Genomic DNA, 60948 nt, shown 5'->3' with positions numbered 1-60948 from the left:
GTTCTGGGCTAGTGATGGAGGAGTCAGCAGCATGGCCTGGAGTGGCTCTCAGTGGGCTGCAGCCAGCTGACACACGCCACTTAGGTTTCCAAGGAGCCAAGCTGTCTCCACTCACGCAAGGCTGATGCACTTGTGGCTAAATGCGTTGAAGCCAGGGCCCTGTGCCAGATTCAGGGCATGAAATAGAATGCCACCTCCATCACCAGGGAAACAATGGTCTGCATGCATGATTTAAGCCAGGGCCAACGAGAAAGCTCAAAGGGACGGTCAGCAGAGGAAGGGAGGAAGGGAGACCAGAGGGCGGCTTGCAGGGATTTTGTCTTGGGTTATAACCGTTGACAAGCCACTTAACTGCCCACATATTTAAGTTTATCTGGGTATAAGATGGAGGCAACAATATTTACACATCTCACTGGGGACTCACGAAAACAATATTTCTGACAGACCACTGGGGCTCCATGGATGGAAGGTGGTATGTAAGTGCAGATGATAAACTTACTGTGTGTTTGTGCTTTTAGCAGGTGCATTAGGGGGATGTAGACCATCCAGAAAACACTTGTAGAATCTGATCAAAAACAAACAAGCAACAATAAAAGCTAACAGTTTTAGGTGCATGGATTTGTCTTTGGCTTTGTGCATATTTGGGGGAACTGCATGTTTAATTCAGACTTCAGAAACTTTTTCAAATTTACTGCTGTGATTAGTGCTGATAGGTCCTTCTATCATCTGAGAATGCTGTAGTTGGGGATTGTTCACAAACATTTGCCAACTTCTCTCTAAAAAATTTTCAAGTTAATTTTACTGTGTAGTTTGAGTTGCACATGGTGTCTGGGACATTTGGTTCCAAGTTGGAAGGGTCCAAAAATCTGTATAAAAAACAAAGCGCAAAGAGGATTTGTTGATCTTCCCCCCTGGGGTTTGCTACATCTGAGGAGTCCTTCTGAGTCTGTTTTACCTCCCTACGTTCTGTTCACTTAAGGCCAAGCAATTGATCTCAGACCTCCCCATAAGGTTATTAAATGTTGTTTTCTGTCAGCTAGGGACTCAAGGGAGTCTATTACTCTGTTCTTGGTTAATTAAACCTCTCTCTGGTGCATATTGTCTCTCTAGTAATTCCTGTGGGTCCAGGTAAATGTTGATTATTATAGAAAAACAAACTTGTTTAATAACACAAATAATACACATTAAAAGATTTAGAATAATTATATCAAAGCAATATGGAAAATAAAGATCATCTACAATTAACCATATTGGTATATATGTATGCATATTTCAGACAAACATGTGACCTAATGTATGACCTGCTGTTGTCCAACCTGCTTTTGGGGTGAGGTTTTCACCTATTGAGTCTGAGGAGAACATCATAGATCCTCAGAGTCTCCGCCAAGGGGAGGGGTCCTGCTTCTATTGTATGCTGGAGGCTGGGGGGGGGGGGAATGTGTGGTGGTGCTGGGGGTTGGGGGGGTGGATGGGGACCTTAGAACTTCAGTCAGCACTGGTTTTCAAAGACTTGTTCTCTCAGATGTCACTCCACTTCCTTAGCACTCCTGTGTTTTGGCAACAGCTACACCCCAGAACTGGTAAACGCTTGCTGATTTCAGCTTCTGTGTAGATGATGATCCTGCCTCCTGATCCATTTGCACCCTGTTATCAGGTGCTTTAGTCCCCTCCGCCCCCGCTTCGTGCTAGCAGTACTTGATTAAGGCATAGCTTACCTGCAGTACAATGTACAAATCTTAGAGCCTATTGAACACAGCAGACCTGTATGCACACATGCGTACACCGATGTGACCACCACTCAGGATATAAAACATCTCCAACATCTCTGAAGTGGCTTTGTGTCTCCTCTGAGTCAGTGCCCCCCACCCCTAGGTAATTATTCCATACATTCTTAAACACTAATTTTATCATGTTATTTCCTACCTAAGAACATTCCATAGGATTGTTGTCCCTATATCTTGCTGTTTTGGGTCTAAATGTTGCTGCCTGATTTTCTGGGTCCACTCTCTTTCAGATCCTGCCTGCTGAATCATCTGACTTTCCATCCACACCTCTTGGCCTGAGACCAGCCTGTGCACTGTCTCTCCCACCTGCCAGGCTCCAGCTGGAGATCTGTTCACACTGTGTCCTTACAAAAACTGCCCTTTCTTTGGCCTCCCCAGATCTCACCCATCTTCCAAGGCTCAACTCAAGCCCCATTTCCTCCAAGAAATCTTCCCTCTTTGCCAATTTTTTTTCTAAGTTCTTTGCATCCCTCTTACACCTGAATTAGTTAACACCATATGACTGAGTTTCTGCAGAGACTTGGGCCATGGGAGCCCAGCTAATATGCCATTCCTACTTGTGATCCCTGCTGAGCATTTCTGTCTTGCAGCACAAGATTCCCCAAATGCTCCTTTCTTTTCTCTCCCATTCTCTCACATTGTGGGACTGCCCCAGATCTGCCGCTCTGCAACTCCAGTCCCTACTCACTGTCTCTCCTCTTCTTTCCTTCCGTACTCTTGGCACTTTGCTCCCCAGCTCAGCCAAATCTTCTCTTCCAGACCTCAGGCCCCATCTTACCATCCTTTCTTTGGATTTGACACAAAAAGTCCTGAAACCAGGCTCTCTTCAGAGGGTAGGGATAGACTGAGAAGAGAGAATCTAAGCAGATGAAGAAGGAATTCTTTTTATCAGATATGGTAGGGCTGGAAACTCTGATATATCTTACAATTTTGCTCCATTGCACCCACAGCCTTTGAGTCTAGGAGTTAGTGACTACCTCATTTTCTCTGTTGTTCCAAGGAGTTAACTTTGCTCCTGCCCAGACTTTCTGAGTTTCCCACGGCACATAGAGAGTTCTGAGCTCACAAGGGTTAGCACAATCAAGGGGTTTAAATAAGATATTTCCACTGATTGCTTACCACAGGTCTACCTTTGATAAGGCTCAGAAAAGTGAGCTCATATCAAAAGCCTACACCCCCTTCTCTGACTCTTTTCAGTCAGGCCAGTTGAGTCAGGGTCCCAAAGTGATGAGGTGGGGGAGGGAGAGAGGTTTAGAAACTCTGCCCACTGCTGCAAACACAGGCCCTAGAGCTATAGAGCCAGGTCCAAGTCCCAGCATTGCATAAACTCTCACTGTGAGCCCCAGTCTCTGACTGGGGAAAATGGGGAACGTAATCCATCCACCTCAAAAAAATGTAAATGTGAGCACATGTCAAAGTATTTTGCAAGGGGAGATATCTTCCCTGTGTGAGCTGGTAGAAGGGCCAGCAATGCAATGTGTTGGTATGAAACGGGTTGGCCTGATTCTAACTTGCACATATAATTGTGTTTTTGAACTGGCAGTTGGCAAATGCAGCTCCCCAGAGACAAAGTCGGGTTCTAGATAGAAGATGTTTTAGTTAGATTCCTTTCAGTTGTAAGCTGACTCGGAGTCTGGCTGCCGGCATTTATATTATAGGGTCTTACTCTGACTTTGAAAGTGGCTTTATTACTCCAAGCCTCAGTTTACTTGTCTGTGAAGTGGGGATAATAGTCCCTTCCTCTTATAATTATTGAGGTGCAAAAGGTAATTTATGCAAAGTTGTAGTACAGTGCTGGACACATAGATGTGCTCAGAAAATATTAGTGCTTTCATTACTTCCTAACAAGTGTTGCTTGGTAAGTGTTGAATGAATGAAGGAATGAAGGAATGAATGGCTGTTGGTCTGGATTTGGCTTCTGTGAGTGCTTTTTTGTTCTTCTCTAGTATTTTCAGACTGGTTCCATCTGATTAGTCCGGGAACAATTTTCACTAGGCATGGGGGAAAGGAATTGACTAAATACAAAAGCTTTCCGCAGGGGTTGGAATGCTGACCATGGAAGAGAGTGACATCCTGGGGGCAAATCCACTAGCCACCTGAGAGCTGGCCGGGGACTTCCCAAGCTCAGGCCAGGTTTCCATGTAGCTGTCATTTCCCTCTCTGCTTCTTCAGAGAGTCCAGCTTGACTTTGGTTTTATTCCCAAGCCTAGTTCCTAGATTCATCTTGGCAGGACTGTGGCTGTTGTTTTACTATCTTTCTGGGCAGCTTTACTATCTTTGAGACCATTGTAGACATTTTTCTATGAAAAAATAAGCAACCAATATTGTATCTGGGGGTCCCAGACCCTTTGCCCCCTCCTCATCTACCCAGACAACTGTCAGAGCCAAGCCTGTGGGGCAGAGCCTAATCTTGTCTACACACACACACACACACACACACACACACGTGCACGCACATGAACGTATATATCCCTCTTACACCCACGTCGTGGGGCCAGAGTTCCATGGCTACTCTGAGGGCAACAGTTTTGCTATCTGGTCCTGTTTTTTGCCATTAACTTACTATATGACCTTCAGAAAGTCCCTTCCCCTCTCGTGGCTTCAGATTCTCCATCTACAAAATGAGAACACTGACCTCATGCAGCAGGAGTAGGTCATGCCTTCTCCCTCACTGCAGCTCCAGTCTCTGGGGCTCTGTATGTCTTTGTTGCTTCCTGAATAGTTTTACTCAAAGAGGGAACAGCTAGACCCTCCCAGCCTGGAGATAACTAACCAGGCTTCCAGCCAGGGTGTAAGCAGCCCCTGCGAAGAAAAGAAGGGTCCCCTACTCTGGCTAATTGGACCTTTCTTCTGTCCTGGAGAGCTGCCTGAATCAGGGAGTGATTCCCAGCTCCTCTCCTGGGCCCCTTGCACCAGGATCCTGGGTTTTGAAATCAGGTCAGTTCTGCCCTAGGCTCCCTCCCTTCTTTCCTCCCTCCTCAGACCACACGGTGTTTGTTTCACAGCTGGACACTTCATTAAGTGATGCAGGAAGTAGGCCCCCCAGGAAGCAGATACCACCCAGCAAACCAGATAACAGAGCGAAGCCTCTGGATGCCTTTGGGGCCTGGGGCAGGGTCAGAGATAAGCGGAAATGCCAGGCTTATCACTGCTGCCTGAGTTCTAGAGAAATCATCCTGGCTGGCCAGCCCACCTCATTCCCAGCACTCCCGGGGCGGTTGGGCATCTCCAGGCAGAGTAAACACTGAGTTGGCACAACAGGCGCAGCCGCAGGAAGGGGACTCTGTGCCCACTCAGGCACTTCACGGCTCCAGCGCCAGAGGCCAGCAGCGGGCGTCAGATTACATCCAGATATTTGCGGTAAGGGCGCTCCAGGCCAGTCTGCTTTGAAGTAGGAGTCTGAGGGACAATTGTTAGGGTCATGCGACTAAGGAAGCCTTGGTGACAATTATCCCCCAGACGTAGGTCCTCTTGGACCAAGAAGCACAGTCAGCAGGAAGCTCTGGTTGATGGATACGGCCCAGGGATGGTCAGCTTGGGCCTCCTCAACTAAGGGTGTAGCGGGCAGACAAGGCCTGGTGGCCGCTAACCCCTAAATTGTCCGAGTTGAACCTGTGAGACTTTCTGGGGTTCTGTTTCATATCTGATTTCCTTTCCTGAATAAGCTCTGCTTAATGGAGGACAGGTTTGCACTTTTTGAGTGCACATCAGCTAATTGTGCATACAAGGGAGATGGCCTGGGTGGGCTGGTACTTGTGGGAGCTGATTTAGGACGGGGGAGATACCTCCTTTCCCTCCTACCACCCCACAATGAGGTGGCTGGACACACTGCTGTCCTGTTGGCTGACCATCTGGAGCAGGGATAGGTGGGGGGTGTGAGTTGTAATCTCCAAAGTTTTCATGGACTTACCGCGTGCCAGGTATGGTGCAAAATGTTTCACTTACATGAATACTCAAACAGCCCTGTGCTTACTGCACTGTCCTGCACCCCTTTACAGGTGAGGAAAGCTGCATTCAGAGAGGTTAAGTTTCAGCTATGCAGCTGGCCAGGGTGCACTTTTCTGTGAAGTAGAAAAGCATACCTTTTCTCAAGCTACGTGGCCTCCATCTCTCAGAAAGCTGTCATATTTGATTTCGTTACAAGACCCTCGCTAGAGCCCTCACTGCGGTGTGCTGCAACGCTTGTTATGACCATACACATCTGCAAAGTATAGGACACGTTGTACATGTTGTACCCTGAGCTCTGCAAAACCTACTTCCCTTCCTGCTTCCCAGCAGCAAACACAGGGGAGTCTTTCAGTGGTTTCTCCTAGTATTTGCCTCCACTTTCCTCCTTGTCAATTATGTACATTGTCTGTGCTTTTCCTATTAAGAGAAATGATTCAGCTTTGTCACTTTCCCACTTCCCCTCCCCCATCCTTACAACATCACTGTTTTAACTTTGTAAAGTGTTGACCTCATTACAGCATAATAGTGTGAACAATATTATGCAAACAGTATTCACTAAAAAAATCAATCATGTACTTTAATGTCCTTCTTTCAAAAGGTGCTTAAATTGTTTACGTCTCTGAAAGTCTTTTTTTTCCCTTTTAATGTTTATTTATTTATCGAGAGAGAGAGAGAGAGAGAGAGAGAGAGAGAGAGAGAGAGAGAGCATGCATGGACAGGGGAGGGGCAGAGGGAGAGAGAATGAATCCCAAGCAGGCTCTGCACTCAGTGTGGAGCCAAAGAGGGGGCTCAGTCTCACAAAGGTGAGATCATGACTGAAATCAACAGTCAGAGGCTTAACTGACTGAGCCACCTAGGTGCCCCACATCTCTGCAAGTCTTAAAAATGCTTCCTTCTGTCCTTTGACAATGTGCAGTGTCTTCAAATTTCTAATCTAGAATATACTACATTCAGTCTGTTCCAGTGTCCAGTTGTTTTAGAATGAGAAGTCTGATGTCATCCTGATTCTGGTTCTTTGGCACATGATTTTTTTCTTTCACATTTTGGGGAGCTTTTATAATCTCTTTATCTCTGTGTTCAAAAATTGCATGATGACTGTAGTATTTCTTTGATAAATTCCTACCCTCTTTCATTTCTCCTGAAATTCCAGTTAACTAGATATGGGGCTGGATCCATTATCTACTTTTATCTTTTCTCTCTCTACATAGGGCTCTTCATCTTTTAATTCTCCTTTCTGGGATATTATCTTAACTTCATTTTTTTCACCTCCAAACTGGATTTTAAAATGCTAACATTCATGGGGTGCCTGGATGGCTCATTTAGTTAAGCATCTGACTCTTGATTTTGGCTCAGGTCATGATCTGATGATTCGTGGGTTTGAGCCCCCAGTTGGGCTCCACCCTGACAGTGTGGAGCCTCCTTGGAATTCTCTGTCTCTTTCTATCCCTCCCCAGCCTCTCAAAATAAATAAATCAACTTAAAAAAAATAAAATTTTAACATTTATATTTTTAATTTCCAAGACTGCTCTTCTATTCTATTCCTGTTCTTTCCCCATAACACCGTCTTCTTTTTTAATGGATGGAATTGCATTTCATACTTTTCTGTGGCAACTAATGAGAACCTTTTTGAAACTTTCTTCTATTTCTTGTTTTCTCTGTTTCCTCAATGATTACATTTCTGTTTTGGGGTGCTCCCCTTTTCACCTTGGGGGCTTTCTTTGAATAGCTGGTGATATATTTTTTTATCTGTGCATATTTCAGAGTAAGGCACAAAAAACTGGCTGAGTGGTTGAGGCTTGTGGACTGGCTGGCTTTGTTGAGGATGACCAGATGAGAAGCTCCCAGGAACCTCCAGTGCCAGTACATAGAGCTATTGTATTATGGACTATTGAGTTTCTCCAGAAACAGACCTCTGATCTCCATGGAGGGTAGGGGCTCTCCTGGCCATGCCTGTTCTATGCAGAAGTGGGGAAGGAGGAGAGCCACTACTTTGGAATGGACTCCTTAGCCTTGCATTTCTCCTCCCTTCTTATTCTACTTGGAGTCTCAGGGTCCACAGGAGTTGTACAGGGAAAGCTGGCTGTCACCAGAAAGGCCAGGGAAGAGTCTTGGGTTCAGTGCACGTTGACCCCAGCCTATGACAAACAGAGGTCAGTCTATGTTTTTCTGGGAGTGGATCAGTTGTCCTGTCCTTACCCAGGAAAGATGAAGTGTCACTGGATTTACTACTCTGTACCCAATCAGCATGGCTGTCTCTTCTCTGGTCTGTGTTGATTTGACTTGAGGGATGGAATGGCCCCCTTCTCCTCTGGGCAGGTGCCATTACCCATAAAGAATTGCCCATGGCTCTTGCTGTGCCCTGTACATCAGGGAGAGTTGGAGAGAAGCTGTGCGTCAGCCCTCACAGATCTCATTTCTCCTCAAGGCAGAGAAATGACAGGTATTCAAACTAGTCCTCCTGGCTGCTCTTTTTCATCAAAGAACCCTCAAGGAATTCACCTGTTGGCATATTCCAAGTTTTTTCCCATGAGGCCTCAGAGCTTACTGCTGGGAATTGTCAAGGCATCTTACCCTGCACTTGTTTGTTGTGGAAAACCCCAGCTGCTGCTCCTTCCATAAGTCTCCTGATGCTCAGCCCAGCCTCCTGCACAGCTGGAGCCCCCTTAATTCATTTCTTCCATACGTTTGTGTTGAATACCCACAACCTGCCAGGCATGTTGGTGCACCTGAGGATTAAGGCAAGTCCAAGGACTGTTCTGACCCCAGGGAACAACGAGCTGGTTCTGAAACAGTAGAGGATGCAGCAGCCACATTTCTAGTGAACCAGCTGCCTTGCAATTACTTGCTGCTTAAGGGAGACCTAGGGGTAAATCCTTTTGTAATTTAAATAGTTAGCTTTTGATATAGACATCTGTCTGGGACATTTTGTTTTCCTTTGGGTTCAAATGGACTTTCAAGATAGGTTTCCAGGTTTTTTTTTTTAATTTTTAATTTTCAAATTTATATCCAAATTAGTTAGCATATAGTGCAGCAATGATTTGAAGAGTAGATTCCTTAATGCCCCTTACCCTATTAGCCCATCCCCCCTCCTGCAACCCTTCCAGCAACCCTCTGTTTGTTCTTTATATTTAAGAGTCTCTTATGTTTTGTCCTCCTCCCAGTTTTCATGTTATTTTTGCTTCCCTTCCCTTATGTTCATCTGTTTTGTATCTTAAATTCTTCATATGAGTGAAGTCATATGATATTTGTCTTTCTCTGACTAATTTCGCTTAGCAATGTTTCCAGGTTTTATTAAGCCAAGAATGTAGGCTGCTCCAAAGATCCCCGCAGCAGTGGCCTGTGGTGCACATTGGTGGAAACTCCCTCCTGGAGTTAATAAACCTTCTAGCCTTATAAATGACAATGCTTCATAGTACTTACTTACAAGATTTTCTTTGGATGAGGAATGCCTGAAAAGTATGCTCCTCCAGCTTTTGTAAATTCGGATCGGTCAACCCCTCCTAGAAGCTGGGTTTGTCTCTTTAGACTGGTGGGGACTGCATCCCACAAAGATTATCCATACCTGCTGTCGGACAGGTGTTGGGCTGGTGTTAGATGCAGAGATTTCTCTGGGTAGCCGCTTCCCTAAGTGTGACCCAGGGACCCCTAGCTCCACAGAGAAGTATGAGGTGGTAAGTGTAGAGGAAGGGGTGATTCCCTGGTCAGGTGCTGGTTTCTTTCTGTAGCAGATGAGATCCTGCTGAGGCACATCTTGAATCCCCAAGAGGAGCTGGAGCACAACATTCCCCAAACATCTTTTCCCAAGAAGAGTTTGTATGTTTGGTTTAAATCACAGTGCTGTAACAGACTAGCATTTTTATGAGCATGTTCCTGATATTTCTACCAATGACACCAAGGCCTGTGCTCTCCAGAAATGGGTCTGAATTTCTATACTGGCTGCTTAGGGCAGCTTTCCCGATGGAGGGTCAGGTAGTGAGGGGGTTTGTGGTCAAGCTGTACTTGTGTAGCAAGCTCACCCGTAGCTTAAAATAGCAAAATGATCTAAAGGTGCTTTTAGATGTCAGGTTTCCAGGTCAAAGTTTATCCTCATGATTGCTTTTATTCCAGAGGAGGAAGTGTAGCAGGACACTACAAAGGCCCTCCCTGGGGCCAGCATTGGCTACAGCTTAGCTAGCCTCAGGATACCCCGTGTTGGGGCAACCTTGGACAAATTCTCTCACCCTTTGCTTTCTCCCTAGGAGGGCCTGGAATAAAATGGTGTCAGTCAATCGTTCCCTGGCAGCTTAGGGACTCTCTGGTGGCTCCTAACACCCCACCTCAGTGTCAGCCTGAGCATCTCCTTTGCTTTATTTATTGATGCTTCTGTATTCAAACCAAGGGTTTTGAGGCTAAAATGTTTGGAAACTACAGGAAACACAGGCCCACTTGCTCTCTAGGCTGCTACTATGTTAGTTCTAGTGTATAGAGATTGGGTGCCTGATGCCTACATGGTCAATGCTGGAGGAGCAGGGGTGGGGGGTGGGGCACCACTGGTGGGTGTTTTCCAAAGGGCTCTGTGAGGAACTTGACCTGAAGAATGGCACTTGGCAAGTAGCCTAGGCCATTTTCCCTTACTTCTATTTTTAGGTACAAGTGGCTAGTGACTGAGGGCCCATTGTGGGGAATGATCTGCCAATTCACCCAAAAGGCAGCTTAAACACATATTTGGGGGACCTTCAAAGTAGGAGCACCAAAAATTGGTTTTAATTTGTGGAAGCATCAAAATTTTTATCATGGCAAAAATCAGAATGACCTCACATTTATTTTTGGTTTTGCTTTCCATCATGAATTCACTGTGTTTGTGGCAAGTATGATACCATCTGCTCCTCAGTGCTTTGGGCCTCTAAAGGTCTACCCTGGGATCCCTGGACCCCTTGTAAAGTCCAGCTTTCTGGTTCATTACCTAAAGGACCCCCTTTCTTCTAACCTTTAGTCAACTATCCAAACTCCTGCCTGCCTTGGATAGATTCTTAAAATATTTGCCTATCAGCACCCTCTCAGAGAGGAATGTTAAATGCTGCCATGATGTCAAAGGGGCCCCAAGGAGAAGGGCCTTGCCAAACCCAGCCTATCACTCATAGCCACAGCAGAGTGGGAGATAAGCAAGGCTCAGAGAGAGTCTGGTCCTCTGGGCTCCCTAAACAACCCAGGCGCTGTGGGGCGAGGCTGTTAGCTACCAAGAACAATGAAACTTCCAGATATCACTGCCCAAGTGAAAACTAGGAGTCTGTGGATTTTCTGATTCCTCGTCCTTGTCAAGCTTGCTTCAGGATGTCTGAAGCCTCCAAGGAGGGTGTGGAGACCTGGGGGCTGCTGGTGTCAGGCAAGGCCTGCTTAACAACCATGGACAAAAAGCTTAATGTGCTAAATGAGAAGGTTGACAAACTCTTGCATTTCCAGGAAGATGTCACGGAGAAATTGCAGTATGTGTACCAAGGCATGGGCCACCTGGAGCAGGGCCTACACCGCCTGGAGGCCTCTCACATCCTGGGCCCAGGTGGGGCTGACCATACTCCTCCAGCTGACGCACAGGCTGGGTGGCCAGAGGTCCTGGAGCTGGTGAGGGCTGTGCGGCAGGATGCTGCCCAGCATGGTGCCAGGCTTGAAGCCCTATTCAGGATGGTCGTGGCCGTGGACAAGACCATAGCTTTGGTGGGGGCTGTGTTCCAGAACTCGAAGGTGATGGATTTCATCATGCAAGGGAGTGTCCCTTGGAGGAAAGGAAGCCTGGCTGATGGCTCTTCAGAGGTTGGTTCTTGCTTCCCTATCCCAGTAACCCTTCTGGCTGAAAGGGAGACCCCAGTGACTCTGGTGGGGACACTGGCCAGGCAGCTAGTCTTAGGAGCAGCAGGAGCTGTTGTTCTCTTCCTGTGTCACCTGCATGACCTGTGGATGGAGAAAGAAGAGGGTGAACCTGAGAGCTCATAGGTGGATTTTCACACAGGTCACTGACTGGCTGCTCTTCCCAGGGAAAGGAAGAGGCAGTGCCTCGGTGAGGTCTGTGGGGCCTTGGCCAGTGTCAGAGCACCTAGTGGGGGGAAATGGGCCATTAGGGAGAGGAGGACAGTGAAGCTTATTGGACATTCTAGTAACTTCTTTTTGCTCCCTTTTGTCCTTCACACCTGGAGTAGGAAACAGGTGGGAGCCAGCTTACCTATTAGAACTCCCTTTTAGAACCCTCACCTTCCTGTCCCCAACCTTGTGCTGTGTCCCAGAGTGGGCAGAGTGTGCAGCTGCTTGTTCGAAGATGAGTGTTGACAATGACCCCTAGGGGACACAGGCTATGAAGAAGCCGGAGCCTGGGGGTGGAGTATGGCATTTCTGGGAGGACTGTTCCCAAAGATTGCATAATCAAACCTGCTGGCTAATGGAAGTTTGGCTGGGGTGGGGGTGTTTGTGTATGTGTGAGGTGTATAGAAGCAACATTCTGTTTGGGAACAGCTAAGAGTCAGCCACTTAGCAACACTCAGACGGCCTGGAGCCACCATCTCAGATCCCTGCTGTTATCCACCAGCCTCTGGCAAGAGATAAGCTGAGGTCCGCAGGAGGCTGTGCTGGACTCTGTGTCAGCAGTGAGGCTTTCAGGGGAAAGGCTGCAGGGTTTGCCTTCCTTCCTCATCTGCAGCCAGGCCAGAGCTCACCCTGCTGGCCCCTTCCTCTCCCTGCCCCTCACCTTCTTCCAGAGGATGCCCCTCTCCAGTAGCTCCTTGCTTCCTGCAGCTGTCCTGTGAGTCTGGCCTGCAGGGGAGAGGTGACCTCCCCCTTTTTCACTGATAACCAACCTCAGCTTTAAAGAAGAAAATGACTCTAGTAAATGCACATGATGAAAATATTCATGTGGTAAAAAACATCATCGTGTCCCTTCTACTCCATTCCCCCATCCCCAGTCCCCAAGACTCCTCCTGGAGCAGTGATAGGTGCCAATTTCCTGCAAAACCTCCCAGACGGAGTCTGTTTATAACACACCTCTTTGTTCTATTTTAACTCAAATCATTCACATTATTCTGGCCTTGATTTTTTTTTAACTTAATATATTTTAGGCATCGTTTCATATTTAAAATTGTTTTCAAAATTTATTTACATATTTTGAGATAGAAAGAGAGAGAGCAGGGAAGGGGCAGAGAGAGAGGGAGAGAGAATCCCAAGAGGTTCTGCACTGTCAGCACAGAATCTGACATGGGGCTTGGACCCACAAACTGTGAGATGATGACCTGAACCAAAATCAAGTCAGATGCTTAACCGACTGAGCCACCCACATGCTCTGTTTCATATTTATACATAGAAATCTTCTTCTTTCTGCAAGTTGGAAAGTTCTCCAGTTGGGGGTGTGTGTCTTAATTTGTTATCTAGCCCTGCGTCATTGTTTTTTTACATTATTTCTTATTTTTAGCTATTATACATAACGATGCAGCAAATATCCATAGAAGTGTGAGCTTATGTCTATGATACACTCCTAGATGTAGCAATGCCATTTGTGTATATAAAGCAAAACTGGCCTTCAAAGGAGTTTTTCCAATTTGGTCTCCTGTCAATAGCATATGGGAATGGTTGTGGCCTCCCCTTTGGCTGACAAAGCATACCATCCAATTTGTTTATTCTTTGCCTGTGTGGGGATTGAAAACTGAGATCTTATTGTGTGTGTGTTTTTTAACATTCTGAAAAATTTTGCGAAATGCAAACTTTTTTATAGGAAAAATTTCAAGCACTTATAGTAGAGATTAGTATCATGCACCCTGTGAACCCACAAGGGGAGGCCGATGTTGTTGCATATATCCTCACCTACTTCCCTCTCTCTCGATTATTTTGAAGCAAATCTGAGACATTGGATCATTTCATCCAAAAAAACTAGCAGTTATATCTAGAAGATAAGGGCTCTTTTAAAAAATGTAATCACATGTACCCCAATGTTTATAGCAGCACTCTCAACAATAGCCAAGTTATGGAAAGAGCCTAAATGTCCATCAACTGATGAATGGATAAAGAAATTGTGGTTTATATACACAATGGAATACTACGTGGCAATGAGAAAGAATGAAATATGGCCTTTTGTAGCAACGTGGATGGAGCTGGAGAGTGTGATGCTAAGTGAAATAAGCCATACAGAGAAAGACAGATACCATATGTTTTCACTCTTGTGTGGATCCTGAGAAACTTAACAGAAACCCATGGGGGAGGGGAAGGAAAGAAAAAAAAAGAGGTTAGAGTGGAAGAGAGCCAAAGCATAAGAGACTCTTACAAACTGAGAACAAACTGAGGGTTGATGGGGGGTGGGAGGGAGGGGAGGGTGGGTGATGGGTATTGAGGAGGGCACCTTTTGGGATGAGCACTGGGTGTTGTATGGAAACCAATTTGACAATAAATTTCATATATTGGAAAAAAAATGTAATCACAAGGGGCGCTTGGGTGGCTCAATCATTTGAGCGTCTGACTCTTGGTTTCAGTTCAGGTCATGATCTCACAATTGTGGGATTGAGCCCTGTGTCAATTTGTCAGTGCAGAGCCTGTTTGGGATTCTCTTTCTCCCTCTCTCTCTCTCCCCTGCTCATGTGTGCTCTGTCTCAAAATAAATAAATATTTAAAAAAACAAACAAAATACTCGTAATCATGATACGATTATCATGACCAAAAAGTACATAGTAATTTAATATTACCAAAGTCAGTGTTCAAATTTTCCTAATTGTCTTATGCTTTGTTCCCCTTACAATTTGTTTATTTGAGTCAATATTTAAATAAGACAACTGGTTATATGCCTCTCAAAGCTAATTCTTTTTCTTTAATTCATAAAAAAATTTAAAACTTTTCATTATGGAAAATTTCAAATGTAGCCAGAAATAGATAGAATAACATATGTCATTGTAGTTTTAATTTGTTTGCTATATTTTTCTGTGAACTGCTCATGTTCTTTTCCCACTTTTCTATTTCATTTTTTTGTACTTATTGATTTGTAAGAGCTCTTCATATATTAGTGAAATTAGCTCTATATTATATGTGTTGCAGGCATTTCTGAATAGGGGAAATCATAGAACATTTTCTTTTCTGAGTTCTTGCAACATTTCTTCTTGTCTGTTCTGGTCAACTGGCATGTGATTGATCTCTTTTCTGGTCTTTGTGTTTAATACAGGTATCGGTAACCATCTATAGGTTTGGGTCTAGCACCCCAATCAGACTGTCAGCTCCTATTTGATCCATGACAAGAGGCCTCTACTTCCCTCTGTGTACTGTGGCCAGAGCGGGTCTCATAGGAGGTGTCAGAGAATGGGTAATGAACTGAGACAGACCCCTAGCTATTTAACATATTGTTGGTGTTGAAAAGAGACTTTCTGGAGATCCTGTTCATGTTTCCTTAAGAGGGTAGGGGCATAGTAATGATTTATGGGATTGAATTAAATCCTAGCATTGGCTCCTAAATTTGAAAATTGTGCCGGGACTATGGAATTTAAGAAACAAATGAGCAAAGGAAGAAAAAGAGAGAGAGAGAGAGAGAGAGAGAGAGAGAAACCAAGAAGTGGACTCTTAATTACAGAGAACAAACTGATGGTTACCAGAGGGGAAGGTGGCAGGGGGGACAGGAGAAATAGGTGATGGGGATTAAGGAGTGCACTTTGCCATGAGTACTGGGTATTGTATGGAAGTGTTGAATCACTGTATTGTACACCTGAGACTAATGTAACACTGTAGTTAACTGTATGTTAACTATATTGGAATTAAAACATTTTTAAATGTCCAAAAAAAGAAAGAAAGAAAAAAGAAAATTGTGCCAGGACGTCACAAAGGTCCTCCTTGGGTTTTCTGAAGTGCCCAGTGGTACTTCAGTTTGGTTGTAAAAATGAATTAGAGTATTTCTAGAAGTCAGGTGCTCTTTCATGAAGGACAGGGCCAGGCTCAGCCAGGGGTGGCCCAAATCATAGGCAAACTGTTCAGAAGACACCAGTCCTCTAGAATGGTGTTTAGGGTCTCTTCTCCTTCCTCTGGATGAACTGGAACCAAAATGTTGAGTCCTGAAGACACGACTCAGCTGTGTGTGTGTGTGTGTGTGTGTGTGTGTGTGTGTGTGTGTGTGTTTGCATGTTTAGGTGCGTGTGTACTGCCTACACCAAGAGTGGAGAGAGGGAGAGGACACTCTGAGCCCATCAAGGTCTGCCAAAGGAGAGTTTGAGTGCCTCTCTGCCGGGGTGAAACAGGAGGCATCCCATGATAATGCTTCCTGTTCCCCCAGCTACGGGGGTGGAAGGACAGAGTCTGCAGGAGGCCAACGTAGAGGTCTCTGCTGAGTAGGGGGCCCTGGTCACATTGATGTGCTGGTGCTAATCATAATAACAGCAGCTGACATTTATTTATTAGGTGCCTACCACACGCCAGGGGTGGGGCTGGGTGTTCCCATGTGTTGTTACCTTCAAGAAGACAAAGCTTGGTGTGCTGGGATCCCAAAGGGATGAGCACGTAGCAGGATTGAACAAAGTGGGTACAGTGTAGGAAAAACAGTGGAACAAACCCTCATCCTTAGTGCCAGGGAGACTTTCTGGAGAGGTGAGGACTGTGGTGCCCCAGTTAGAGGGAACTGCTCCAGCTGATTTTTGCCATGTGTCCCTAAATTTAGTTGCCAGATCTTCAGTTGTTTTTTTTTAAGGAGAATTTGGGAACCTAGACTTGTTTATAATCAGTTTTATTAATATATAATTTACATACAATAAATGGCACATACACACAAACTATGTACATAGTTCAACATAGTTCAACAAGTGTGTACATCCAAATCAACACCACCATAATCAAAACACAGAGCAATTCTAAGCCCCAAAATGGAACTTAGAATTTTAATATAAAAGTCTCCTAGATTTAAAGTGTTGATAACAAATTAAAAAAATTAAAATGCTGTGCATGCCAAAACAAAATGTGTCTCAAGCTCTTTTTGGCTCCCAGTTGGGGTGTCTGTGGCCAAGTCAAGGGAAAGGGCCTTCAGCAGTGAGTGGGGCCCAGGGTCTCAGCCCAGGCTCAGGGCTGTGCTGTGACCAGAACTGCTGCTGTGATAAGGGCCAGAAAGAGTTTTAGGGGCTGCACCAATCAAAGGCTCAAAACCTCTACAAACACCAGGGGCACCCAGCAAGGGGTCAGGTCATCTAGAAATATTTGCACTTAAAAACACTGAGTACTCCTACCATTTCAGGAGTAAGATCACTGGCCTCATGCAGAGCACTTAGAGTTAAAGGGAGAGTTGCTGAGGGCTTCTCTAGGTCAGACTTTGAGTGTCCTTACACAATCCATCCATGGATCAATCAATTGGCTCATTGAAGACAGATAGCTCCCTGTCTCAGGCAGGATAAAATCACCAGAGCTACTGAGCACTTACCATGTGCTGGACACACTTGTCCGGACATTTCACAAATTAACTCCCCAATCCTCTCACTAACTCTGTGAGTCAGATAATATTATTCTCCTCATTTCACAGATGAGGAAAGTGAGATACAGAGAAGTTAAGGATCTCTGCCGAGTGGTGAAGATGGGGTTTAAACCCAGCAGGTCTGGCTCAAGAGTCTGAGAGGCTGTGCTTCCTGCCACACTACTGTACTGTAAAGGGGTGACCATTGGATGCATCAACCCAGCTTCCTGGCAGACACTATTCATTGATTGTGGCATTCTCCCTACCCTTCTTTCCCCTCTACCCATCCCCACCCCCTAAACAAGCATGGGTTAATTTGACTTTAGAATCCAAGCAATAGCCATAACTGACTGATCTGAATTATTAACACTTTATGATTAAATTTATTTTCCATTACTGGTCTACGTGCTTTGAGGTCCAGTCTGTTTAGAAGCCCCTGTCAGGTCTGCTCCTTACTGACAGTATGAGACATATTACAAAGAACTTGATGACCTTGGGTAAGTGTCTTTGTCCCTATGATGACAATAGTGATATCTACACTCTAGTATTACTGTGAGACCACGTGAAATAACCTAAGTACTTCTACCTTTAGCATATGGTAGGTGTTCCACCTTCTGTGGCCTGAACAATGATGGTGATGATGATCGTGGTGGTTTTTATGGTGTTTCTTTTAGAACAAAGATCGAGTGGAAGAGAAAGGAGCAAAACCAAAGCATGTGCTGAGCACCAGAGCCGTGCAGGCCGAGATCAGGGGGTCTCAGGAAGGTGAGTGGGACCCTATTTGCTTTATTTCACATCACACACATAATAGTTTCAAAATAAAAATACCAATGGCGACAATGTGATCACTGAAAAACTGTTGAAGCTAATCCTTTTTTTTCTTTTTTCTTTTGTCCTTTATGTATATCCCACTATGTATTCCTATTTATTTATTTATTTATTTAAAAACATTTTTTAATGTTTATTTATATTTCTGCACTGTCATTGCAGAACCCAAAATGGGGCTCGATCTTATGACTATGTGATTCTGCCCTGAGCCAAAATCAAGACTCAAGAGTCAGACATTTATCTGACTGAGACACCCAGGTGCCCCGTGTTACTGTTTTAAAGTCACTTGGAATAGCTTCTATTAAAGTTTCATTTTCTTTTACAATTTTGTGTAATATTGACATAGTTCTAAAGTCAAATAGACAAAACAAGGTATATTAAGAGAAGTCTAGCTTCTGTCCTTGTTCCCTGCATTGTGTTCCCTCCCTTGCATATGAAAGCATTTAAAAAAGTTTTTGTCTTATCCTTCTTTCTGCCTCTTTAGGCATGAAAGTTTAAGCATGAACATTTTTACCATGTTCTAAGTGGTTGTGAACACACACTCACATATCTTCCCTTCCTAGATAAAGAGAAGCACATACTTTTCTCCACCTGGCTTTTTTTTCACTGTATATCCTGAGATCGCTTCATAGCCACATAAGGAGATATTTGCATCTTTCTATTTTCATGGCTGTGCAGTACTCCTGTGTGATGGGCCATGGTTTAGCCAACCAGCTTCCTACTGGTGGTCACTTGGGTTATTTCTAGTCTGCCTATTATAAAGATGCTGCACAGAACGGCCTTTGCACATTCGTTACAATATCTTTAGCACAGAGTTCTCCATATAGGAATGCATTTTTATGCTGCCTATTTTCCTGTAGAGAGCCAGAAAGAAAACTTGCCAGAGGGGACAGTGGAGACGCTGACTCCCATCAATGCTTCAGGGATAGGATCTGATCTTCTCACCCAGGAAGAGGCTTCACTAGGGCAGGCAGAAGTGCCCCCTGGCCACCTGCCGCTGCCCACAGAGGTGGAAGACAAAGTTCCTGGAGCATTCATTGAGAACCCTGGGACTGACCTGGAATTGTCTGCAGCACCCAACAGGGTCAAGGAGGCCCCAACCAGCCAGGAGACTTTACCCAGTACAGCACGAGGATCATCATTCAGCAGGCCTGACTCTCGGCCCACAGAGGCAGGCATGAGGCTGACTCCAGGGCTGCCAGTCCAGGCCAAGGCAGCTTACAGTGGTGTAGAAACACCTCCGAGGTAGGGGGTGTTTCTTCATGGTGGGCAAGGGAGGGAGTTAACAGCAGCCCCTCAGCTGGAGCATGGCCAAGAGACTAGCTGCTGAGGCTGAGTGTCACTGTCGGCACAGTGCTGGCTAGCTTCATGAGGGGAAGACAGGAGAAGGTGCAGGCAATGCTTTTGGGAATTTAGAGCACTGTTTCTCACCTGGTGCCCATTACAATTACCTGAAAGAATTTTTTTTAATGTTTATTTATTTTTGAGACAATGCGAGAGATAGAGTGCAAGCAGTGGAGGGGCAGACAGAGGGAGACACAGAATCCGAAGTGGGCCCTAGGCTCTGAGCTGTCAGCCCAGAGCCTGATGCAGGGCTTGAACTCAATGAACCGTGAGATCATGACCTGAGCCAAAGTCGGATGCTTAACCGACTAAGCCACTCAGGTGCCCCCTGAAAGGAATTCTTAAAATACCAGTGCCCAGAGAGTCTGATTTATTCAGTCTGGAGTAAGGCTCAGGTATTTTCTTGCTTTCTTGGTCTTCCTTCCTTCCTTCCTTCCTTCCTTCCTTCCTTCCTTCCTTCCTTCCTTCCTTCCCTCCCTCCCTCCCTCCCTCCCTCCTTCCCTCTTTCTCCCCTCCCTCCCTCCCCCACCTCCCTCCCCCCCTTCCTTCCTTCCTTCCTTCCTTCCTTCCTTCCTTCCTTCCTTCCTTCCTTCCTCCCTCCCTCCCTCCCTCTCTCTCTCCCTTTCTCTCTTTCTCTTTCTTACAAGCTCCTTGGGTGATTCCAATGTGGAGCAGGGCTGAGAACCACCAGCTCTTAGAGCAATTATAATAGCTACAGGCTGGGGCTCACTGAACTCTCCTAGGTGCTGGAATTGACCAAGCTTTTCACAGGCATCATATCTCTGTAGTCTCACAACATTCCCAGGAGATGAGCGTGGTTGCCTTCCCATTTTATTGATAAGGAAATAGGCTGAGAGTAGCCAGGGCCACATGGCTAGGGATTCACAAAGTTGAAATCTGAATCTAGGTTTATGGACTCCAGAAATCTCCTAACTACTGCACCAGCCTCTTTCCTCAGGTCAGCATTTAATTAAGACCCAAATACTAAGGTGGGGAGGAAAGGATGGGCTTTCAGAAAGAGGTTGGTATAGGCTGAATCAATCTAGGTAGCTTTCAGAATTATGCTTGGGGTCCTGAAGGTGGTGTTGTGTCCTCAGGAGGTAGCCTCAGGACCAGCCCTCAGCCCTCAGCAGACACAGTGCAGGAAGACCCAGAACCTGATGACTGCCAAGCTCTCCCCAGCCCTGTGTTCCCCAGCCCTGGGGAACAGTACATCTTGGCCCCCAGGTTGGCCCACTTAAGGGTACTTGTGCTTACCTGTTTTTTCTCAAGGGGGTCTGGTGCCCTCCTGCACCTGTCCTGGGTCATTTTAACCTGTAACAGAGCCCCATCCCTTCCCTGGGCCTGGCATAGGGAGGGGCGCTGCTGTCTGTGTACTGTGGTGACTGGCAGGGAAGCCCAGATGGTTTGTCTGCCTTTGTTCTGGAAGGAAATGAGAGCCTTAACCGGCCAAAAGGAGGGAATCCTGGCAGGCATCCCTGGATCCTAGCCAGGGCTATAAATATGGAATCTAGGGATAGGGATGAACTTGCCATGAACTTGTTAGGGTCCTCAAAAAGATTCTGCATTAGGGGGAAGGTAGGTTGATTGGCAGTGGCTGCCTGTCTAGAGGATCCTGAGGCCCTAGCTGCAGTTGGAGGGACACAGTGCTGTAATTGATTAGTCATGCCTGCCCTCTGCCCTGGGTGTGCTTTGTAGGAGGAGGAAAAACGTTGGATACTTAGTGACATGGGAATGCATGTCAGTGCATTTGGGGCATCCCATGCCCTGCTGGGTATGAAGACCAAGTGGGACAACAGTGACTCGTGGCCTTATCAGCTGGCCACCTGACCACCTGGATACTGTTCCAGCAACTGGCTTCCTGCAGTTTCCTGTGTCCTTCAGTTGAGATGAGGCCTGAGCCAGGCTTGGATGCCACCTTCCCACCCTACCTTGTCATCACCAACCCGTATTCACTCCCGAGGGCCACGGTGCAGGGGGGGGATTCTGCTGCCTTTTGCCTAAGTCTGGCTGTGGACAGGCTTGCACAGAATCAGTGCATTTAGGAATAGGCACTGCTTTCAGAGGACCTGTTGCAGCTCAGGGAGGGGCTGGGCTTTCGACTGCTATGGAAAAGCCTCACTTTGTTTTTTCATTATGGCAAAAAAACATGTAACATAACATTTACCAAGTTAACCATTTTTAAATGTGCAGTTCAGTAGTATTAAGTATATTTGGGTTGTTGTGACACAAATCTCCAGAACATTTTCATCTTGAAAATCTGAAACTCTACAACCGTCAAACAATTCTTACTAGATCCTGGCAACCACCCCACCCCAGATCCTGGCAACCACCATTGTACTTTCTGTCTCTGAACGTGACTACTGTGGGTACCTCATATAAGTGGAATTACATGAGTGGAATCAGAGTTTTTGTGCCTGGCTTATTTCACTTAGCATAATGTCCTTGAGGTTTATCCAGGTAGTAGAATGCAACAGGATTTCCTTCCTCTTTAAGGCTGAATAATTTTCCACTGTATGGATATTACACATTTTGTTTATCCATTCACCCATTGATGGACACCTGGGTGGCTTCCACCTTTGGCTGTTGTGAATAATGCTGCTATGAGCATGGGTTTGGAACTTAAGAAGTGGGATTGTTGGGTCATTTGGTAGGTTTTTTTTCTAAATTTTTGAGGAACCACCTTCCTGTTGTCCACAGCAGCTGGACCATTTGGGTCTCACTTTGGGACCTTTCCCCCCTTTGTGGAAACTCAGCACTTCTGCAAGGTATCGATGTCTCTGTTTGACAGAAGAAGGAACTGGCACTGGCCTTGTCCAAAGTTGTCCAGCAACATGGTCCAGAGCTAAGACCAGAAAGGAGGCTGCCTGCCTCCTCCTGAGACTTAGTCCATGCCAGACCCTCACCCCCTCACACCCACCCCAACACACATACACCCTGGCAGTGAGTTGTGAAGAACAATCAGAGCAGGGGCAACTCTGAGAGGGAGGGTCCGAACCCCTGGGGGTCATAGCTCCCAGGGTCAAGGTCCTTCCTTCTGAATATTGTCAGGGTTCAGAGGGCCTTCCTGACCTCCAGCTGGGCCCCCAAATCCAAATGTCACAAGGTATGGGTAATGAGAATGGATGAAGTGGGCTCTATGGCATTGCCGGAGTGCAGCAGGGTCTGTGAGGAAGTGGAGCTGCATCTCAGCTCTGCGGACCTGCCCAGCTCAGCCAGAACTGTTTGTTCAAGAGAAATAAGAAATCCAGTCTCTATGAGCATTTACCTGATTTTAATAAAATATGTCTGACCTGGGGCTTCCAGTGTGATATTTGACTTGCTTCACCCTTTCTTCATTTAACTGAAAGGGAAACTGAGGCCTAGAGAGGGTGGGAAGAGCCCAGGTCTCCTGCCTCCAGGCCACAGTCCCCCTGGGGCAGAAGCAGGTTTCCAAGGACTTCAGAGGCAGCTGGTGCTCACTGTCCAACACAGGTTACATCAGTCTTCTTCAGACACTCATCCACTGGAATTCTGAGAGCAAATGGTACCATTTCACTGAATCCAGCCTCTCCCAGGTGTCCTGTCTGTGCAGAGGTAATCAGGGTATCCAGAGAGGCTGGGGTTGGGGTCTGCTTGTTTCAAACATAGTCTACCTTACTAATATAACAACCTGAAGGACCCTTTTTATGGATGAGAAAACTGAGACCAACAGGCCGTGATCATTGAGTGGCAGCAGCAGGCATTTGACCCCAGGTCTGTGGTGACTCAAAAGTCCTTGGTTTTAAGGTCTTATTTTATCTCTGCTCCAGGATCTCCATCCATGTGCAGGAAACAGACACCCCTGGGGAGCTGCTTGTGACACGAGGGGGCAGCCTCAGACACATACCCCCTGAGGAGGCTCCAGCAGCTGCCTATCCAGGTGAGCAGGACCCACCTGGGCCCACCCCCCAGACCCCTGTGACCAAGATCCCAAAAGGAGCTGGAAAGATTTCCCCACTGCGGAAGCAGAGCAGCGATGAGGGAGCAAAGGCAAAGGAGAAGCAGGGGCCTGGGGCTGAGTCCACCATGGGACCAAGAGGGGCCAGGAGGAACATGGGAGACCATGCTGGATCCCTGGGCCGGCAGCAGGACAAAGACCCAGGGACAGGACACCCTGATCCTGGAAAGGACTGCACATCCAGAGGCATGGGCAGAGCTGAAGCAGGAAGGAAGACCCCCCTGGGAGCCGAGGCTGGCAGCGTGGTTCTGGGTGAGTCCATTGCTGTGTGCCTGGTAAGTGGGTTTGGGGGACCTACACCCAGGGGACCTTTCTGCTTTCAGGGCAAGAGAATGTGGGTCTGGGGGAGTTCAAGACTTAGAACAGCCTGCCAGTAACTGCTGGAGCTAAAGAGCAAGGGCTGGAGATGCAGCAGGCTGGATTTGGAGTGACTGTAGCAGTAGGGGAGCCCTGTGGCTCAACGGGGTGGATTTCTCCAAGCCACCAGCCCACCTGAGCTCTTCACCATTGGTGTCATTCTGGATTGAGCCAGAGAAGGATCCTGTTAAAAAGAACTTCTATTAATTAATGGACCCATTATCGGCCACCATGCCCAATGAGTAAGTTCTCATCCTGGGGTATGGAAGGGTGTAGTGAGGATCCCAGTAGTGGTGGGAAACATCCTTGTGTTCATGTGACTGAAATGCCCTCAACTGTTCCAGCATTAGGGTCCTACCCTCCTTGGTGTAAACCCTCATCTCATGAAGGCCAGCAGAAAGGCCACCCTTTGCTGGTTTCCTGCCCTGGAATTTCTGGAAGTCCCTGAGGAAGGGCTGCAGGTCATCTGGGGCCCCTTGCCACTTCTGGACTCCGCAGTTGTCCTGTCATAGTGACATCTCTAGTTGCTTCCTCTCCACCTGTACGACTTGGTCCAAATGTGGACAAGGGCTTACTTTAATTCTTTTTTTTTTTTTAATTTTTTAAATTTTTTTAACGTTTTTTATTTATTTTTGAGACAGAGAGAGACAGAGCATGAATGGGGGAGGGGCAGAGAGAGAGGGAGACACAGAATCGGAAGCAGGCTCCAGGCTCTGAGCCGTCAGCCCAGAGCCCGATGAGGGGCTCGAACTCACAGACTGTGAGATCGTGACCTGAGCCGAAGTCGGCCGCTTAACCGACTGAGCCACCCAGGCGCCCCTTCCTTTAATTCTTGAAACACAGCTGAAAGCAAATAGAGTCTCCAGAATCTTTTCTGAGGCTTGGAATGGTGATAAAGCCAACGTGAACTCAGGGCTCTCTGTGTGCCAAGACACGTGCATTTGTGCAGGCATTTACTCCCACAGGCCTGTTGAGTGGGGATAAATGGAAATACAAGAGAGGTCAAGGAACATGCTCAGGGCCAGAGTCAGTGTTGACAGAGCCAGGATCTAACCCTGACTGGCTCTGGAACCATGTGTATAAACCTCATGGCTCTGTAGCCACTCTGAACACTTAGTGTGCGGCAAAGAAACTGCAGACCAAATTCTAGATTTGGAATCCCTGTGACACACACTCAGAATCCCAGCTTTTCTAGGGTCCCAGAAAAATAGCAGCTGTAGCAACAATAGCCCATATATATTACCTTTGTGGCCCAGGGCCCATGGTTTGCTTTGCAGATGCAAAAAAAGAATAAGCAATATTCTCTCAAGGCAAATTCAAACTTCTATTCTGGGGAGCAAAGAGTAATTTTACTAAGACAAACTAAGCTGTGTTTGCACTGCACCGGGTGTATGGTTTCAGAGGTATGAGAGCTGTGAGTGGAACACTCTGAGTGAACTATGACAAATCCAGACAAAATTTCAACCCAGGCCGCTGACTTCCCACCACAGTCCTTAATGCACAAACCAGCTTCAGTCATTGTGTTTGCTGTTTTGCTTCATTCCTGTGCTTTATTTCATTCAACACTTCTAGATTCCTATTACCTCTGAAGGACAAGATTTTTCAAAAACACTCAAACATTTTTATCTTTCCAAGTGCTGGTGTCCTGTTGCCTCCTCCATTCCCCAGATACCACCAAACCCCTCCGAGCACACCTGCTATAGGCTACATCACAGGCTACTTGCCCTATCAGGAGATCAGAAGGTGCAAGAAGAGGAAGGGTGGGTGTTTGTCTCCAGCTGGCTCCCTGTCACACTAGCTTCACTGATGTCCGCAGCCCTGCCTGGACCTTCAAACATAGTTCTGTCATTAAATTCTCTCAATTACCCCGTTCAAGTGCACCTTCTGTTTCCTGCTGACTATACTGATCCACCGTGGATCCCCTTTTAACTTCAATGAACAGACTGGGTATAACTTCTCCATATTTCAAAGAGCACTGTTGTAGGTGATGGGAGACCTGGGTTTGAATCCTATCTGTCACTGACTTGCTGTGTGACCTTGGGCTAGTACCTCACATCTCTGAGACTCAGCTTGTTCCTCTGCTGAGTGGGTGACTCCAATGAGGTGTTCCTTGAGAAGAGTGAAGGGCTTGTCACTTAAACCAACCACTTAGGAGGCTCACAAGGTGTTGTCTCCCAAACAGATGACAGTCCAGCCCCACCAGCCCCTTTTGAACACCGCGTGGTGAGTGTCAAGGAGACCGCGACCTCAGCAGTTTACACAGTGTGCCAGCATGACGTCTTGGGAGGGTAGGTGGGCTTCCACCTTGATGAGAGAGTGGGAGCAAGAGGCTTGGGGGCAGAGACACTTGGAGACCTTATATGGCATGCTGTTGTATGCTTCTCAGGAAGGGGTTGACCAGGAGCCAAAGCCAGGAGTGGTATATATACCACACAGTGTACTAGGAAATGGATAGTCCACAGAGAGTAGGTGAAGAGAATACCTCTAGAGTTCAGAAGAGCCCACATGGTGTGAGATGAAGTATAGGGTGCAGGAGGCCCACACAGTATGGGCATGGGAACCATATACTAGTGGTGGTAGGGCAATCTGAGTGGTGTGGAATGAGGGAGGTAGTCCCCAGGGTATAGATAGATACTTTATGAGAGGATGAAGAAGGTCTTCTCTAAGTTTCAGGATAACCAATGTGGTGTTGGGGTGATGACTATAGTACCTCTGGGGTGCAGGATAATCCCATTGTGTTTATGGACAGAGGGCAGGACCAGAAAGTCCAGGGTACAGGATGGCCAACCATGTATGGAGTGAGCCTGTTGGGGTCTCAGTCTGCTGTGTCGTGTTTCTGCAGGGGCCGGTTTGGCCAGGTCCACAGGTGCACAGAGAAGTCCACAGGCCTCTCACTGGCAGCTAAGATCATCAAAGTGAAGAGTCCCAAGGACCGGGTGAGGCATCTGCCCTGGACCAGCTGGCGCCTTGGGCCAAGTTCAGGGCTCCTATACTTCCTTATTGGCCCCTTGGCCCTACACTTCCCCAGCCCCCTGCATGCTGATCAGGAACCCTGCCACCTTCCCTGCCTCTTTTCCATGAGTCCCACACTCTGCCCAGCACATCACCTCATACCTTGGACAACAGGGTCCCTCTGGATTTCCAGGCTTCCTTCTTGGGCCTCTCAGGTTTCCTATCTGTGGAATGGTGGGTCTGTTGTAAGAACCTGGTTTGGGTGCTGAGTCGGAAACCTGATGTGAGAGTAGGAAATGAGGAAACAGGGTGGGCATGCACCTTGGAAGGGCATGTGTCTTGGGAGGCACAGCTGGCTCATCTTCTTGACCCATTTCTTGGAAACTCCTCTCCCATCCGACTCCACAAGGAGGATGTGAAGAATGAGGTCTACATCATGAACCAGCTCAGCCACGTGAACCTGATCCAGCTCTATGATGCCTTTGAAAGCAAGAACAGCTTTACCCTCGTCATGGAATAGTGAGTGTCTCAGGAGGTGGAGCAGTGGCTTCTCTGTGGGCCCAGACTCAGGGCTGGGGCTTGGAGCCGTGGTTCTAGGCAAAGCTCTCCCTTTCCCCTCCCCTCTCTGGGACATCTAAGGAATATCATCACCTCCAATATGCAGCATGGAGGACAAAGTCATTTGTCATAAACCAGCAGTAAACCTGACTGACCTGTAGATGTATGTTGGTTTAGCATACACAATTTGTAATAATTTTGATTTAAGCATTAACAATTGGAAATTGGGAAATTTCACATTAAAACCCAGATATCTTGCTTTTCTTACAAATGTGAACAATCTAGTAATGTTGGACCTGCGTTTCAGCTGGAACTGGTGTGCTGGAGCTCCTACTTGCTGACTCTGTAGACAGGATCGCCAGTCTCCCATTTGACACAGTCCCCACCACTCCCAACCACCCCTGAAGCTGAGACCAGGGCCTCAGAGGCCATTTATTTTTGTGCTTGTGTTGCTATTTTCCTTATGGTAGGGTTTGTAATATCATGTCATGTCATGTCTCTACCAAGAGTGAAAAAACAACATTGTAGCCAAACAAGTTTATAATCTTGGCACAGAGTCACCAGAGTGAGCCTGGATCATCAACATTGAAGACAATCCCCAGTATTCCCTTTGGCCCATCAGTTTCTTTTTACCACCTGCACTCTGAGCTGGCAATGGGCCAGAACAAAGATCTCCATAAAAACCCCAGATGGCAGTGGCCCTCCTTAATCCCTCCTTAATCGTAACCCTCAGGCTTACGTGGGTTGGCCTCTTTTGAACCTTGGTGATATGAGTGGACAAGTCCTCTGGGAGCCTTGCTCAGGCCAGTGCCTACCTCTCTCTTTGCCCTGGCAGTGTGGATGGAGGTGAACTCTTTGACCGGATCACAGAGGAGAAGTACCAGCTGACTGAACTGGATGTGATCTTGTTCACCAAGCAGATCTGCGAGGGTGTGCATTACCTCCATCAGCACTATATCCTGCACTTGGACCTCAAGGTCAGGCTCCACCTGGGCATGTGGTGGGTGGGCCTCCAGGGTTCCTGAGCTTCTGCTGCTTTCTTACCTTAAAGAACTCTATCAACAGACCATCCTGGCTTCCATTCCTGGCTCTCTGCCATTTCCTAGCTCTGGAGTAAATGAGTCATGCTGCCTCTCTGAACCTCAGTTCTTCCACTATAAAATGTGGATAATTGTAACTCTTTAAGTGTTTTTTGAAGATTAAATGATACAGTGACCTTCTTTTCTTTAAAAATATCTTTAGAGAGAGGGAAACCAAGAAACAAACCATTAGCGATAGAGAAGAAAATGATGGTTACCAGATGGGAGGTGGGGGATGGGTTAGGTGAGGGATGGGTCAGATGGGGGATAGGGATTAAGGAGGGCACTTGTGATGACTACCAGGTGTTGTATGGAAGTGCTGAATCACTAAATTGTACACCTGAAATCTTATACTGTATGTTACCTAACTGGAATTTAAATAAAAACTTAAAAACATTTAAGATTAGTTTAAAAAAATTAAAATAGGAACATATGCTGTGGTAACAAATATAGACAATATAGAAATGTATAAAATACACAGTAAAAGTTCTTCCCATCCAGTGTCCATGCTAAGAGGTCTTCTCTATTAGCAGTTTGGCATGATACACAAATATATACAAAAGTGATCATGCTATATACATCCTGTTTTTAAACTTACCTTTTTTTCAGTTAACAGTACATTATAGACATCTTTTCTCATTCTCTTTAAGGGCCATGTGATATTCCAGTGAGTGAATGTGTTACACTCTCTTTTGTCTACTAGGATCGTCCTAGGAGTGTCATGCCTGACTGGTAGTAAGCACTTGATACATGGCAGCCATTTCTGTGGTTTCCTACTCTGCTGGGCAAGCAGGAGGGTGTTTCTCAACAACTCCTTTCAGGAATTTCAGTGGCTCCCCACAGAAGGTGGGAAGTAGGTTGGCCAGAACTTTGTGGGTGCACATTGCTTCTTCTGACCATCTTTTCTGATTGACACCTGTAAAGTTGGACTTCTTAGAAAAATGGTAGCGATAGTAGGGAATTGACCTGTGGCTTCCTAGATCCCTACAGCTAATTCCAAGCCTTCTGGATTAGCTGCTCTGTGAGGTTGGCAGTTGGGGGAAGCACAGGCTTCAGCTCTGTGGTTCTGGGTCAAAGACCTGCCGTTGGGGCAACCCTGTGTCTCTGCAGCAGGAGTTGATTATTGCAAAGGCCCATTTCCCAGCCAAGAGTAGGGCTTGTGTTGGTTCAGTCCCTTCGTGGCCAAAAGATCTTGCCTAAGTTCCTTGATCATATTGATTGATCTTGCATAAGCTCATCAGTTGCAAAATGGGGAATAATAGTATCTTCCTCTTAGGGGTGTTGCATGGATTAAAGCATGGAGAAAAAGCCCCAGAGCTGCTGTCCCATACAATAGCCATAAGCCAACATGTGGCTATTAAATACTTGGAATGTGGCTAGTGTGACTGAGGAACTGAATTTTAAATTTTATTATTTTTAATTTATTTAAATTTAAAAACTGTCAGTTTAGTTATTGGTAAACTTTTAAGTATATTTGGGATGACTTCACTATGTGAATTTCCTTTTCACCTATAAATTTTATGAAATTTCAATACAATTAATTCATGAAATCTAAATCTATCTAAAATATTTCTGATGAAAATTTAGTATCTGAATTGAAATGTGCTGTAAATATAAAATACACATTAGATTTCTAAGTCTTAATATGAAAAAAGAATGAAAAATATCTCATTAATTTTTTCATACTGATAACCTATCAAAATGATGAAATATTGGACATACTGCATTAAATAAAATATATTATTGAAGTTGAGTTTTAGAAAATATTTTAAGATGAATGAAAATGAGAACACAACATACTAGAACTAGAACATACTAGGATGCATCTAAATCAGGAGGAAATTTGTAGCTGCAAATATGGATATCATCTCAAATCAATAATTTAACATCCTACCTTAAGAAACTAGAAAAAGAAGGCAAGTTACACTCAAAGCAAGCAGAAGAAAGGAAATACTAAAGATTAGAGCAGAAATGAATGAAACAGAGAATAGATAAACAACAGAGAAGAGATGGGGGGGTGGGCTAAATGGGTAAGGGGCATTAAGGAATCTACTCCTGAAATCATTGTTGCACTATATGCTAACTAATTTGGATGTAAATTAAAAAAAGAAAAAACAACAAAGGAGAAAATCAGGGGCACCTGGGTGGCTCAATCAGTTAAGCATCCAACACTTGATTTTGGCTCAGGTCCTGATCTCAAGTTAGTGAGATAGAGCCCAGCATTGGGCTCCATGCTGACAGGGTGGAGCCTGCTTGGGATTCTCTCTTTCCTTCTCTTTCTGCTTCTCCCCTGCTTACATGCTCTCTCTCTCTCTCTCTCTAAATAAGTAAATAAACAAACAAAAACCAATAGAGAAAATCAATGAAACCAAGAGCTGACTCTTTGAAAAGATCAATAAATTGTTAAATCTTTAGCTATATTGGCCAAGACAAAAGGAGAAAATAAATTACTAAAATCAGGATTGAAAGAGGGACATCACTAGTAGCTGTAGTGATGAAAACTGTAGAAAGAAAGAAGGATTATAAAGCAATAATGTCAAAAATTGTATGCCAGCAAGTTAGATAAAATGGAACAAATCCTAGGAAGACACAAACTACTGAAAACTGAAAAAAATAGAAAATCTGAATCAACCTGTAACAAGTAAAGAGATGGAATTAATATAAAAAATCACCCACAAAGAAGAGCCTAGGCCCAATTTAATTCTACCAATTTAAAGAAGATCTAATTTATGTGTTTTTCTAAATGTTCATTTGAGAGAGAGACAGAGAGAGAGAGAGAGAGAGAGAGAGAGAGAGAGAGAATAAACAGGGGAAGGGCAGAGAGGGAGGGAGAAACAGAATCTGAAGCAGGCTCTAGGCTATCAGCACAGAGCCCGACACGGGGCTTGAACTCATAGACTGTGAGATCATGACCTGAGCTGAAGTAGGACACTTAACAGACTGAGCCACCCAGGTGTCCCTAAAGAAGATCTAATTTAAAGAAGAATTAATACCAGTTCTTCACAAACTCTTCCAAAAAATAGAAGATAAGGGAACACTTCCTAACTCATTTTATGAGGCCAGTCTCATCTTGAAACCAAACTGGACAAAGATATCACACACACAAAAAAACTATAGACCAATATCCCTTATGAATATATACGCAAAAATCCTCAGTAATATATTAGCAAACTGAATACAACAACATATAAAAAGGATTGTACACATGACAAAGTGGGATTTATCCTAAGAATGCAAGGTTGGCTTAACATATGAAAGAAATCAATGTAATATGCCACACCAATAGAATATAGGACAAAACCACATGATCATTTCAATAGATGTAGAAAAAGACTTAACAAAAACCAGACAACTTTTCATGATGAAAACACTGAATGAACTAGGTATAGAAGGGAACTTTCTCAGCTTGATAAAGGCCATCTATGGAAAACCCACAGCTAATATTATACTTAATGGTAAAAGGTTGAATGCTTTCCCCTTAAGATCAGGTACAAGACAAGGATGTCTGTTCTTGCCGCTGCTATTAAACATTGTACTTGAGGTTCTTATCAGGACAATTAGGCAAGAAAAGAGGTAGAAAGCATCCCGATTGGAAAGGCAGAAACAAAATTGTCTCTATTCACAGATGACATGATCTTGTGTATAGAAAATCCTAAGAAGGGTGGAGGGAAACTATTAGAACAAATACGCAGGTTCAGCAAAGTTAAAGGATATAAGACAAATGTATAAATATCAATTGTATTTCTATATACTAGCAATCAATAATCTGTAAATAAAATTAAGAAAAAGATTCCATTTACAATACAGTAGTCCTCCCCTTATCCCTGGTTTCATATCCCATGGTTTCAGTCACCTATGGTTGACCACAGTTCAGAAGCAGATGATCCTCCTTCTGACATACAGTTAGAAGGTCAATAGCTGCCTAACACTGCATCATAATGCCTATGTCATTCACCTCACTTCTTGTCATCACATAGGCATTTTATCGTCTCACTTCATTCCAAGAAGAAGGCTGAGTATAGTGCAATAAGATAGTTTGAGGGGGGGCACATTCACATAATTTTTATTAGCAGTACATTTTTATTTATTTTTTATTTTTTTAATTAAAATTTTTTAAATGTTTATTTATTTTTGACAGAGAGAGAGAGACAGAGCATGAGCGGGGGAGGGGCAGAGAGAGAGGGAGACCCAGAATCTGAAGCAGGCTCCAGTGTCTGAGCTCCAGCACAGAGTCCAACGTGGGGCTCGAACTCACAGACTGCGAGATCATGACCTGAGCCGAAGTCAGACACTCAACTGACTGAGCCACCCAGGTGCCCCAGTAGTATTTTTATAATTGTTCTGTTTTATTATTAGTTGTTTTTATCTTACTGTGCCTAATTTATAAGTTAAATTTTATCATAGATATGTATATATAGGAAGGAACATAGCATATATAAGGTTTGGTACTATCTGTGGTCTCAGACATCCACGGGGGGGTCTTAGAATGTATCCTCCGTGAATAAGAGGGACTACTGTAATACATAATCAAATAAAATAGTTAGGACTAAATTTAACAGGTGAAGTGCAAGATTTATTTTCTTAAAACCACAGAACATTATTAAAAGAATTTAAAGAAGACCTAATAAATGAAAGACATCCCATGGTCATGGGTTGAAAGACAATATTGTGAAGATGACAATACTCTCCAAATTGATCTATAGATTGAACACAATCTCTGTCAAAATTGCAGCTGGCTTCTTTGCAGAAATCAATGAACTGATCCTAAAACTGAGATGGAAATTCAAGGAATGCAGAATAGCAAAAACAATCTAGAAAAAGAAAAGCAAGCTGGAGGATACACATTTCCCAATTTCAAAATTTACAGCTAAGCCACAGAAATCAAAACAATGAGTTATGTGTATAAAGATGAATAGATAACCCAATGGCATACAACTGAGAGTCCAAAACCAAACCTTTATATATTTGGTCAATTGATTTTTTGATAACTGTGTCATGACAATTCAACGGGGAAAGAATATCTTTTCAACAGATGGTGCTACGATCCCATGCTTGGTATCCATATGCAAAAGAATACACTCATATTGTAAACAAAAACTAACTCAAAATAGATTGCAGACTTAAATGTAAGACCTAAACTTATAAAATTCTTAGAAGAACACCTAGGAGTAAATCTTTGTGACCTCAGATTATTAGGTGATGATTTCTTAGATATGACTCAAAAGAAAAAGCTAGAAAAGAAAGATAAATTAGACTTTATCAAAATTAAAAACCTTTATGCTCCAAATGATATCATGAAAGTGAAATGACAGCCCATACAACGAGAGAAATATTTCCAAACAATAGATTTGATAAGGGACTTATATCTATAATATATAAAGAACTCTTACACACCAATAATTAAAAGACAAATTAAAATGGGCACAGGATTTGAACAGACATTTATCCAATAAAGATATGCAAATGGGCAATAAGCATATGAAAAGTTCTCAACATCATCAGTCACTAGAGAAATACAAATCAAAATTGCAGTGAGATACTATGTTATATTCATTAGACCAGCTAAAATAAAAAAAAGTGACAGACAATAAGAAGTGTTGGCTATGATGTGGAGAAATTAGAACTCTCCTACATTGCTGGTAGGATTGTAAAATTGTGCATCCACTTTAGAAAACGGTTCGGCAGTTTTAAAAATGTTAAATGTAGCATCACCATATGACCTAGTCATTTTAACTCTAGGTATGTATTCAAGAGAACTGAAAACATAAGTTGACACCAAAACTTGTACATAAATGTTCTTAGCAGCATTATGCATTATAGTTCCAAAGTGAAAGCAGCTTGAATATTCACTATCAGATGAATAGATACACAATTATGGTACATCCATACAATGGAATATTATTCAGCTATGAAAAAGAATGAGGTACTGATACATACTACAACATGGATGAACCTTGAGGACATTATGCTGAGTGAAAGAAGACAGATGTAAAAGGCTAGCATTTGTATGGTCATTTATATGAAATGTCCAGAATAGGCAAAACCACAGAAACAGAAAACATGTTAGTTCTTGCCAAGATTTAGGGGTGAGGGAGATGGAGAGTGACTGCAGATGGGTATGAGGTTTTTGTTTTTTTTTTTGATGTGATAAAAATGTTCTAAAGTTGGATAGTAAGGATTATTACATAACTCTGTGAATGTACTAAAACCCAGGGAATTTTACACTTTAAAAATGGTGAATTTTATGATATCATCATTATTATTTATATTTATTATTTATACTCCAATAATGCTGCTATAAATATTAAGTTCACTTATTTAATTTTAATTTTTTAATGTGGCTGCTGGAAAAATTTTAAATTATATATGTAGCTCACATTATATTTCTATCGGACAGTGTTTTTCCAGACCTCATGAGGAAGACATGGAGACTTTAAATCTCCTGCTCCTATCTGAGGCATTCATTGCCTAATTCCATTGCACCAATAAAACCTTCTGTTGAGAGAAATAGTACCTGACATTTGCTTTGGAATCTGTACAGTGTTTTCATGCATATTATGTGATTCAATCCTCATACCTTCCCAGGAGGAAAGCAGGAAGTGGTTATTATTCCCATTTTACTGATGGAGACACTGAGGTTTCAGGAATGGGAACAGACTCACCTAAGGCCACAGACCCAGATAAAAGACCCCTTGGCCTCAGGCACTGGGCCTTGGGTCTCCAGGGCATTTCTACCGTACACCCCATGTGTGTACACCACCCTACCCCATCCAAATTTGTTTTGCATAAGCAGCAAACATCGTTCCAGGCCTCAGAGCTGATCTGAAGGACTTAAAAGGAGAAGCATCCCAAGACCACCATCTCTACCCTGTGGGTCACAGCTGTCACCATAACATGACAGACTGACTGACATTGAGCAGCTCTGATCTCCTTGACTGGAATTCTGAAGCTTTGGTTCCCACCCCTGAGATTCTGATGTAATTGGTTGGGGTTGGGGCCTGGACACTGGACTTTTGAGGGATCCTCTGATAATTATAATGTGCAGCTAGGCTTTGAAACCATGACCCTGATCCAACAGTCTCAACACAAGCAACTTGTGGGTCAAGTCTGCATCACAGAAGTGTTCTGTTTGACACCTGCACTTGGGTATATGTTTAAATTTGAGTTGTCAGTATTTAAAATCATGGATTTTTCACATAAAAATATGTATTCTGGCTTCTCTTGAGGACTGGGGAAGTTTGGCAACTGGGCCTGCGTTCCTTCATTGTGACTGGTGGCTGGAGCTGCTTTTCACAGGGCAGGAGGCCACCAGTTCTCCACAGTCTACACAGTTCTTTAGTGTCTCACACCAGCCCACTTTGTTTTCATGATCTATATATCCCTGTAGGGCTGCCCTAGGCCATTTATTGTCTTGGAGGCTGGGAAACTGAGGTCTGTTGACATAAGCATGGGAGTTGACACCTTCTTAGCTGTTGGCTGAGCTAAGCAGACATCTGTTTCTTTTCTAGCCGGAGAACATACTGTGTGTCAATCAGACAGGACATCAAATTAAGATCATTGACTTTGGGCTGGCCAGAAGGTAAGGGGGTTGTGGTTTGGCACTTTGACAGAACTCCTTGGGAACTGCTTGTGGCTCTCTTGCATATGGTTACAGTTCAGATAATTTTTGAGTTTTGGGACTGACACAGAAAACTTTTTCACTGAGAGGCTGGTGGCCTTCAGTTGCACAGATAGGCCTTGTTACTACCCCAGGGGTGGCTTCATGCAGACTTTGCATGACTCTGCTTCTCCTTAAAAGGCTGTGGGATTAATTGTACTTCAAACCCCAGTGTGAGCAGAGAGGGTGGGACGGTTCAAGGAGTGCCACTGGGTGGGTGTCCTCAGATCAGTTCTATTCATCCCCCAGGCCTGGGGCCAAGATGTGCTGAGCTATGTGAGGGATCTAGCACCTTCCCTGTCAGGAAGTGAGTGGTTTAAATAGGAAGGTGCATATGTAACAGTGTAGGGTGATGTTGGGGTATGTGGTTTGGGGCCACTCAAGACTGGTTAAATCTTGGTAAAGTGATGATAACATGAAATACTTGCTGACACGGGCAGTTAGGAAGGTTAAATGAAATAATACATAGAGAGTGCAGACCCATCCTATGAAGGTGGTTAGGTTCTCAAGTTTGAGTACATAAACATCATATATAATTTAAAAAATATCTTAAAGTCCCTTAAAATGCCCAAACCCTGGTGAAGGACAGTATGTCCATAGTTTTACAAACCTGTCCAGACCAATGTATGATGAATGCTGTGCCTCTGCAGGGTTCTGGTCCCTGGCACGCACACCCAGTGGTGCAGGTTTTTAGCAATGGTAGTAACAGACCCTTCATATTGGGGAGGGAATGTCCCCCAAACCTTCAAGCATCCATAGTCTACAAACATGGCAACAGTTGTATGCCCATCCTCCAAGACTCCTCCAGAATTCTATTTCCACCAAGAATGACATTTCTCTGGGAATCACATATTTTCTAGGTAGGTCTTCACACCACAGCTGAATTTTCTTTAAATTTAAACTCTTTAAAATTTCTCTCACCCTGATGGTCATTTTCCACAAGGAAGTTGTTTTTGCCATTTTATAGGCCTAATGGTATCTTCCGCTCCATCCACAAGGGGAAGAAAGCAAAACCTTGTCCCAGTGGAGACAGCCACTTGCCTGAGCTCAGCCTCTGATGTCCAGACCTGCCTCCCACAAATAGCATTCAAAACCATAGTGGCAATCTTCCTGGGTCAAGTGGTAAATTTACCTCTTTGCAGGGGTCAAAGATGCATTTTCAGTGCCCCCATGATGGATGGGAGGCCACAGGTAATGTCATGAGAGTAACAGTAGAGGGAAGTTCATATCGTCCTACTGTACCAAATGTACAGTACTGCTTTTCATGAACAGTGCCAAATCCCCCAACCCAAATGCTTCAAAATCACATTCAATTCATAATGTAAATAATTGTTTAATATTTTTGCGAATAATGTCTTATAAAGTTGGGATGCATCCTATACACGTGTGTGTCTTATACACTAGAGCAATGTCTCTGAATCTATTTTTTATTATCACTGCCTGGCTTCCAAAGGGACTTTTTAGACATTTCTCTCCTAATCGCCAGGCCCCTCCTCATGAAATTTAATGCTACAATTGTCCTTTGTATCTTTTTATGTTCTGTGGCCCTTTGGAAAGCCAGAAACCATTGTAATAGCTAAGACTTTTTGCCCTTTCAAGAACCGGTGTTCACCCCCTTGGGGCAATATTGTCTTCATCAGGAATGTATACCCTCCCAGATGTGTATGTAGTACCCTCACAAATGCCAGATGTCCAATTGCCAAATGAGTATTTACAGTGACAAACTGTGAATTCAGAGCAAAAATTAACCAGTTGAGGCTCCTGGGTTCTGGGAAGCCTTCTCTGAGCAGCTAAAAAGGAGCGATGGACAAGGTGTTGTTATCTGTGGGCAGTAGGATACTGGTAAATGTTTAACAATCAGTTGTAGGGGTGGGCGGGATGGGAATGGGGTTTGATTTGTAACCTTTGCTAATTTTGGCTGACTTCAAACTACTAACATGACATCACTGAATACAGAGTTGGGAGGAGATGTACACAATTGACTCTCATGCACCCATGAGAAATGGCTCCAGCACAACACTGGAGCGTGTTGGGGGTGAGGGTGAGGGTGGTTGGGGGGGATGGGAGGGTGAGGGGCTGGGGTGGTGTCAGTATAGGATGTACACTGCACATGTGCAGGCTTTCTCGGGGAAGGTAGGAGCTGGGGTGGGGATGGGGGAGGGAGATATAGTGAAGATGAGGGCATTAATAGGGAGTCCTGAATGTCATGGCTAAGAAGCTGGAACATTATACTATAGGCCACTGAGTGTTGCCTGCTGGAGAGGTGAAAAAGGCTGTAGGTCAACTTACCAAACATCAGTTAGTCAAAATCTGAGTCATCCATCCCAAACTGTCTGATAAATTCATTAACATGGTCAAAGGCATTGATGACAATAATTTTTGCTGATGAACCAGAGGCAGAGGGCAAGTTCAAGAAAATAAACATGCAGAGCCACATTTAAGAGAAGGCCACCCACATAAAACTGCTGGGCACTGGGGAAGTGCAGGTGTCTGGAACACGTGGTACTCAGGAAACCGCACTCAGCAGAGCTGTGCTGACAGAGTCACAGGCTCTGGCTGTGAGGCAAAAGGAAAACATCGAAAACATCCTCAACAGTCCAGCAAACTGGCCATTGGGCGAAAGGATCATTTGGCAAATTGAGTTTTGCCAAATTGGCCTGCTTCCTCGGAAGCAGGAACAATCTGTGGGGGAATGTGCAGGTGGAGCATATTTTATATGTCACAGGAATTAAATGTTTATAAAGAGGGAGGAAAAGCCAATTTTTTCCTGTAATACAAACCATCGAAAGTAAAGTTGTATTTCTGGGTGGAGCTATTAGAAGGTACTGAGATTGTCAGTGGGGTTATGGTCATGTAGGGGGCACATACAGATGTTCAGAGGCTGTGACATCCAGCAAGAGGGACCAACATTACCCCAGGTTGGGCAGTGAGAGCCATTGGTGGGTCTAAGTAGGGTCATGTCAAGGGTCAAGGATAGGGACAGGATGGGAAGTTTACTCTTGGTCTCCAGAATGTTGCTCCAATGCTCAGACTGGAATCCAAGCCTATTTCATCAGATCTTTTGGCAGGGAAAGAAGATGCCCACCCCAAACCTTGTGACGCTGCAACCTCATAGGTGACCCTATGGTCACAGAGGGCCTTATGCTAGGAATTTGGAGAGGGGGTCTTGGTGGATATTTTGACATTTAGGCTTAGTTACTGCCACAGTACTGCTGTTTAACAAATGATTCAAAACTGCAGAGGCTTAAAAGAATCATTTATTCTCATCCACACTGGTGTGAATCACCAGTGGTGGGGAGGGGGGTGCATGATATTCTGGACCTAACTCACAGCAGCTCATGACAAGGAACCTGTAAACAGTTGTCAAAACACACCATTAATTAGAAAGTCCTCTGTTTCTGAATTTGACCACTTTTGGTACCATACCTAAGTGGAACTATATAGTATTTGGTTTTTTTGCAAATGACTTCTTTCACTTAGCATAATGTCCTGGAGGTTCACCCATGTTGTAGCATGTGTCAGAATAGCCTTGTATTTTAAGAATGAATAATATTCCACTATATTATTACCTACCACATTATTATTATGTATTTTTATCTACCACATTTTACTTATGCAGTCATCCATTGATAGACACTTACTTGGGTTACTTCCTCCATTTGGCTATTGTGAATAATGCTGCTATGAACACAGGTATATAAATATCTCCTCATGATTCTGCTTTCAATTTTTTTGGATATATACCCAGAAGCGAGATTGCTGGATCATATGGTAGTTCTACTTTTAATTTTTTGAGGAACTGCCATACTGTTCTCCACAGCAACTGCACTATTTTACATTCCCACCAGCAAGGGTTCTAACTTCCCCACACCCTAGCCAACTCTTGCTATTTTCTGAACTTTTGTTTGTTTGGTTGTTTTATAGTAGCAATGATGTGCAGTGGTATCTCATTGTGGTTTTGATTTGCATTTTCCTGATGATTTGTGATATTGAACATATTTGCTTTTTCTAATTCTTACTGTCATCTCTCCAACAATAATGGTCACACTACCAGACGGACCTCCACAGAGAGCTGCTATCCAATTTGTTTGTGTTTGCTCATGTGGTTGCATGCCAAATAAGATACACTGATCTTCTCTCCTTTTGACATTGTAACTGCTAGGAGGAAGAGGACTATGGTTTTCTGATTCTCCCTAGTGACTTAGGAAAGTCTAAAGTTGGGGCCTGGGGGTATGATGATTATCCAGAAAACCACACGTGGTGGGATGTGAGGTCCAGACAACATGGCAGACAGGAAGGGTTGGGAATGTCTAGCTCTGACCAGGAATTAGTCCCAGGAATTCTCTCAGGGCTCACTCCCATGGTCCTCTGCATCCTGTTGTCCCCAGGTACAAGCCTCGGGAGAAGCTTAAGGTGAACTTCGGCACTCCAGAGTTCCTGGCCCCAGAAGTCGTCAACTACGAATTTGTGTCCTTCCCTACAGACATGTGGAGTGTGGGGGTCATTACCTACATGCTGTGAGTGCCCAGGAGCCTGGCTCCTAGTGAGAATAGGGGCCATCTGTTTTAGTTTGGGATTCTTAGAAGCAGAGAAAATGTGAGTGTGGAGTCATTTATTTGAGAGCTGTTCCCAGGAAATGCCAACAGAGGAGTAAGGGAGTGAGATGGGAGAAGACCAGTAAAGCATGTGTTATTGAGCACTTACCACTGTAGGCAACTGGAGTTGAATACTATCGGGGAAGTCTGGGATCCATCGTGGAACAGCCCCTCACAGTTATTCTGAGGGGGGAGGGTGTAAGGGTGTTTATACACCAACTCTTACCAGTTATTGCTTGTGAGCTGGTCCTGAGAGCATTGGTTCCTTGAAACTTCTGGGTGGATAAAGCAGCTTCCACCAGAGAAGAAGCTCTCGAGCAAGGAAATGCATGTGCTATAGTACAAGTGGGGCTGGAGTGCACCAGAGCGGTAAGGAGAGGAGATGGACAGGGCAGAACACTGTCTGATGTATCATCTAACTTGTCCCTCCTGTCCTGTGCTTCCTGTTTTCTATGGACTGAGGAAGCAGAGTTAGCATGGACTGAGAGGAGATATGTACACAGACTAAGCATCCTTGTCTCTCTGTGAATTCCCTTGGTTATTTCCTCAGAGGTCCAATCAAGTCATGCTTTGCTCCCAGATTTGTCATTATGGCATAATTGCTACCTTGTGTCCCCACACTTTGTATGTGTGTACCTCACCAGGTGGGGGAAGTCTGAGGCCCGAGGCCAGCCAGTTAGAGTGTCCTATCTCTCTACCCTCACTCTAGAGGGACCTAATGAAGCCAGTTTTCCTTTGGCCCCTGAGGCGTAGAGTAATATTTAAACGAGCCAGGCTGTATCAGAGACATATTAGGATATTTTTAAATTAAGTTAACATCTATTTCATAAATGGACATATTGGATTGGGTCTCAATTTATTCTTAGGCTTCAGGCTAAGGGGAAAATAGGTAAGCATGACTGAGGATTTATTCAAATACTCTTCATGCCTCTAAATTTTTAGTCCTGCCACTTCCTCCCCTAACAGAACACACTGGACTATCTCCTGTTGAGAAGTAATAGGGGTACTTTTCTTTTGAATTCTGGTTAGAGCTGCTTGTACCTTGTAAGACCTCTATCCCGTCATTGCATGTTGGCAGATATGGCTTCTACATACTGACAGTCCTTTTTCTCCTCTGTAGACTCAGTGGTTTATCCCCATTTCTAGGGGAAACAGATGCAGAGACCATGAATTTCATTGTGAACTGTAGCTGGGAGTTTGACGCTGACACCTTTGAAGGGCTGTCAGAAGAGGCCAAGGACTTTGTTTCCCGCCTGCTGGTCAAAGAGAAGAGGTACCGTTAATTGCTTGTCATTCAGAAACCATTCTGATGGTGACCATCCATCTGGGTGCTGTGAAGATCAGGCTGGTGCTATCTTTCTCTGGACCAGTTCTGTCCAAGATTTCTTAGTCTGCTATGGCTTTGGAACAAAAAAGGTAACAGGGAAAGAGATGAAGGAAATAAAAAAATAAACAACAGGAGCATAAAATCTAGATAGAGTTTTAAAAAGGACCACATATATAAATTAGTCCTTGGTAAGTTATCAAGTAATCACTTTAATAGATTAATGTTGAAAAAAGGTTGAGATATGCAGATGTTATTCCCCAGAATAAGAGCCAGAAAACCTCATTTGTTGATAATGAAGACCTACTTAGTTTTCAGCAGGCATATCAAAGTCATGGGTTGAACCATGGAGTTTTCTGATACTCAGAGACTCAGACGTAAAGAAATAATGGCAAATGACCCAGGGTGAGGCCCAAGAGTCTGAGCTCTGAGACAGCCCATAGTTCCCTGGCCTTTACTATTTTGTTCTTCTGATTGTGAAAAGTTATGAGAGGTAAAATATTTCTAATTCAAATGAACAAAAAGGACATCATTCTCTGGAAGGAGAGACAAGCTTTTTTCAAGATTTATGTTCTTTTTCTTCTTAAGAGCAGTTCCAGGCCCACCTGGCCTTCCTACTTCCTGCCTCAATTTCCCAGCTCTTTCTGGAGGAGGTGATTAATCACTGTGATACATTCCCTCTGTAGAAGGCAGGGAACATTTTTGTTGATGACTTTCTTTTACTTTTAAGGAAGGGAATTTTAGACATGAGGAGTTCCTTTTTAGTTTGTGGCATGAATCTGCTTGAATGATTAATTGATTCACTGATTAACACTTCCTACCCAGCTGAACCAATTTCTGGAAAACCAGAAAAGGCAACCCTAACTAAAAGTTTCAACCTCTGTTTGATTTCACAGCTGCAGAATGAGTGCCACGCAGTGCCTGAAACATGAGTGGTTGAATAATTTGCCTGCCAAAGCTTCAAAATCCAAAGTTTGTCTCAAATCCCAATTATTACTGCAGAAATACATGGCTCAGAGGAAATGGAAGGTATCTGTTTTGTTTTTTTAAGGTAGCATTTGTCTTTTTAATGTGTCCTTTGAAAGAAATGTTGCTAAGTTTTAACTTACATTTTCATTCTAAATAGATTATTTGGGAGGGAAAAAAACGTCTCTTATATCAAAACCTGTGATCTTGATTAAAGAATGCCACAGACCAAAACCAACTGGTATAAATGTGGCATTTAGTTCATACTTATATGGACAATTGAAAGGACAGAATAAAGTTTGAGCATATGTTCTCAGTAACAGTAGTAGGGAAGTGCTTGGAACTTACTGCCTGAAGCTTGAGATCTGACTCCTCCACATTTCAGAAAGAGGGGCTGGGAAAGCCCTATTAGGTTTTAAAAGCTTCATAATTTTGTTTACAACAGAACCCTTTGGTATCATGGATATAAAAAGAAAAATTGCCTTCCAGGAAAAGTGGCTTTCCAACATTTTGTTATCAACTCAGATTCTCACTAAAAAACAAAAATAAAAGCCTTTACCTAGAGAGCCAGTATATAAAAATATGTATACATACACACACATATGAAACAAAAACATCCCAGCCTTTGCTAAACAGAGTGAAATACACTCTGATATTTTCTGTTCTATGGTATTTGGTTTCATTAAAAAAAGTGCTGTTCATAACCCACCAATTTGACTTCATGACCCACTGGTGGATTTTTTTTTTAATATATGAAATTTATTGTCAAATTGGTTTCCATACAACACCCAGTGCTCATCCCAGAAGATGCCCTCTTCAATGCCCATCACCTCCCCTCCCCTCCCTCCCACCCCCTATCAACCCTCAGTTCTCAGTTTTTAAGTGTCTCTTATGCTTTGGCTCTCTCCCACTCTAACCTCTTTTTTTTTTTTCCTTCCCCTCCCCCACGGGTTTCTGTTAAGTTTCTCAGGATCCACATAAGAGTGAAAACATATGGTATCTGTCTTTCTCTGTATGGCTTATTTCACTTAGCATCACACTCTCCAGTTCACTGGTGGATTTTGAATCACAATTTGAAAAATCCCATTCCAGTGGGCTCCATTTTTCACAAGAAGAGGGTATATTTTCCCACTTCATAACTTGCTCCCAAATGCTCCAGAGTCATGGGGCTGTTCTACTGGAATTTTGCCACCAACTTGTTTTCCCCATTAGATTCTCAGTTTTGAACAAACCCAAGTGGCTAAACTTGTTTAAGTCCTTTTATTTCTTCTTAAAACAATTGGTCTAAAAATATACTTTTTATCCTTTTCTCCCCCTCTTTAACACCAAGAAACATTTCTACGTGGTGACTGCTGCCAACAGGCTAAGGAAATTTCCAACTTGTCCCTAATTCTCAACTCGGCTGCTCCCATGGGCCCAGAAGTTATGGACTGGTGGTGAAGTGAGACTCAAGATTTTTAACAATCCAGTCTTGTAATGATATTGATTTCATCTTTTTTGTAAAGAAAGGTTATGGCTGTTGCCTTCCTTGTGGGTGAAAAGTGGCTGTAAGGAAAGTGACCCGACCTTTTTTTTTCTGCCTTGTAAGATCATACTAAGTTGAAATGCTGTGTTTACTTCTCAAGTACACCTACTTTTGGTGATAAGTGTAGGCATGCTTTAGGTAGGTAGGAAAGCTTCTACTTTGTATATGTCAAATTTAAAGTCTAAGCTTACTCTGATTAGAGAACTCAGTAGACTGTTACACAGGGGTATGTTATGCAGCGTTATCTCCTCCAGTACAAAGAATTCCTAGAATTTTGATTTGCTCAAGTGTGAGCTGACATTTTATTGTACTACCCTGTTCTTGTGGAAAGCAATGTAGATTTAGGGGTAGTGATCCTCAAATTTGTTTTAACTTGTGCTCTGTTTTGGGAATCAAACCATGCATCCTTTAATATTCTTTGAAACTTCAAAATATACCATATCAACTGTCATGGCTAAATCAGAACAATGATCATTTTGAATGTGCTTTTTAAATCCATACACATCTCCACCCTCTCCTAAGTGGTCCTATTCTGGCACTGGTAGTCTCACTTCTGAACTCCCTTCCTCAGTTATGGATTTATGGTCTAGGAAGTCTGGACACTGATATGCAATATGTAAAAGAGATATAAGAGTGTAAAATGATTTTCAGTCTTCTGAGAGAAACACAAAATGATACATCATGAGACAATAAACTGCTGTTCTACTGTTTTATGGATATACCACTTTTAATGTTGTCATTTAACTAACTTATAAAATGATTAACAAGAAGTACTTTACTATTTGAAAGTAAAGAATGCTTTTAATTTCCTCACTTATAACCTGATTTTTGTGCTATTCCCATGAACTTCTCGAGTCAGCAGTTTTTGTTCTGGTTTTTTTTTTTTTTTTAAGTTTATGTGTTTATTTTGAGAGAGAGAGAGAGAGAGAGTGCGCGCCTTGGAGGGGCAGAAAGAGAGTGAGAGAATCCCAAGCAGGCTCCATGCCACCAGCACAGAGCCCTATGCAGGGCTTGAACTCACGAACTGTGAGATCATGATTTGAGCCAAACCAAGAGTCAGATGTGCAAATGACTGAGCCACCCAAGTGCCCCTCGGGTCAGCAGTTTTAATAGGAGTAGTTACTTTTATTTATTTATTTTTATTTTTTAATTTTTGAAAGAGAGATAGCACAAGCACAGGAGAGGGGCAGAGGGAGGGATGGAAGGAATCTCAGGCAGGCTCCATGCTCAGTGTGGAGCCTGATGCGGGGCTCAATCCCGTGACCCTATGATCATGACCTGAGCCGAAATCAAGAGTTGTAGGCTCAACTGACTGAGCCACTCAAGAGCCCCAGGAGTACTTACTTTAATTTTTAATTAGCCATGCAACAGTTTCACATGCTTTCAGGATTTTTGTCCAAATGAAGAACCCCCCTTTACCAGTTTTTGGCAGAGGAAACGGGTGTGGGGAGGGAGGCAGAAAGAGGTGAGGTGAAACCTGCTGCTGCAGTTCTCAAATTGTAACTTTCCTTGGAAGGCTAACTCTTGTCAGGAACTAAGATTTTTAGTACCAGCATATCTAGGCCTGCCAAGCTGGCCTAGTGAATGAACATCAGAAGAGATGGCTGCTGGAAACCTCCCTTTTGTAGGAGAATACAGTGATTTGGTAAAATACCTTATTTTAAATCAAGAGTTATTCTGTGGAAAGGTTTTATGAGGGCAGCCTCCAGAAGGAGCCACAGAGGTTATCTTACAATTCTGTCAGGTACAGTGAGTCTTAAGTTCTTTGGGACTTCAGACTCTTGGTGCTATGAATCTTCTTCCCAGATAAATGTAGTTACCTTGGTCTAGAGTAGCACTGTCAGAAATATATGAGCCATATACATAATTTTAAAATTTTGAATAGCTCCTCTAAAAAAACCTGGTGAAATTAATTTTAATAATTTAACACAGTAAGTCAAAAATGCTATTTCAATTTATAATCAACATTAAAAACTATTAATGAGGTATTTTCTATGCTTTTTCTCACACAGAATCCCCAAAATCTGGAGTGTATTTTACACTTAAAATACATTTCAATTCAGATACTAGGTTTTCATCAGATGTGCTTAGTTTGGATTTAGATTTCATGAAACTTATTATGGAAAAATATAATCAGATACTCAAGTTGTTCGAAACACCTTAAATGTTTTCTGGTAGATATCCACTTTTACATTTAATTTAAATTAAATAAAGATAGAAATTCAGTCCTATAGTTGCATTAGCCATATTTTAAGTGCTTAATAGCCACATGTTGTTAGTGGCTTCTATATCGGATGGGGTAGATATAGAATCCTTTACCTGTCAAATTTAAAATTTTTCTCCCTGTATGCTGTTATTCTTTACCTAGAGTCTCCTTCAGGGCTTTGTTTAGGTGAAGCCCACACAAATGTAAGTTAAGGTGATTTTAGCCTACCTTATCTGAAATTTGAGGGAGCTTTTAAAGCTTTAATTTTTTGGATATTTTTGGTCCTCTATTTTGCTGATATGTACTTAGCTCAAAAAATTTTTAGATTGCAACTGTGCTGCTATGGACTATTTCTAATGGACTTTCCATTTGAATGAATAAAGAGTGATTGGAAATTGCTGGGCAGAGAAACTGTAAAAAATAGGACCCACTTTTATAACTGTCAGGTTGGTGTGCTTGTGGGGTAAAAGGCATTCTTCCATTTTTGATGGATATGTATCCATGGTGGTCATGCCCACACTTTCACTCAGCAATTTCATTTCTAGAACACTTGAACAGAGATCTATGCAAAACGTTTACTGTAGCACTATTGCTAATGGCTGAATGAAAACAATCTCATTTGCCTATCAGTATGGATTTAGTTAAATAAATTTTGCCACATCCATATAGGGAAATTACTTGTAGCTGTTAAACATAGATCTAGATGTACTGACAGCCATCTTTCCATTACAGGAAAATTATTACACACACACACACATATATATATATATATATATATATATATATATATATATATGGTATCATCCTATTTGTGGAGAGACATATGCTTATACATGCATTAAATTTTTTAAATGTTCATTTATTTTTGAGAGAGAGAGAAAGTGTAAGTGGGGGAGAGGCAGAGAGAGAGGGAGACACAGAATCTGAAGCAGGCTCCAGGCTCCAAGCTGTAAGCACAGAGTCTGACTCAGGGCTGAATTACAAAATCATGACCCAAACCTAAGTCAGACGCTTAACTGACTGAGCCACTCAGGTGCCCCTAAAATTTTCTAGGGGGAATTCCACTTTTCACTTCACAACTTTCTGAATAATTTGAATTTTTATTTTTACAATGAGCATGTATTGCTTTTATAATTAAAAATTAGCAATGCAATGTCAAGTGTGGACCTTGCTTTGACACTGATTTGAGCAAACAATAAAAGATATTTCTGAGACATCCAGAGAAATAAAATTCTAAATTGCATATTTAATAATACATAGAATTTCTAATTTCTATTAATTTTGTGAGGTATGATAATGGTAATGTGGTTATAATGTAGGTTAAATGACTTCAGGAAAAAAGTGGATACAGTTAAGTAAGTGTGGTAAAATCTTTGTTAACAATTGGGTCTGAGTGATCTATATGGAGTTTCATTATTCTGTTCTCTTTATTGTTCTATACATACGAAAATTTTCATTATACTATTCTCTTTACTATTATATACATTTTATATAAAGTTTTTAAATCAGTTAAATAAACACCATAAAGAGGTGTTAAAGAACGGAGCTTCAGGGGCTTGTTTAGGATGGCAGAGGAGTAGAATGACCCTAAGCTTGCCTCCTCCCTCGAACACAGCTATATAAATATCGAATCATTCTGAATACACAAGAAATCAATCTGAAGACTGAGACAACAAAGCTGCACATCAATGAGCAGAAAAACAACCACCTTGTGGAAGGTAGGAACTGTGAGAGTTGATTTGGGAGTGAAAAGAGCTATGGGCCTTGTCGATGGGAGGGAACCCTGACCGTGGAGAGAACAGCGAGAGTAAAAGAAAGAAAGAAAGAAGAAGGAAAGAAATAAAGAAAGAAAATATGTGCAGGGGATTACACAGGAAAAAATCTTCCTCAAAGCCAAAGACGGGGGGGGGGGGGTGGGGAGGAAAGGGATGATTTAAATATTAAGTTTTTTTTATAAACAGTGGAGCACGGGGGCACCTGGGTGGCTCAGTGGCTGGGCAACTGACTTCGGCTCAGGTCATGATCTCACAATTTGTGAGTTCGAGCCCCATATCGGGCTCTGTGCTGACAGCTCGGAGCCTGGAGCCTGCTTCAGATTCTGTGTCTCCCTCTCTCTCTCTGCCTCTCCCCCACTCACACTCTGTCTCTCAAAAATGAATAAACATTAAAAAAAATTAAAAAATAAAACAAACAGTGGAGGACAGAGTCTGAAGTTTCAGAGGTTAGTGCCATGGCCAGGGTCATTCATACCTGGCAGTGTTCCCGTTGGGGAGCAGGAAGGACAACCAGCCAGCAGCATGGTCTGAAGATCCCCTTGGTTGCACGGGGAGAAAGTTCCCTTGCTTGGAGTGCCTTTTGGGAGAGGTGATACATTACAGCTTCTCCAGTGGCAAAATATCCTGCAGGGCTTTGAGCTACCCCATTCCTTAGCATAGGAACAAAGACGCAGGCTGAGGGCAGTAAACTCTAGTGCTAGCTTTGTGCTGTGATTATTCCTAACTGCTGCGTGGTCACGCGACCATTTTCTGGGACAAGCCGGCACCAGCCACAGAGCAGTGACACCCTCCTCCAGAGGATCAGAGCAGGTCTGGGCCATGGGGGTCTTTGAAGTTTAGAGTTTGAAACACAGCCATGTTTGAGATGAAACACAGGAGGGCTGTGCTCCCTGGCAGGCAGACAGCTTGGACACAGGGTGAAGACAGATCTAAGGGAAGTCTGTGACACAGGATGGCTGATTGCTTGTCTGAGAGCTTCCTGAGGAGTGGTGGGTACAAGCTCCCCACTCCAGAAATGAGAGCGGAGCAAAGACATTTTCACCCCCTGCCCACCAGCACTGACAGACCTCAGTGAGCTAAACAGTGCTACCAAGTGGAGACCAGAGTGGCTAAACCAAGCCCTGCCCCTCTGAGCTCAGCAGGTTCATCTCCACTAGGGCAAGTTGCCCTGAGAATCAGTGCAATGGGCTCTTCACTCAGGAGATCAGCACAAACCTCTAAGGCAAACCAAGTCTACTGATCATAGAGTCCTGCAAAGCTTTAGCTTTAGAGGAAATAGGATAGCTTCCTTTTTATTTATTTTTACTTTTAAAGTTATTCTTTAATATATTTTTAAATTTTAAAAATTTTTATTCATTCAAATATATATGTTTTACTGCTATTTTTTGGATCTAGCTTCCTTTGACAAGCAGACCAAAATACATATACGATCTTTTTTTTTTTTTTTTTCTGGACAAAAATGACAAGATGGAGGAATTCACTGCAAAAGAATAGGAAGTAGAAATTACAACCAGGGATTTAATCAATACAGATGTATTCAACTAAACATCTTAAATTTAAAACAACAATTATAAGGATACTAGCTGGGCTTGAAAAAAGGCATAGAAGACACTAGAGAATCCATTACTGCAGAGATAAAAAGAACTAAAATCTAGTCACGCCAAAATTAAAAATCCTATAACCGAGATGCAAACCTAAATAGATGCCAAAACAACAAGGGTGGATGAAGCAGAGGAATAATCAGTGATATAGAAGATAAAATTATGGAAAATAATGAAGCTGAAAATAAAAGGGAAACAATGGTAATGGATCACAAGCGTAGACTTAAGGAACTCTGAGACTTTTTTTCATAATTAGTATTACTTTATTATTGTTTTATTTATTGGTTTCAGTAGAATTTAGTAATTCATTACTTTACATATAACACCCAGTGGTCATCACAATAAGTGCCCTACTTAATTCCCATCACCCAGCCTATCCCCCCAACCCCAGCAAACCCTAAAATGTAATAAAATTCATATCATACGATTCCCAAAAGAGGAAGAGCGGGGAAAAGGGGCAGGTTTATTTGAGCAAATTTTAGCTGAAAATTTCCTTAATCTGGGGAGGTTACAGACATCTAAATCCAAAAAGCACAGAAAACTCCCGTTAAATTCAACAAAAACCGGCCATCACCTAGACATATCACAGTCAAATTCACAAAATACACAGACAAGGAAAAAATCCTGAAAGCAGCAGGGAAAAAAAGTCCTTAACCTACAAGGGAAGACAGATCAGATTTGCAGATCTGTCCATAGAAACTTGACCAGAAGGGAATGGCAGGATATATTCAATGTGATGAATGGGGAAAATATGCAGCCAAGAATACTTTACCCAGCAAGGCTGTCATTCGGGATGGAAAGAGAGAGAAAAATGAAAGGAGTTCACTAAACCAGCCCTGCAAGAAATACTAAAGGGGACTTTTTTTTTAATGTTTATTTATTTTTGAGAGAAAGAGAGAGTGGGAGGGGCAGAGAGAGAAGGGGACAGAGAATCTGATGTGGGCTCTGTGCTGGCAGCAGAGAGCCTGATGTAGGGCTTGGTATCATGAACTGTGAGATCATAAACTGAGCTAAAGTTGTAAACTTAACTGGGCCACCTGGTTGCCCCAAAGGGGATTATTTGAGTGGGGGCAAAAAGACCAAAAGGAACAAAGACTAGAAAGGAATAGAGAACATCACCAGAAACACAAGCATTACAGAGCCAAACACATGGCACTAAATTCATATCTTTCAATAAATTGCTCTGAATATAAATGGGCTTAATGCTCCAATCAAAAGACATAGGGTATCAGAATGGATAAAAAAACCAAGACCCATATATATACTGCTTACAAGAGACTCTTTATTTTGTTTTAATTTAATTTTTTTATTAATTTATTTTTAAATTTATATCCAACTTAGCATATAGTGCAACAATGACTTCAGGAGATTTCTTAATGCTCCTTACCCATTTAGCCCATCCCCACTCCCACAACCCCTCTGGGAACCCTGTGTTCGTTCTCCATATTTAAAAAAATTTTTTTAAAGGTTTATTTTTTTGAGAGACAGACAGAGACAGTGTGAGCAGGAGAGAGGCAGAGAGAGATGAGACACACAATCCGAAGCAGGCTCCAGGCTCTGAGCTGTCAGCACAGAGCCCGATGTGGGGCTCAAACTCATGAACTGTGAGATTATGACCTGAGCCAAAGTCAGATGTTCAACTGACTGGGCCACCTAGGCACCCCTGTTTGTTCTCCATATTTAAGAATCTCTTATGTTTTGTTCTCCTCCCTGTTTTTATATTATTTTTGCTTCCCTTCCCTTATATTCATCCATTTTGTATCTTAAAGTGCTCATATGAGTAAAGTCATAGGATATTTGTCTTTCTCTAATTTTGCTTAGCATGATACCCTCTAGTCTCATCCACTTAGATGCAAATGGCAAGATTTCATTCTTTTTGATTGCCAAGTAATACTCCATTGTATGTATATACCACTTCTTCTTTATCCATTCATCTATCAATGGACATTTGGACTAAAAGAGACTCATTTTAGACCTGAGGACACCTGCAGATTGAAAGTAAGGGGATGGAGAACCATCTATCATGCTAATGGTCATCAAAAGAAAGCTAGAGTAGCCACACTTATATCAGACAAACTAGATTTTAAAGTAAAGACTGTAACAAGAGATGAAGAAAGGCATTATATCATAATTAAGGGATCTATCCATCAAGAAGATCTAGCAATTGTAAATATTTATGCCCCCAACTTGGTGGCACACAAATATATAAATCAATTAATCACAAACATAAATAAACTCATTAATAATATAATAATAGTAGGGGACTTGAACACCACATTTATAGAAATGGACAGATCATGTAAGCAGAAAATCACCAGGAAAACAATGGCTTTGAATGATACCCTGGATCAGATGGACTTAACAGATATATTCAGAACATTTTGTCCAAAAGCAGCAGAATACACATTCTTTTTGAGTGCACATGGAACATTCTCCAGGATAGATGACATACTGGTTCACAAATCAACACTAAGCACAAAAAAACTGGAATCACACCATGCATATTTTCCAATCACAATGCTATTAAACTTGAAGTCAACCACAAGAAAAAATTTGAAAAGGCCACAAATACATGGAACTTAAAGAATACCCTACTAAAGAACGAATGGGTTAACCAGGGAATTAAAGAAGAAACTAAAAAGTACATGGAAACAAATGAAAATGAAAACATGACAGTCCAAACGTTTGGGATGCAGCAAAGACTGTTCTATGAGTGAAGAATATTGCGATACAAGCCTAGCTCAAGAAGCAAGAAAAGTCTCAAATACACAACCTGATCTTACATCTAAAGGGGCTAGAAAAGTAATAGCAAATAAAGCATAAAGCCAGAAGAGTGGAAATAATAAAGATACAACAGAAATAACTGATACAGAAACAAACAAACAAACAAAATAGTAGAACAGATCAATGAAACTAAGAGCTCTTTCTTGGAAAGAATTAATAAAATTGATAAACCACTTGGCAGACAGGTCAAAAAGAGAAAGGACCCAAATAAACAAAATCATGAATGAAAAAGGAGAGATCAAAACTGCTACCACAGAAATACAAATAATCATGAGAATATTTTGAAAAATTATATGCCAACAAACTGGGCAATCTAGAAGAAATGGATAAATTCGTAAAAATAATACACATTACCAAAACTGAAACAGGAAGAAATATAAAATTTGAACAAACTCATAACCAGCAAAGAAATTGAATCAGTAATAAAAAGTCTCCAACAAACAAGTGTCTTGGGCCAGATGGATTCCCAGAGGAATTCCACTAGACACATAAAGAAGAGTTGATACCTATTCTTCTCAAATTGTTCCAAAAATAGAAATAGAAGGAAAACTTCTAAACTCCTTCTATGAGGCCAACATTATCTTGATTCTAAAACCAAAGACCCACCCCTAAAAAGGAGAATTACAGGCCAATATCCCTAATGAACATGGATGCAAAAATTCTCAACAAGATACTAGGAAATTGAATCCAACAGTACATTAAAATAATTGGTCACCATCATCAAGTGAGATTTATTCCTGGGCTGCAGGGGTAGTTCAATATTTGCAAATCAGTACACCACGTTCATAAAAGAAAGGATAAGAACCACACGATCCTCTCAATAGTTGCAGAAAAAGCATTTGACAAAATACACATCCATTCTTGATAAAAACACTCAACAAAGTAGGGATAGATGAACATACCTCAATATCATAAAGGACATATATGAAAGACCCACAGCTTTTCCTCTATAGTCAGGAGCAAGACAAGGATGTCTATTCTCACCACTGTTGTTCAACATAGTGTTGACATATGTCAACATAGCCTCAGCAGTCAGACAACAAAAAGAAACAAAAGGCATCCAAGTCAGCAAGAAAGAAGTCAAACTTCCACTATTTGCAGTTGACATGATACTTTATGTAGAAAACCCAAACGACTCCACCAAAACATTCCTAGAATACATGAATTCAGCAAAGTTGCAGGATATAAAATCAATGCAAGGAATACAGAAATCTGTTGCATTTCTATACACCGATAATGAAGCAGTAGAAAAAGAAATCAAAGAATTGGTTCCATTAACAATTGCACCAAAAACAATTAGATACCTAACAATAAACCTAACCAAAGAGATAAAACAAAACAAAACAAAAAAACCCCACAAAACTTGTACTCTGAAAACTATAGAACACTTATGAAAGAAATTGAAGGATCCTGGGAAGATGGCGGCATAGGAGGACGCTGGGCTCACCCTGCATCCTGCTGATCACTTAGATTCCACCTACACCTGCCTAAATAACCCAGAAAACCGCCAGAAGACTAGCAGAATGGAGTCTCCAGAGCCAAGCGCAGACGAGAGGCCCATGGAAGAGGGTAGGAAGGGCGGCAAGGCGGTGCGCACTGCACGGACTGGCAGAAGGGAGCTGGGGCGGAGGGGTGGCCCAGCGGCCAAGCAGAGCCCCCGAGTTTGGCTTGCAAAAGTGGAGGGGCCAGATGGAGTGTGTTCTGACAGCAAGCGGGACTTGACATCTGGAAGGTTATAAACTAACAGCTCTGCACGGAGAACGGGAGGGCTGGAGGACAATGGGAGGGAGTTGTTGAGCCCTGGACAACAGAGTGCTGCTTAGTGGGGAACAAAGGGGCTCACCAGCGCCATCTCCCTTGCCCATCCCCCAGCCAAAATCCCAAGGGAACCGGTTCCTGCCAGGGAACTTGCTTGCACTGCGCAAACATCCAACGCTGTGCTTCTGTGGATCCATCCATCCATCCCATCCATCCCTTGGCGGGTCTGACTCCCTCCTGGTGCTGCAGGGCCCCTCCCGAAGCGGATCTCTGAAGGAAAAGCGAGCTGAGCCTGCCCCTCCCACCCACGTGCACCTTGCCGATCCACCCCAGCTAATATGCCAGATCCCCAACACCACAAGCCTGGCAATGTGCAAGTAGCCCAGATGGGCCATGCCACCCCACAGTGAATCCTGCTCCTAGGAGAGGGAAAGAGAAGGCACACACCAGTCTGACTGTGGCCCCAGCAGTGGGCTGGGGACAGACATCAGGTCTGACTGCGGTCCCGCCCACCGACGCAAATTATTCAAGACAGCACAGGGGAAGTGCCGCGCAGTTCCGCACCACTCCAGGGACTATCCAAAATGACAAAATGGAAGAATTCCCCTCAAAAAAAGTCCAGGAAATAACAACAGCTAACGAACTGATCAAAAACGATTTAAACAATATAACAGAAAGTGAATTTAGAATAATAGTCATAAAATTAATCGCTGGGCTTGAAAACAGTATAAAGGACAGCAGAGAATCTCTTGCTACAGAGATCAAGGGACTAAGGAACAGCCAGGAGGAACTAAAAAATGCTATTAATGAGCTGCAAAATAAAATGGAGACAACCACGGCTCAGATTGAAGAGGCAGAGGAGAGAATAGGGGAACTAGAAGATAAAATTATGGAAAAAGAAGAAGCTGAGAAAAAGAGATAAAAAAAAATCCAGGAGTATGAGGGGAAAATTAGAGAACTAAGTGATGCACTAAAGAGAAATAATCTATGCTTAATTGGTATTCCAGAGGAGGAAGAGAGAGGGAAATGTGCTGAAGGTGTACTTGAAGAAATAATAGCTGAGAACTTCCCTGATCTGGGGAAGGAAAAAGGCATTGAAATCCAAGAGGCACAGAGAACTCCCTTCAGACGTAACTTGAATCGATCTTCTGCACGACATATCATAGTGAAACTGGCAAAATACAAGGATAAAGAGAAAATTCTGAAAGCAGCTAGAGATAAACGTGCTGTAACATATAAAGGGAGACCTATAAGACTCGTGACTGATCTCTCTACTGAAACTTGGCAGGCCAGAAAGGAATGGCAGGAAATCTTCAATGTGATTAACAGAAAAAAATATGCAGCCGAGAATCCTTTATCCAGCAAGTCTGTCATTTAGAATAGAAGGAGAGATAAAGGTCTTCCCAAACAAACAAAAACTGAAGGAATTCATCACCACTAAACCAGCCCTACAAGAGATCCTAAGGGGGAATCCTGTGAGACAAAGTACCAGAGACATCGCTCCAAGCATGAAACCTACGGACATCACAATGACTCTAAACCCATATCTTTCTATAATAACACTGAATGTAAATGGACTAAATGTGCCAACGAAAAGACATAGGGTATCAGAATGGATAAAAAAACAAGACCCATCTATTTGGTGTCTACAAGAGACTCATTTTAGACCTGAGGACACCTTCAGATTGAGAGTGAGGGGATAGAGAACTATTTATCATGCCACTGGAAATCAAAAGAAAGCTGGAGTAGCCATACTTATATCAGACAAACTAGGCTTTAAATTAAAGGCTGTAACAAGAGATGAAGAAGGACATTATATAATAATCACAGGGTCTATCCATCAGGAAGAGCTAACAATTATAAATGTCTATGTGCCGAATACAGGAGCCCCCAAATATATAAAATGATTACTCACAAACATAAGCAACCTTATTGATAAGAATGTGGTAATTGCAGGGGACTTTAACACCCCACTTACAAAAATGGATAGATCATCTAGACACACGGTCAATAAAGAAACAAGGGCCCTGAATGATACATTGGATCAGATGGAGTTGACAGATATATTTAGAACTCTGCATCCCAAAGCAACAGAATATACTTTCTTCTCGAGTGCACATGGAACATTCTCCAAGATAGATCATATACTGGGTCACAAAACAGCCCTCATAAGTATACAAGAATTGAAATCATACCTTGCATACTTTCAGACCACAATGCTATGAAGCTTAAAATCAACCACAGGACAAAGTCTGGAAAACCTCCAAAAGCATGGAGGTTAAAGAACACCCTACTAAAGAACGAATGGGTCAACCAGGCAATTAGAGAAGAAATTTAAAAATATACAAATGAAAATGAAAATACAACAATCCAAACGCTTTGGGATGCAGCGAAGGCAGTCCTGAGAGGAAAATACATTGCAATCCAGGCCTATCTCAAGAAACAAGAAAAATCCCAAATACAAAATCTAACAGCGCACCTAAAGGAAATAGAAGCAGAACAGCAAAGACACCCAAACCCAGCAGAAGAAGAGAAATCATAAAGATCAGAGCAGCAATAAACAATATAGAATCTAAAAAAACTGTAGAGCAGATATATGAAACCAAGAGTTGGTTTTTTGAAAAAAAATAAACAAAATTGATAAACCTCTAGCCAGGCTTCTCAAAAAGAAAAGGGAGATGACCCAAATTGATAAAATCATGAATGAAAATGGAATTATTACAACCAATCCCTCAGAAATACAAGTAGTTATCAGGGAATACTATGAAAAATTATATGCCAACAAACTGGACAACCTGGAAGAAATGGACAAATTCCTAAACACCCACACTCTTCCAAAACTCAATCAGGAGGAAAGAGAAAGCTTGAACAGACCCATAACCAGTGAAGAAATTGAATCAGTCATCAAAAATCTCCCAATAAATAAGAGTCCAGGACCAGATGGCTTCCCAGGGGAGTTCTACCAGACATTTAAAGCAGAGATAATACCTATCCTTCTCAAGCTATTCCAAAAAATAGAAAGGGAAGGAATACTTCCAGACTCATTCTATGAAGCCAGTATTACTTTGATTCGTAAACCAGACAGAGACCCAGTAAAAAAAGCGAACTACAGGCCAATATCCCTGATGAATATGGATGCAAAAATTCTCAATGAGATACTAGTAAATCGAATTCAACAGCATATAAAAAGAATTATCCACCATGATCAAGTGGGATTCATTCCTGGGATGCAGGGCTGGTTCAACATTCGCAAATCAATCAATGTGATACATCACATTAATAAAAGAAAACATAAGAACCATATGATCCTGTCAATCGATGCAGAAAAGCCATTTGACAAAATTCAGCACCCTTTCTTAATAAAAACCTTCGAGAAAGCCGGGATAGAAGGAACATACGTAAACATCATAAAAGCCATTTATGAACAGCCCACAGCTAACATCATCCTCAATGGGAAAAACTGAGAGCTCTTTCCCTGAGATCAGGAACACGACAGGGATGTCCACTCTCACTGCTGTTGTTTAACATAGTGTTGGAAGTTCTAGCATCAGCAATCAGACAACAAAAGGAAATGAAAGGCATCAAAATTGGCAAAGATGAAGTTAAGCTTTCACTTTTTGCAGATGACATGATATTATACATGGAAAATCTGATAGACTCCACCAAAAGTCTGCTAGAACTGATATATGAATTTAGCAAAGTTGCAGGATACAAAATCAATGTACAGAAATCAGTTGCATTCTTATACACTAATAATGAAGCAATAGAAAGACAAATAAAGAAACGGATCCCATTCACAATTGCACCAAGAAGCATAAAATACCTAGGAATAAACCTAACCAAAGATGTAAAAGATCTGTATGCTGAAAACTATAGAAAGCTTATGAAGGAAATTGAAGAAGATATAAAGAAATGGAAAGACATTCCCTGCTCATGGATTGGAAGAATAAATATTGTCAAAATGTCAATACTACCCAAAGCTATCTACACATTCAATGCAATCCCAATCAAAATTGCACCAGCATTCTTCTCGAAACTAGAACAAGCAATCCTAAAATTCATATGGAACCACAAAAGGCCCCGAATAGCCAAAGTAATTTTGAAGAAGACCAAAGCAGGAGGCATCACAATCCCAGACTTTAGCCTCTACTACAAAGCTGTCATCATCAAGACAGCATGGTATTGGCCCAAAAACAGACACATAGACCAATGGAATAGAATAGAAACCCCAGAACTAGACCCACAAACGTATGGCCAACTAATCTTTGACAAAGCAGGAAAGAACATCCAATGGAAAAAAGACAGTCTCTTTAACAAATGGTGCTGGGAGAACTGGACAGCAACATGCAGAAGATTGAAACTAGACCACTTTCTCACACCATTCACAAAAATAAACTCAAAATGGATAAAGGACCTGAATGTGAGACAGGAAACCATCAAAACCCTAGAGGAGAAAGCAGGAAAAGACCTCTCTGACCTCAGCTATAGCAATTTCTTACTTGACACATCCCCAAAGGCAAGGGAATTAAAAGCAAAAATGAACTACTGGGACCATATGAAGATAAAAAGCTTCTGCACAGCAAAGGAAAGAACCAACAAAACTAAAAGGCAACCAACAGAATGGGAAAAGATATTTGCAAATGACATATTGGACAAAGGGCTAGTATCCAAAATCTATAAAGAGCTCACCAAACTCCACACCCGAAAAACAAATAACCCAGTGAAGAAATGGCCAGAAAACATGAATAGACACTTCTCTAAAGAAGACATCCGGATGGCCAACAGGCACATGAAAAGATGCTCAATGTCACTCCTCATCAGGGAAATACAAATCAAAACCACACTCAGATATCACCTCACGCCAGTCAGAGTGGCCAAAATGAACAAATCAGGAGACTATAGATGCTGGAGAGGATGTGAAGAAACAGGAACCCTCTTGCACTGTTGGTGGGAATGCAAACTGATGCAGCCACTCTGGAAAACAGTGTGGAGGTTCCTCAAAAAATTAAAAATAGACCTACCCTATGACCCAGCAATAGCACTGCTAGGAATTTACCCAAGGGATACAGGAGTACTGATGCATAGAGGCACTTGTACCCCAATGTCTATAGCAGCACTCTCAACAATAGCCAAATGATGGAAAGAGCCTAAATGTCCATCAACTGATGAATGGATAAAGAAATTGTGGTTTATATACACAATGGAGTACTACGTGGCAATGAGAAAGAATGAAATATGGCCCTTTGTAGCAACATGGATGGAACTGGAGAGTGTTATGCTAAGTGAAATAAACCATACAGTGAAAGACAGATACCATATGGTTTCACTCATGTGGATCCTGAGAAACTTAACAGAAACCCATGGGTAGGGGAAGGAAAAAAAAAAGAAAACAAAGAAGGTTAGAGTGAGAGAGAGCCAAAGCATAAGAGATTGTTAAAAACTGAGAACAAACTGAGGGTTGATAGGGTGTGGGAGAGAGGGGAGGATGGGTGATGGGTATTGAGGAGGGCACCTTTTGGGATGAGCACTGGGTGTTGTATGGAAACCAATTTGACAATAAACTTCATATATTGAAAAAAAAAAGAAATTGAAGACACAAAGAAGTGGAAAAACATCCCATGCTCATAGACTGGAAGAAAAAACATTGTTAAAATATCTAACTACCCAAAGTAATCTACATATTTAATGGAATCCCTATCAAAATACCACCAGCATTTTTCACAGAGCTAGAAGAAACCCAAAATTTGTATGGAACCACAAAAGACCCCAAATAGCCAAAGTAATCCTGAAAAAGCAAAGCTAGAGGCATCACGATTCCAGACTTCAAGTTATACTACAAAGCTGTAGTCATCAAGACAGTATGGTACTGTACAAAAAGAGACACATAGATCAATAGAATAGAATAAAAAACCCAGAAATGGACCCACAACTATATGATCAATTCAACTTCAACAAAGCAGGAAAGAATATCCAATGGAAAAAAGACAGTCTCTTTAACAAATGGTGTTAGCAAACCTGGACAGCAACATGCAGAAGAACGAAACTGGACCTATTTCTTACACCATACACAAAAATAAATTAAAAATGGGTGATAAGACCTACATTTTGAGACATCAAAATCTTAGAGGAGAACACAGACAGCAACCTCTTTAACTTTAGCCCTAACTTCTTACTAGACATATAGCCAGAATCAAGGGAAACAAAGACAAACATGAACTACTGGGACTTCATCAAAGTAAAAATCTTCTGCACAGCAAAGGAATCAATCAACAAAACTGTAAGGCAGCCTATGGAATGGCAGAAGAGATTTGTAAATGACACATCTGATAAAGAGTTATCAATATAAATATTATAAATATTTAAGAAATAAGCAGAAGAGAGAAATAGTTTTCCAAAGAAGACATACAGATGGCTAACAGACATGAAAAGATGGTTAATGTCACTCATCACCAAGGAAATACAAATAAAAACCATGATGAGATACCCCCTCACACCTTTCAGAATGGCTAAAA

At 42.7% G+C, this 60948-nt stretch overlaps 1 protein-coding gene across 3 annotated transcripts; it reads left to right on the top strand.

Moving 5' to 3' along the window:
• The first annotated feature begins 268 nt into the window (after positions 1–268).
• Positions 269–45031, top strand: MYLK3 (myosin light chain kinase 3). Of its 3 annotated transcripts, none has more exons than XM_058706878.1 (13): positions 269–476; positions 17823–17913; positions 18837–19221; positions 23112–23551; positions 25839–25944; positions 26499–26592; positions 27018–27127; positions 28002–28143; positions 35754–35824; positions 40291–40419; positions 41618–41770; positions 42718–42850; positions 44118–45031. In XM_058706878.1, the coding sequence occupies exons 1-13, from the start codon at positions 459–461 to the stop codon at positions 44175–44177; spliced, it is 1932 nt and encodes a 643-aa protein (XP_058562861.1). In that variant the 5' UTR covers positions 269–458; the 3' UTR covers positions 44178–45031. The 3 variants fall into 3 exon arrangements, with proteins under 3 accessions (XP_058562861.1, XP_058562862.1, XP_058562860.1); XM_058706879.1 differs by lacking the exon at positions 269–476 and adding an exon at positions 4946–5144; XM_058706877.1 differs by lacking the exon at positions 269–476 and adding an exon at positions 10858–11519.
• The last annotated feature ends 15917 nt before the right edge of the window (positions 45032–60948 follow it).

Source organism: Neofelis nebulosa, chromosome 17 (genome assembly GCF_028018385.1).
Source record: "Neofelis nebulosa isolate mNeoNeb1 chromosome 17, mNeoNeb1.pri, whole genome shotgun sequence".
Lineage (NCBI taxonomy): Eukaryota > Metazoa > Chordata > Mammalia > Carnivora > Felidae > Neofelis > Neofelis nebulosa.
This window is presented reverse-complemented; position numbering and strand designations above follow the sequence as displayed.

What these genes read in the sequence shown, in the direction of transcription:
- MYLK3 (XM_058706877.1), top strand. Translation starts at nt 11,043, where the DNA reads ATGTCTGAAGCCTCCAAGGAGGGTGTGGAGACCTGGGGGCTGCTGGTG. An exon ending in GGTGTAGAAACACCTCCGAG is followed by an intron (nt 19,222 to 23,111) that starts GTAGGGGGTGTT and finishes TCTCTGCTCCAG; the next exon opens with GATCTCCATCCATGTGCAGG. An exon ending in TGAAGAGTCCCAAGGACCGG is followed by an intron (nt 26,593 to 27,017) that starts GTGAGGCATCTG and finishes CGACTCCACAAG; the next exon opens with GAGGATGTGAAGAATGAGGT.